At 45.3% G+C, this 71,232-nt stretch overlaps 3 protein-coding genes, 1 non-coding gene and 1 pseudogene across 8 annotated transcripts; 4 read left to right on the top strand and 1 right to left on the bottom strand.

The window, feature by feature from the left end:
* The first annotated feature begins 1,231 nt into the window (after nt 1-1,231).
* Nucleotides 1,232-5,925, top strand: LOC109767145 (uncharacterized). 2 transcript variants are annotated; one of them, XM_020325915.4, is made up of 9 exons: nt 1,232-1,540; nt 2,282-2,442; nt 3,826-3,914; nt 3,991-4,126; nt 4,242-4,316; nt 4,445-4,566; nt 4,663-4,738; nt 5,409-5,468; nt 5,550-5,925. In XM_020325915.4, the coding sequence occupies exons 2-9, from the start codon at nt 2,308-2,310 to the stop codon at nt 5,682-5,684; spliced, it is 828 nt and encodes a 275-aa protein (XP_020181504.1). In that variant the 5' UTR covers nt 1,232-1,540; nt 2,282-2,307; the 3' UTR covers nt 5,685-5,925. The 2 variants fall into 2 exon arrangements, with proteins under 2 accessions (XP_020181504.1, XP_020181503.1); XM_020325914.4 differs by having other exon boundaries at nt 1,232-1,549.
* A 2,570-nt stretch (nt 5,926-8,495) lies between these two features.
* TRNAD-GUC (transfer RNA aspartic acid (anticodon GUC)) lies at nt 8,496-8,567 on the top strand. Its single transcript has one exon. It is a non-coding gene; the product is annotated as a tRNA-Asp (tRNA).
* A 26,847-nt stretch (nt 8,568-35,414) lies between these two features.
* Nucleotides 35,415-41,085, top strand: LOC120972786 (uncharacterized). Of its 3 annotated transcripts, none has more exons than XM_040398302.2 (5): nt 35,415-35,975; nt 36,614-36,705; nt 37,446-37,538; nt 38,847-39,371; nt 40,872-41,085. In XM_040398302.2, the coding sequence occupies exons 1-4, from the start codon at nt 35,930-35,932 to the stop codon at nt 38,955-38,957; spliced, it is 342 nt and encodes a 113-aa protein (XP_040254236.1). In that variant the 5' UTR covers nt 35,415-35,929; the 3' UTR covers nt 38,958-39,371; nt 40,872-41,085. The 3 variants fall into 3 exon arrangements, with proteins under 3 accessions (XP_040254236.1, XP_073356639.1, XP_073356638.1); XM_073500538.1 differs by having other exon boundaries at nt 38,843-39,371; XM_073500537.1 differs by lacking the exon at nt 40,872-41,085 and adding an exon at nt 40,434-40,663.
* A 409-nt stretch (nt 41,086-41,494) lies between these two features.
* LOC109767147 (protein SRG1-like) lies at nt 41,495-43,135 on the bottom strand (annotated as a pseudogene).
* An 18,636-nt stretch (nt 43,136-61,771) lies between these two features.
* On the top strand, nt 61,772-68,155 carry LOC109767148 (uncharacterized). 2 transcript variants are annotated; one of them, XM_020325916.4, is made up of 7 exons: nt 61,772-62,138; nt 62,279-62,369; nt 63,771-63,837; nt 64,287-64,617; nt 65,269-66,303; nt 66,521-66,670; nt 67,332-68,155. In XM_020325916.4, exons 1-7 carry the CDS (start codon nt 62,109-62,111, stop codon nt 67,764-67,766), a joined length of 2,139 nt encoding a protein of 712 aa, XP_020181505.1. In that variant the 5' UTR covers nt 61,772-62,108; the 3' UTR covers nt 67,767-68,155. The 2 variants fall into 2 exon arrangements, with proteins under 2 accessions (XP_020181505.1, XP_040245285.1); XM_040389351.3 differs by having other exon boundaries at nt 61,840-62,138; nt 64,301-64,617.
* The last annotated feature ends 3,077 nt before the right edge of the window (nt 68,156-71,232 follow it).

The raw sequence follows: 71,232 nt of genomic DNA, 5'->3' as shown, positions 1-71,232 counted from the left end.
CATCTATGTTTGTAAGTACACCATGTTAGGGACCCTTCCGTTTCCTGCTCTGGTTCCAACACAATCGGCCTGCCTCCCCCAAGAAAAGTCTAGGGTTCCCCTGCCTCCCGCCGGCACCGCCGTCGGTCTGCCTCATCTTCGATGGCCTTAGGGCCATGGCGGCGCGGTGGATCTCGGCCTTCGTCGGCCAGAGGGCTTTCTTTTTATTTATATCTTCGCGTTTTGTTAGAGTTTGTGTCCTGCTCAGAAAGACGAGACGGCGGCGGCTCCCTGAAGATGGAATAAGATTCTCCCCACCTAGCCCCTGTTTCGATGGTGTGTCTAGCATCATCGGTGAGCGCGTGGAGGTGTGCCTTCGGCGGATCTGTAATTGGTGGATTTGCTTGGATCTAGTCGTAGTTCGTCTATGTTCATGTGTTTTCAGGTTGGATCCTTCCGATCTACGCTACTCCCTCCATTCCATAATGTAGTGCCTATAGATTTTTGTGGAAGTCAAACTTTGCCAACTTTAACCAAGTGTATAGAGAAAACAGTCTACATCTACAATATCAAACATGTACATTCTGAAAATATAACTCATGATGTATCCAATGATGTGCATTTGGTATTCTAGATGTACCTACATTTCTCTATAAATATGGTCAAAGTTTGTAATGTTTGACTTTCGCAAAAATCTATAGGCACTACATTATGGAACGGAGGGAGTACTATATATCGACGGCGGCTGCTGTTCTACTGCGCTGGTCCTATGTGGTCTTAGCACGACGACTTACCGACTGTCTACTGCCACAAGTTTTGCCCGGCTCCGGCAAGGGAGGGGCAATGCTTCAGTACTTGTAGTCGTCACTAGGTAATCAAGGGATATGGATGTAATTTTTATTATTTCTGGTGTTTGTCGTACTGTCATGATCGAAGACGCATAGGTCGGATGTTTTCTAAAAAAAGTATACCGTGTTAGAAAAAAACTAATTTAATGAAAACCATTCATGAACTTGTTTATTTGCACCGGCGGAACGAAGTGATGCCACGTGTCGCGGCCGGGGACGCGCACGAACGAGCGAGCGAGGCTTCGCGACCCGTTCCGATCGCCGTGTACTACTAGTTTCTCGAAAAGAAAACTAGCATCGTACTTTATTTATTTGTTTATATACTCGTATTTATTTAATTAACTTATTTCTCCGGCCGCGACAGCACTTTGCATTATTTATTGCTCCGGCCGCGTCGCAATAATGCTCCTGCCGTGGAGCGAAATCCTTCTCCCGGAATTTTCTCTCTTGCCGTGGCCCGTGGGCATCGTCTCGTCTGCGGATTCCTTCCATCGAGTCCAGCGCTTTCTCCTCGCTCCCACCCCACCCTTCCCCTCCAATAGCCAAGCAAGAACTGGGACACAAGCAAAGCTTTGCCAAGAGGACTACCACCAGAGGAGGAGACAAGGAATCCGCCGCGCTCGCTTCCCCTCCAGCCCAACCCCAACCCCAACCAGGCCCCGCGGCGACCACAAGCTCCTCCGCTCCCCGCAACCTCGCCTCGCCACGCTCAGGTCGGTCAGGTGAGCTCCCCCTCCCTCCCCCCTGCCCCGCTCCTTCTGCGCTTCAGCTTGCTCTGCTCGCGTGCTTGGAGGACTGGAACTGGAAGCTTGGATTCCGACTAATCTGTGGAGATTGAAAGAGGGCAGACCCGGTCCTGGCGGCGGTTTCCCGCGGGGGATTTGGGGAGCTCGGTTAAACCTCTTTTTTTTTTTTGAACCTCTGGTATGTTGGGGGAGTGGGATCGACGGTAGAGACGCTGCTGCGCCTGATCTTTTATTAGTTGTAGTTCTAGCACGCGCTGGCTTGGCCACCTCACACACAGTCCACGGGCAGCGCGTCTGCTGCTTGTTACCGTCCTGGATGGATGGATACTGTACCTACTTTCTACCAGTTCAAGCCTGGTTTTCCCCTGATTGCAGCGGAACTTCACTTTTACTACAGTTGGTTGCATTTGCATGGGACAGGGCTAAATGCTGGCGTTTACTTCCACTTTTCGTCTTCTCTTGAGTACTAATTGTAGAAGAATCAAAACAAAACATGTCTTCTCTGATAGCGATTTGTCTCCTGAAATCGTTGATCCGTTACCCATGTGATGGAAGGTTGTTTGCTGTACCTGGCTGGAGATAATTGGGCCGGGACACCATAATTGTAGATATCGCGAAATGCTCATTAGTCCTGTGAGCTTTCATGCATGCACATTCTCAATTAGTAACTGCTGCTACTTAAATATCTCTGTCTGCTTTCTTCATTAGGCTGTTGAGTGGCCAGAAATCTGGATATGGATGTGCCTGCGGCTCCAGCCATGGCATTTAAAGCCTACAAGTACAAAGAGGTTCTTGTCAGGGACTACTTGCTCGCAGACTCGTATGCTCCATACGCTGCTGTGCTCGGGGGGATCCTGATGTGCAAATTGGTAATGTCATTCACCCTTGTTCTGTTAAGTCTTATGACCACTCTACTAGTAACCGTGCAATAACCTTTTTGTGTAGCATGTTGATTGGGCAAAAAATGTGTTAAACTTCTTTTCATGTTCATGTAGTTTGACTTACTGAGTTTCATGTGGGCGCTCAACTTTAATCTATTAATTAGAAAATGTTCTCATTATATTTTGAGTTTTTTTTTTCTGTAACATGTCAATTCGTATTGGTTTTATTCACCCTTTCCAAACCCGTGATTACACTGATGAGTGTAGATTAGGCGCCAGTTGAGCAAAGAAAATTTGCTTAGCAGTACATATTTGCTTATTAAGGTTTTGTATTTATTTGCAGATATACTTTATTTGTTTGACCTCAGTTCAGTATTCACTGTGACTTTATAAGCTAAGGTCAAATGTGATGCGGCTTTGAGCCCCACCATGTTATGGTTAAGCTAACGCAAACGGATTTTGGTTGAGCTAACTCAAATGTATTTTGGTTGAGCTAACTCAAACGCATCTTTGGTTGAGCTAACACAAATAAATTTTGAGTTTGATCGTATTGGTTTTATTCACCCTTCCAAACCGTGATTACACTGATGAGTGTAGACCAGGCACCAGCCACCAGTTGAACAAAGAAATTTTGCTTAGCAGTACATAATTGCTTATTAAGGTTGTATTTATTTGTAGATATATTTCATTTGTTTGACCTCAGTTCAGTATTCATTATGACTTTGTAAGCTAAGGTCAAATGCGATACAGCCTAAAGCCACACCATGTTATGGTTAAGCTAACGCAAACGGATTTTGGTTGAGCTAACTCAAACGGATTTTGGTTGAGCTAACTCATACGTATTTTTGGTTGAGCTAACACAAATAAATTTTGAGTTTGACTCGTATTGGTTTTATTCGCCCTTCCAAACCATGATTACACTGATGAGTGTAGATCAGGCGCCAGCCACCAGTTGAACGAAGAAATTTTGCTTAGCAGTACATAATTGCTTATTAAGGTTTGTATTTATTTGTAGATATATTTCATTTGTTTGACCTCAGTTCAGTATTCATTATGACTTTATAAGCTAAGGTCAAATGCGATACAGCCTAAAGCCACACCATGTTATGGTTAAGCTAACGCAAACGGATATTGGTTGAGCTAACGCAGATGAATTTTTACTGAGCTAACTTAGTATAGAAGGTATTCTTTGAGTAGCTTGCTGCAATAGAGTAGTGTGATACTAGCAATGAACATGATTTCTAGCATGCGTTGTCTCTGTGAACCTTAATTCTCAATGGAACTTCGAAAATGCATTTATCATACCTGAACTTCAATCATTGTAGAAGTTTCTTGACTATCACATAACATTATTTGTGTTTGTTATCTCAGGCCTATGATTTCACGCGCATTATCAGTTCATTTAACTTCAAAGGTTATGCTTCTCTTAACAATATGCAGAAGATCGAATGGAACAACAGGTGAGATTAATTTTACAACTTAGTATCCAACTCCCTCCTTTGTTATACATAATATTTATGATGTTTTATCTTCTAGGGGGATGTCCACTGTCCATGCAATATTCATTACAGTTATGTCAGTATACCTAGTGTTCTTCTCGGGTATGTTTTCTGACCAGCTGGATGGACCAGTAACAGTGAGAAGTTCAAGCCTCTCCAGTTTTACATTAGGGGTATGTGTATGCTATTACTTCATTTTATTTTCTTGAGAGAATGCACCAAAAGCTTCTTGTTTAACATCTCTAGCTTTCCATTGCTTCGTTCTGAGCTGAATCTCGTGTTTTCCAGGTCTCTATTGGGTATTTCATTACAGACATTGCCATGATATATTGGCTTTACCCTGCCCTTGGTGGAATGGAGTATGTAAGTAAATATGCTTTTGTCATGCCTTCCCCTTCTCCTCCTGTTCCACGTTCTAACTGACTAACCTTTGCCGGCTACTCTCATTCGACTCTTCTAAACTGCCTTTCTGTCTTTATTGTTACTTTTAGGTTATCCACCACATGCTGTCACTTATGTCTACAATGTACGCTATGCTTTCTGGGGAAGCACATGTATACATATACATGGGTCTCATCACTGAGACTACAACGCCAGGAATCAATCTAAGATGGTAACTTGTATATATGAACAAGTTCACAATTGTTGTTTATATATTGCCATACTTCAATCTGCCTAAACTGATATTATGTCCCTTGGTCTCATCAAGGTTCCTTGATGTTGCTGGAATGAAGAACTCCAAAGCTTACCTTGTTAACGGAGTTGCAATGGTTGTTACTTGGCTGGTAAGCACAAGCCACTATCTTGCTTATAAACGACACTAATTTGCAATGGTTCTTACTTGGCTGGTAAGAACAAGACACTATTCACTTATAAAATGACACATCGTATGGATGTTTAGAAAAACATTGAACTTGTATAACCACATCCAAGATTGTTGACTGCAGTAGTCCTACAATTTTCTGATTCACAATGTGTCCTAGCCTTCAAATCAGTGTAGTTGTGTTGACTGTTGACTACTTTGAATCTGACAAGTGGCTTGCTTCGAGGATATATTACTGATACATAAGTCTGTTTGTCCTACGCTAGAAACTGGAATTTGCTGCTGCACACCACAAAGGGAATAATTATCCATTACACACCACAAAGGGAATAATTATCAATTGGATCTTCTGAATTTCACGTTTCAAATTGGTAGCATACATCACATAAGTTTTGGTAGGTCATTTAAGTATTGGATTGTTTGTAAGGACAAACGTGGCCTTTGTAACTCCTTAGGGACTTGAGATAAAATTATGAAATTTACAGCCATAACGTGACCACTAATAGTACTCAGATTTACTCAAATCTGTTTGCTAAATCAGTATTATGATGCGTATGGTCTAAAAAACAAATATGATGTATTTTTATTACAACCAATTGGTTCCTAATCTCGAAACAAATGCCTTCATGCAGGTTGCAAGGATAATCCTGTTCATGTACTTGTTTTACCACATGTTTGTACATTATGACCAGGTATATGACGGTTCATTCTGAGTTCACTATGCACCACAGCTACCGCACACATAATTCTGAGTTATACTTGTTCATTGACAGATTAAGAAGATGAACACCTTCGGCTATTTTCTGGTACTTATTGCGCCTTGCATAATCTTCGTGATGAATGTGCTTTGGTTCTCCAAGATCCTAAAAGGCCTCAAGAAGACGATGGCCAAGAGGCATGCTGAGTAGTGGAATGTGTGTTCATGATTAACGTACGGCCACCATCCGATCATCTGTAGATTTGGTTACATCTGCATATAGCTTATGAGTAGTCAGTCACTACTGTAGCCCATACCTGTGATTTCAGCTCGGCTGTCATGTTTCGGTGTATGACTACCCAGCCAGCCTTTCCTAGACGCTCGATTTGTATATATGTTTGGTTACGGCTGCATTTACCTATTTGCATGTTAATAAATCTTTTAGTTGTGTATATGTGCTTGTATCTCTGAGCCTGTCTTTGAGTGAATTTTTTCTGTGTTTCAGTCGCATATTTTTGTCATTTTCCATAGTTCTGGAGATCCCTCTAGTGAGTCTGCCTTCGTAACGAAAATACGCTCACCTTAAGGATATTTCCTCTTTAGCTCCCACGCAATTAAATTAGAATTCGTGAAAACTCGGCGCAGCTTGCTATTAGGTCTCTGGCCTTGCAATGGAGCCAATTCCCAATACATATTGAGACTGACTGTCCTAAGCTGTTAATCTTCAGAGGAAAGAAGGTGTGGGTAGATCAAAGCTTTGGCTTCTTTGTGCATGATATCGAATTGCTCATGGCACAACAAAATACCTGTATTGCTCATGTTCGACTGAATAGTAATCTTGTTAGTCATACTTTGTCAAGTCATGGTAGAAGTAGTGGCCGAACGGCTGTGTGGCTTGCTTCTGGCCCAATTTTTTGTTGTTGAACTTTGTAATTCTGAGAGTAGCTCTGCTACATGAGTAATATACATGTCACCAAAAAAAAAGCCAGGACTCGCGCTCACGTCGCTCTCCAGGGGGGCGCCCCGAGCGAACCCTAGCCGCCACCGCCCCGTCCCTCGCCTCTGCAGCCTGCGGCCTGGCCGCTGCCAGAGGAGGCCGACGGGCGAAGCACGCCTCGGAGGACGGCAGCGGCAGGGCACTCTTCTCCTCGCGGCGGCGCGTTGCCCTGGACGGCGTGGCCCACTTGCGGCGTGGCGGTGAAAGCCGACGCGGTGGATCTGGCGGTGAACCTCTCATCAGCGCGGTGAGGAGGTTCTGCATGGCTGACCGGGGTCGCGCGCGAGGGATTCAGGTCGTCTGGCTAGATCTCATGTTTGCGCCTTCGTCTTCAGCCGACGCGGTCAGGGCGGCGACCCTGGCGTGCGGCGGCGGCCGTTTCCCCCATGGCCGGTGGGTTGAGTCATTGGCTTGCCTGGCCGGGTGTTGGCTGGCGGCGGTGGCTGCGGATCTGGCGTCCCGGCCAGATCCGTTGTGGTTCGGCTATGGCTGGCCGGCGGCGCGTGATGGGGCCGGGGTGGGGCGGCCGGAGGTCCTCAACCGGCTTTTTCGATGACACCATACATCTACATGCCGAGGGTGTGCTCGGATCCAGTCAGCGACGAGATCGTGGTGGCGCTACTTCCGGTGAAAATCGCGCCGACTTCGGTCATGGCGGACGATGACGGCGTCTCCGACGCCCCCTGTTGAGGCATCGTCGTTGCAAACTGCGTCAACATGATCGGGATGTTCCGGAGGAAACCCTAGACCTGGGTCTACCGGATCGGACGATGAGAGCGCCTTCGATGTCGTGCTCCCTCCTGAGGGCATCGTTTTGGAGCAGGAGCTGGCTGGAGGGGACGAGGAGGAGCGGTGCCGCAAGGCCGACGACGGATCCCGGCGGCATGGCGCTGCGGAGTTTCGGCGACGGGCGCGTGTGGATGGATACGTGCAGGATGGTGGCGTTGTCTGGCGCCGTGGTGGCGTCGACGGCAGCTAGACCGGGCAAGGTAGATGCAGCAGTACAGTACTGAAGATGGAGTGGTGGCAGGTGGCTGCGGTGGCCTCATACCCGGCAGGTGTCCTGGTTGAGGAGTGCGCCGGACTGGTGGGTGCCCCATACCTGGCAGGCGTCCTGGTTGGGACCTCAGGTCTTAGAGGTTAGGTTTGGCTGCGAGATCTGTTTGGTATTATGTCTAGACTATCAGCATCCCTTCATCAACTGGATAGGAGTAGCGACAGATGTTGTCTAGACGGTGGCTTTAGTCTTACTGGTGTATGATTTTGTAAGGTCTTGTATGAATAATTAATAAAATGACTGCTTGCATCGTCCAGATGCAGAGGCCGGGGTCCTCCTCCATTTAAAAAAAAACATAAGTAATATACAAGTTATTTCCCACACGCAAAAAAGGGCAGATTGGGTGAAGGGTGTTTGTAAGTGAACCAAAACACCGATATCCCTCCAAGTTGAAGTACCAGCTAATCAGATGCCTAGAAAAGTGCCCCCTCTACCTTGGAAGCTTTACTGCATTATGCGCTTGGACTGTGGCGGTGAGCATTGCATCTCTAGGCCAACCCCAGCCTTCTTCACCACGTCCCAAGATCGAGCCTGCCAAAGCTCTGCGTGGACGTCCATAGCCCCGACAAGTCGTGGTGCTCGGTCCCTGCGTTCAGGACAGGGGTAGGGTTATTATTACGGTGGTGGAGCACGCACGGGTCCCTGGCGCACGACTGCACGAGAAAGATGTCTCCAGTCGGGGAGTTCATGATGGAGAAGCCTAAGCCTGGACCTGGCGTGCGAGAAAGATGGCTTCCAGTGGGGGCGTTCATGACGGAGAAGCGGCATATCACGTGGAATGCGGTGCTGCTACTGCTTCTGCGACGCATGAAAAAAGGAAGGTGACCTTTTCATTTTTGCAGTGATGAATAAGGAGACTTTGTATGTGGCGGAATATAGAAGGCAACGTGCTTCGCTGCTTGGTCAGGCCTGAAGCAACTAGTTATTGTCCGTTAATTAAGCTTTCCATTCGATCAAAGCACAAGCAAGTCGTTGTAGTATAGTGGTAAGTATTCCCGCCTGTCACGCGGGTGACCCGGGTTCGATCCCCGGCAACGGCGTATTTTTTTCGTTTTCTCCGTCCTGCGGTTCTCTTTTTGTGTTCGAGCGCCGTCGTTCTATTCAGCGCCAAGACATGGAAGCAACGCAGGTTAAGGTCCCCCCGTATAAACATGGTACAATCGGCATTGAAAGTAAAATAATTTGTGTGATGTTCGTATACTTAAACATCACTAGAAATTTGAGGATACCCTAAAAAACTAGAGTTATTATGATAAAGAAAAATGAGACCAACCCTCGTTGACATTTTCTATAGGAGAAACTCCACAGACCACAAGCACCGCGTGTCCGAGGCGGGACTCGAACTCGGGTGGGCTAACAGCAACCCCAGCAGCCCAGCCCACGTGTCGACGCCCCGTGCTCAACTAGAGTTATGATTAAGAGTACTAGAGATTTGAGAATACTCTAAAAAATAGAGGTATGAGGATATTACGAGATTTTTCTAAGCGAATGTCGCCATGTCTAGCTTTATGGATTTGCAAACGCAGTTACAAACCATAAAGACATTGGGATCATCGATCCAATTACACGGGACTTTGTGCCTCAAAAGTCAAAACTATCATCAAAACTGTGGGCAAACTAGTCGTAATTACGTCACCATAGCTCTCGTTGGTTTGTGATAAGCAGATTGGCAGCAAGATCAGAACTCTAAGGCCTACTAGCAAGGACACATGGCACCACGAGCTACCCTCTTTGTACTCTATCTTCAACTATCTCGATGGTCGAAGAACCTTCTCGCGGATACACCCCAAGACCAAGGAAGTATCGGATCTAATCCCAACCTCTAGCCTTCCCTCCATGCGCATGGTCGGCATGTCAGGGAGGAGGGACTAGGCCAAGACAAAAATTCTCGATAAGCTTGGGGCCGCCTATCTCGAGATGGAATGCGTCAAGCGAGATTGGAGATGAAGTAGCATATAAAACGGTCCTCCAAAATCCGACAACTGAAACTCTTATGGTGACCAGTATCATCTGGGCAAGGTATTGGAGGATCTCAAGTCATTAGCTTTTAACACTCGATCTCTACGAGATCAGGTCACGAACGTTGAGATGCAAATCGACGTGGACCGACTAGCTATCATAAAAAGGGTGCACCTAAAACCCAAGGATAGAGAAACGATACGAACGCACCTAAACCTCATTATAGGCCCAGGCATCTAATGGGTCTTGAGTCATGCGGCGCCAGAGTAGGCACTCGTAAGGGATAATGGGCAGGCGCGTTTCTTTAGAGATTCTATGGTTGTAGTTGCACATCATAACTGTAGGATCACTTGATCGGTTTGTATCCCTTGAATATGAGAATGATACAAACTACCATATACCATGATAGTTCAAATGGATCTTAAATTGGATAGTCAGTTCAAATGATACAAATTTCTAGATTTCTGGTTGAAAGGGCTTCAAATTTTGCACTAAATTTTACAAACTTCTGGGGTGTTGGGGCCGGGGGGGGGTTTAAGTTGACCAAAACTGCCAAGTGACTACTATTCTTCATGCAAGGTGTCATCGCCTCTTGCTTTTAGGCACACAATTCAAGGAGAAGATGTAGACTCCATGCAACATCCCATCGCCTCTTGTGTGCGGTAGTTAGGCGTTTCTCCCTATGAACATCCCCAACAAGGGTATGTCGATGCCTGATACGTCTCCAACGTATCTATAATTTATAAAGTATTCATGCTATTATATTATCCATCTTAGATGTTTTATATGCATTTATATGATATTTTATATGATTTTTGGGACTAACCTATTAACCTAGAGCCCAGTGCCAGTTTCTGTTTTTTTCCTTGTTTTTGAGATTTACATAAAAGGAATACCAAACGGAGTCCAATTGACGTGCCAATTTTTGATGATTTTTCTGGACCAAAAGAAGCCCCCGGAGTAAAAGAGTTGGGCCAAGACAGTCCCGGGCTGCCCACGAGGGTGGGGGGCGCACCCACCCCCCCTGGGCGTGGGCCCCTGCCTCGTGGACAACCCGGAGACCCCCCTGACGTGAGACCTATGCCAAAAAATCCTATAAATACTGAAACCTCCAGAAAATAACCTAGATCGGGAGTTCCTCCGCCGCAAGCCTCTGTAGCCACCAAAAACCAATCGGGACCCTGTTCCGGCACCCTGCCGGAGGGGGGATCCCTCACCGGTGGCCATCTTCATCATCCCGGCGCTCTCCATGACGAGGAGGGAGTAGTTCACCCTCGGGGCTGAGGGTATGTACCAGTAGCTATGTGTTTGATCTCTCTCTCTCTCTCTCTCTCTCTCTCTCTCTCTCTCGTGTTCTTGATTCGGCACGATCTTGATGTACCGCGAGCTTTGCTATTATAGTTGGATCTTATGATGTTTCTCCCCCTCTACTCTCTTGTAATGGATTGAGTTTTCCCTTTGAAGTTATCTTATCAGATTGAGTCTTTAAGGATTTGAGAACACTTGATGTATGTCTTGCATGTGCTTATCTGTGGTGACAATGGGATATCACGTGATTCACTTGATGTATGTTTTGGTGATCAACTTGCGGGTTCAGTGACCTTGTGAACTTATGCATAGGGGTTGGCACACGTTTTCGTCTTGACTCTCCGGTAGAAACTTTGGGGCACTCTTTGAAGTACTTTGTGTTGGTTGAATAGATGAATCTGAGATTGTGTGATGCATATCGTATAATCGTACCCACGGATACTTGAGGTGACATTGGAGTATCTAGGTGACATTAGGGTTTTGGTTGATTTGTGTCTTAAGGTGTTATTCTAGTACGCACTCTATGATAGATCGAACGGAAAGAATAGCTTCGTATTATTTTACTACGGACTCTTGAATAGATCGATCAGAAAGGATAACTTTGAGGTGGTTTCGTACCCTACAATAATCTCTTCGTTTGTTCTCCGCTATTAGTGACTTTGGAGTGACTTTTTGTTGCATGTTGAGGGATATTTATATGATCCAATTATGTTATTTTTGTTGAGAGAACTTGCACTAGTGAAAGTATGAACCCTAGGCCTTGTTTCAACGCATTGCAATACCGTTTGTGCTCACTTTTATCAATAGTTACCTTGCTGTTTTTATAATTTCAGATTACAAAAACCTATATCTACCATCCATATTGCACTTGTATCACCATCTCTTCGCTGAACTAGTGCACCTATACAATTTACCATTGTATTGGGTGTGTTGGGGACACAAGAGACTCTTTGCTATTTGGTTGCAGGGTTGTTTGAGAGAGACCATCTTCATCCTACGCCTCCCACGGATTGATAAACCTTAGGTCATCCACTTGAGGGAAATTTTCTACTGTCCTACAAACCTCTGCACTTGGAGGCCCAACAACGTCTACAAGGAGAAGGTTGCGTAGTAGACATCAAGCTCTTTTCTGGCGCCGTTGCCGGGGAGGTTAGTGCTTGAAGGTATATCTTTAGATCTTGCAATCGAATCTTTTTGTTTCTTGTTTTATCACTAGTTTAGTCTACAAAAGAAAACTACAAAAAATGGAATTAAGGGTGCCTCATATGCTTCATCTTTTTAATGTCTTTCGTGAAAATGATGGGAAGGAAAATTGTGCTCAAGTACTAGAAGAAGAATTACATAGAATGCTTGGAATAAAATATGTGAATGATGAGCATGATTGCAATGTTGTTAGTATGATTTCTTTGAATACCCATGATGCTAATGATATGCAAAGCCACAAGCTTGGGGATGCTATGTTTGATGAAGATGATATGTTTAGTCCCCCAAGTTTTGATGAGCAAATTTATTATGATGAAAGCATGCCTCCTATTTATGATGATTATTGTGATGACACGTATGCTATAAAGAATAAAGATAACCATGAAACTTGTCATCATGATTTTAATTTTCAATTGGATTATGCTTTACATGATAGTTATTTTGTTGAGTTTGCTCCCACTATTCCGAATGAGAAGAATTTTGCTTATGTGGAGAGTAGTAAATTTTCTATGCTTGTAGATCATGAAAAGAATGCTTTATGTGATGGTTATATTGTTGAATTTATTCATGATGCTACTGAAAATTATTATGAGGGAGGAACATATGCTTGTAGGAATTGCAATAATATCAAGTTTCCTCTCTATGTGCTTAAAGTTTTAAAGTTATGCTTGTGTTGCCTTCCTATGCTAGTTGATTATTGTTCCCATCAGTTGTTTGCTCACAAAATCCCTATGCATAGGAAGCGGGTTAGACTTAAATGTGCTAGTCATATTCTTCATGATGCTCTCTTTATGTTTCAATTCTTATGTCTTATGTAAGCATCATTGAAATCATCATGCCTAGCTAGGGGCGATAAACGTTAGAGCTTGTTGGGAGGCAACCCAATTTTATTTTAGTTTTTTGCTTTTTGGTTCTGTTTAGTAATAAATATTTGATCTAGCCTCTGGTTAGATGTAGTTTTATGTTTTAATTAGTGTTTGTGCCAAGTAAGACCTATAGGATCTTCTTGGATGATAGTTATTTGATCTTGCTGAAAATTCCAGAAACTTTCTGTTCACGAAAACAATTGTTTAAAATCACAGAAACGTGATAAAATACTGATTCCAATTGCAGTAGATCAATAAACAAATTATCTAGGTCGTCCTATTTTGGTAGATGTTTCTGAGTTCCATAAGTTTGCGTTAGTTACAGAGTACTACAGACTGTTCTGTTTTTGACAGATTCTGTTTTTCGTGTGTTGTTTGCTTATTTTTATGACTCTATGGCTAGTAAAATAGTTTATAAACCATAGAGAAGTTGGAATACAGTAGGTTTAACACCAATATAAATAAAGAATGATTTCATTACAGTACCTTGAAGTGGTGTTTTGTTTTCTTTCGCTAACGGAGCTTACGAGTTTTCTATTGAGTTTTGTGTTGTGAAGTTTTCAAGTTTTGGGTGAAGATTCGATGGACTATGGAATAAGGAGTGGCAAGAGACTAAGCTTGGGGGTTCCCAAGGCACCCCAAGGTAATATTCAAGGACAACCAAAAACCTAAGCTTGGGGATGCCCCGGATGGCATCCCCTCTTTCGTCTTCGTTCATCGTTAACTTTACTTGGAGCTATATTTTTATTCACCACATCATATGTGTTTTGCTTGGAGCGTCATTTTATTTTGGTAGTATTTGCTTGATGTTATTTAGAATAATGTTTTGCATCTCTATTTTCAATAAAAATGTCAAGGATAGCCTTTGCCATGCTTATTTTGCAAGTATACATGTTGCTGGTTGAAAACAGAAAGTTTACCGCTGTTGCAAAAATTCCCTAGAAAAGTCAGAATGTGATAAAATGTTACCTTTTGCATAATAACCTCTGATAAATTTACTACAGTGGGAATTTTATTTCATAATTTTTGGAGTTAGGGAAGTATGACGAATCTTGCATTCTTTACAGACTGTACTGTTTTGGCAGATTGCTGTTATGTTTGCATTGTTTGCATTTGTTTGGTTGATTAATGATTCTATTTGAGGATAGGACTATTAAATATGTAGAGGCATTTAGTATGCAATGTTGAATAATAATTTTTGTGATTTGTTACAATAGAGAATGATAAGGTTTTTGCATTGGTTTATACTAACTTATCTCACGAGTTCTTGTTGAGTTTGGTGTGGATGAAGCTTTCGAGATTTAGGAAACCAAGATATAAAAGGAATTAAGGAGACACAAAAGCTCAAGCTTGGGGATGCCCAAGGCACCCCAAGATAATATTTCAAGAAGTCTCAAGCATCTAAGCTTGGGGATGCCCCGGTAGGCATCCCACCTTTCTTCTTCAACAATTATCGGTTAGTATCGGTTGAGCCTCAGTTTTTGCTTCTTCACATGATGAGTGCTATCCTTGAAGTGTCGTTTTATTTTGTTTTGCTTGCTGTTTGAATAATATCCTAAGATCTGAAATTCTTAAATGAGAGAGAGTCTTCACAAAGCTACATACTACTTATTGATCTTCACTTATATCTTTTTGGAGTAGTTTGTCATTTACTCGTTTGCTTCACTTATATCCTATGAGTAAATAGTTGAATGAGCGAATATCATAAATCTGAAATTATATATGTTTCATATGCTTATCCCATGGGGAGTAATGCCTTCACATATAAAAAGTAGAGGTGGTAAATTTTTTGAAGGTTAGCAAACATTGTATTGGTAACTTGAACAATTCATGAAAGAATATTGAAGGAAGAGAGATTTCACATATAAATATACTATCTTGGACATCTTCTATGATTGTGAGCCCCATTAATTATTTTCAAACCTGAGCAAATTAGTTGAAGTTGGACAAGGAAGACAACATAATGAGTTATGCTTGGGTATATTTGTATAAGTTATATTGTTATGGATCCTCTAACATGTGGTGCTTGCTATTTAGAATCCTTTGCTAGCCAAAATATCTGTACTAAGCGGGAATACTGCTTGTGCATCCAAATTCCTTGAACCAAGTTTCTTCCATGAGTGTCCACCATATCTACCTATATGCGGTATTTACCTGCCGTTCCAAGTAAATTTGCATGTGCCAAACTCTAAACCTTCAAATAATAATCTGTTTTGTATGCCTGAATCGCTCATGTAGTGACTAGGGGCTGTCAGTATCTTCCATGCTAGGTGGATTATTCTCACGATGAGTGGACTCCGCTCATCATTCACGAGAAAATGGCTGGTAACTGGGATGCCTAGTCCTATGATCAAAAGATCAAAAACAATTCGCAAATAATTTAAACAAACTCCCCCAGGATTGTTGAAAGTTGGACGGCACCCGTTGTTTCGGACAAGCCGTGGAGTGTGATTGTTGGTGGAGGGGGAGTAAAATCTTTACCTTTCTGTTTGGGAACTGCCTATAATGTATCTAGTATGGAAGATATTGGGAACTCTTGGTCATTATGTTGACAATGAAAGCATACCTCTCAAAATTATTTTCATCTCTGTTTTAGCTTCGAGCTCTGGCACCTCTGCAAATCCCTGCTTCCCTCTGCGAAGGGACTATCTTTTACTTTTATGCAAGAGTCAGTAGTATTCCTTCTCATTCCAACCTACTCTTTAGTTGGCAAGCATCATGTGGTGGAGAAAGATCTAAGCATATATGGCCATTCAAATATATTTGATCATGAATTATTATTGTTGACAATTATCTATATGATAAATAAGTTGGGAGGCGAAACATTAAGCCCCTATCTTTCTCTGTGTTCAATGGATGCTATTTGTTCTAAAAATATGCTTTGAGTGGTAGCAATCATGGAAGACTATATGATAGTTGAGTATGTGGGATTTGCTAAATCAAAGCTCTTACATAGACCCTTCCTGAAAATAAGATGAATTGCAATTGTTTGATGACTGAGAACTGTTTGTTAGTTTTCAAGAAAGTTTATGGTCTATACTTTAACATGTGAATAGCTTGTTACTTGATCATGAGAAGCTTTATGATATGAGCTACTGTTATGACATATAATGATGCTAGAAAAAGTGATTGGAACTATCATTGATCAAACTTATGCACTTGCTAGCATTCACACTTCATAAATTGTTTCTTTTAACATTTACCTACTCGAGGACGAGCAGGAATTAAGCTTGGGGATGCTGATACGTCTCCAACGTATCTATAATTTATGAAGTATTCATGCTATTATGTGACGCCCCCGATTTGACCGTATACTAATCATGCACGCAAATGTGTACGACCAAGATCAGGGACTCACGGGAAGATATCACAACACAACTCTAAAACATAAATAAGTCATACAAGCATCATAATACAAGCCAGGGGCCTCGAGGGCTCGAATACAAGTGCTCGATCACAGACGAGTCAGCGGAAGCAACAATATCTGAGTACAGACATAAGTTAAACAAGTTTGCCTTAAGAAGGCTAGCACAAAAGTAGCAACGATCGAAAAGGCAAGGCCTCCTGCCTGGGACCTCCTAACTACTCCTCGAAGCCGAACTCCATGTAGAATCATCCTCGGGATCTCTAGCTCCTGGACTCCAGCATCTGGTTGCGATAATCCGGTATAGAAAAAGGGAAAAGAGGGAGAAAAGCAACCGTGAGTACTCATCCAAAGTACTCGCAAGCAAGGAGCTACACTACATATGCATTGGTATATGTGTAAAGGGCCATATCAGTGGACTGAACTGCAGAATGCCAGAATAAAAGGGGGATAGCTAGTCCTATCGAAGACTACGCTTCTGGCAGCCTCCATCTTGCAGCATGTAGAAGAGAGTAGATTGAAGTCCTCCAAGTAGCATCGTATAGCATAATCCTACCCGGCGATTCCCTCCTCGTCGCCCTGTTAGAGAGCGATCACCGGGTTGTATCTGGCACTTGGAAGGGTGTATTTTATTCAGTATCCAGTTCTAGTTGTCATAAGGTCAAGGTACAACTCCGGGTCGTCCTTTTACCGAGGGACACGGCTATTCGAATAGATAAACTTCCCTGCAGGGGTGCACCACATAACCCAACACGCTCGATCCCAATTGGCCGGACACACTTTTCTGGGTCATGCCCGGCCTCGTAAGATCAACACGTCGCAGCCCCACCTAGGCTCAACAGAGAGGTCAGCACGCCGGTCTAAACCTATGCGCGCAGGGGTCTGGGCCCATCGCCCTATGCACACCTGCACGTTGCGTACGCGGCCGGAAGCAGACCTAGCCCCCTTAATACAAGCGCGAGCTTACGGTCCAATGCGGCGTGCGCCACTCAGTCGCTGACGTCAAAAGAGCTTCGGCTGATACCACGACGTCGGGATACCCATAACTACTCCCGCGTAGATGGTTAGTGCGTATAGACCAAATGGCCAGACTCAGATCAAATACCAAGATCTCGTTAAGCGTGTTAAGTATCCGCGAACGCCGACCAGGGCCAGGCCCACCTCTCACCTAGGCGGTCTCAACCTGCCCTGTCGCTCCGCCACAAAGATCCACTCGCGGGTACTCCTATGAGCCGACCCGACTTTAGTCATCACATGTGTCATGTATATAGTGTATATAGTATATACCCGTGATCACCGCCCAGGTGATCACGGCCCGATAGTATAGCACAGCAGATGGACAAGAATGTAGGGCCACTGATGGAAAACTAGCATCCTATACTAAGCATGTAGGATTGCAGGTAAAGGTAACAACTGTAGCATCAATGACAGGCTATGCACCAGGATAGGATTAACGGAAAGCAGTAACATGCTACACTACTCTAATGCAAGCAGTATAGAGAAGAATAGGCGATATCTGGTGATCAAGGGGGGGGGGGCTTGCCTGGTTGCTCTAGCAAGTAGGAGGGGTCGTCAACTCCGTAGTCGAACTGGGCAGCAACAGTGTCGGTCTCGTAGTCTACCGGAGAGAAGAGGGGGAAGAAACAGTAAATACAATGCAAACATAAGCATGATGATGCGTGACATGACAATGAGCAGTGCGAGGTGTGCCCTAACGCGACAGTAGGTGGTACCGGCGAAGGGGGGGAACATCCGGGAAGGTATTCCCGATGTTTTGCGTTTTCGGACAGACGGACCGGAGGGGGAAAGTTGCTAGTTCGATAGGTTAGGGAGGTGTGGTGGACGAACGGACTGCGTATTCGGATTCGTCTCGTCGTTCTGAGCAACTTTCATGTAGAAAACATTTTCATCCGAGTTACGGTTTAAAAGATATGAATTTCCAAAGATTATTTGAATTTCTGGAATTATTTGAATTTAGCAAAAATGAATTATGACGTCAGCATGAGGTAACACTGACGTCAGCAGGTCAACAGGTCGGCTGACGAGTCAAACCAGACAGGTGGGTCCAGTGGGACCCACATGTCAGCCTCTGTTAGTCTAACAGTAATTTAAACTAAACTAACAGTCTAATTAGAGGGGTGGGCCCCATATGTCAGTGAGTGTTTAATCTAACAAATTAATTTTATTTATAAAAACAATTGTTAGACTAATTAACAGAGGGGGGCCCGCATGTCAGTGACTGGGAGCCACCCAGTCAGCACGTTGACCGCGGTCAACAAGTCAAGGGGGGCCCTGGGGGCCGTGTTTAGTGGCTGTGAGGTGGGGCCCGGAGGGCCACGTCGGCGGGCGGCGCCGGAGACACGCCGGGGACCATCTCCGTGGCGGAGCATCACCGGAAAAACGCTACGGGGCACGGGGAGAGGTGCGGCTAGGCGCGTTCGATCGAGCGTCCGACGCCGCATCGATCTACGTCGGTCCCGTGGGCTAACTCGGCCGGAGTGGCGCGCTACATCGACGGCGGTGTCGACCGTGGCGGACGCCGGTGTTCTGGTGTCATCGCGAACAACGACAGAGGCTGCGACATGCCCAAAAGAGGGGTCCAACGGGGTCCTAGAGGTGCCCGGAGCACGACTACGAGCTCGGTTGAGCACTTTATCGTCGGTAGCGACGGCGACGAGCACCGCGGTGGAGTAAAGCTCGGGTGAAAATGGAAGTGGCGGCTACGGGCATCTACGAGCAGCGCTGAGAGAGGGGAAAGGAGAGACTGCTCACCGGGGAGGCACACGGAGGCCACGGTGGTGGCTTAGGAGCAGCAGGGCGTCGGCAATCGGCGGAGGAGCGCCGGCGACCGTAGGCGCGGAAGAACTCGATTCCGGGGCTGTGGTGGCGCCGAGCTCGAACCCTTGGTCAGAGATGGAGTAGAGGAAGCAGGCGGAGCTGTTGGACTCCTCGGCGAGGCGCGGGGAGCATGGTGGCCGCGTTAATGGCGAACGGCGGCGATGATGGTGTTCGGGCGAGATGGAAAAGCGAGGGAGAGGAGCAGGCGGGGGAGAAAGATCTCGAGGGTTGACGACGAGGCCTAGGGGACTCGTCCTTATCCCCTCGGCGATGTGGCGGCTTGGGGCGGCGAGCAGGTCAGGCGGGGACGGCGAGGGGCGTGCACCCTCGGTCGGTTGAACAGAAGAGGAGGGGGAAGACGACAAAGGGAGGGGGGAGGTGCTGGGCCGCTGGACCGATTCGGCCGGCTAAGGCCCAGGGGCAGGGGGTGGATCTCTCTCTCTCTCACCTCTTCTTTTACATTTTTTTAACTTTTCTGTTTTCTTTTATTTTCAGAAAGCAAAATAGTTTTATAAAAAAACTAATCTTGCACCTAAAATACCAATTTAACTTAGGTCACTGCTATAATTAGCTTGGCACCAAAATAAAGTAGTTTAGTATTTTAACCAATTAGAAAGGCAATTAAATTATCGGCTAGGACATTGTTTTATTTAGTTTAGGGTAGTGAAACACCTTATAAAAATGTTGGTTCACCACCAATAGTAACAAATGATTATTAGCCACATGATGAACATTTTAGATTTCATGTTTGTGAAATTTTGAATTTCACTTAGTAATTGAATTTGAATTTGAATTTTGAATCGGTTTTTTGAACTAACCCGAGATTAACTAAAGTGATCATGGTGACGTGGCATTGTTAACAGAGGTTTACTGTAGCTTAATTATCCGGGCGTCACAATTCTCCTCCACTACAAGAAATCTCGTCCCGAGATTTAAGCGGTGGGGTAAGGGGGAAAAACTAGGTTACGAAATTCTAATGATTCTCCTCGGTCTTGGTTGCTCTTCTCGAAGAGGTTGATCCATTACATTGATGTCTTCATTCTGCTGTTTCAGGTCATCATGATGAAGTTGTCGTCCTTTCTTCGGGAACTCCATCGTACTTACGACAGAGTAAGGGGGGTATTCTGGAAGAACGGACCTCTGCAAGGTTTACTATCTGGTCAATATCATCGGGGAAGGTGGCGGAAAGTAACTCTCGAACTAAATCTTAAGAAAAAAAACCGAGAGCAAGTAAGAAAGTACCATGAGAAGTTTCAAACAGGTAGGCAATCGTTCGAAGCCTGAAACAAAGTGTGAAAGGGGTTCAAAGCAATCGGAATAAGTATTATGTCTGATGCCAGTATAGATCAGTAGGATGGTGGCCCGTGAACTACATACAAAGTCAAGCTCTAGGAATAACTTTGGTAACAAGGTGTACAGGAGAGTCAGGTTTCGATCCTGTGGAACTGTGGGTTATGGGCCCACCATGTGGGTTAAAAGTAGGAAGGCGGAGACGTCTTGCGTGATCATGCAAGCAAGGCATGTCAGAGGGTAGCCTGTCAGTTATGACGGCAACAACGTCGGTACCAAGGGTGAGGGACGAAGAGAACCATTTTCCTGCTCGTTGAACGAGGTGGACCAGTAGGCAAAGTTCTCGTCCATCAGTGGTTAACGAAATGTCACCAACAATATTAACAGGGTCTTGCTGACAGAGTTGTACACCGAGGTGTTTACATAAGCAGGAGAATATTACTGCTTAGATCATATAGATCACCAGAAAGGTTAAACCAAACAATGGAAAGGAAAATATGATTATCAGATTAAACAGAAGAATGGAAAGGAAAATGTATTAAAACACATATTTCAAGGGTATATTCTTCCCAAGGGTAAGCAGAGCATGATATCCATGACGGGATATAACGTAGAAAACTCTTTAGGTAAGGGGAAGGAAATTTCATGACATTACCCATACAACGGTGTTTGGATAATTGAGCAGGAAACAATTAGCTTTGGGCTTCAAATGTTCCTGTTGAAAACCAGAGTACCATAGACATGCTTTGAGATAGCATTGACATGGTCAACAGGTGAAGATCAGAATTTGGAAACAAATAGGATCAATCAGGAACAACTTATAGAATAAGTCTTACAATTTCTCATGGAAGAATAGCTAACCTTGCTAAAAGGGAAAACTTATAACAATAGGTCCTCCGGCCAGGTGTGTTAGGCATGACATCACCTTACCGGGTCGTAAATAGACCAATGTTACAACTCTTGGAAATATGTTCCAACCATCATATCTGACCGAGATTCAGATCTGATTGGTGTCAGGATACCTCAGACTCAGGATGTCTGAGAAGAAAAGTGCAACACAAATTGACAGGATGACATTGTAAGATTCTTGGGAAATGAACTATGAAAGCAAGTTCCGAAACCAGAGTTCATCATTAAACCAAAGAGAGGGTTAGGAGGTGGCTGATGGACTCAGCGACATTCCATTGAGATTTCCAAAAGATGGATTTCCACAACTATGTGAACAAGGAGATAACATTAGCTAGATCGAATGACTTAATGATGTATGCTCGAGGAAAACATACACAGTTAAACATTGGTTGAAATGTGCACCCGAAATATGGGCTAGGTAGCACGATCAACGTTCGAATGATGATTCATTAAGCCATAGACGTAGAATGAAACTATAGACCAATAACTTCAAAGCAATAGGGTTGCTAGAAGTTTAGAATTTACACGTCACAGACCATTTGTCGGTATTCGTTTAGAAACAACGCGGGGACCAAGAAAGAATGGTGATGGTGAGAAGTATCACTGCACCAAGAATTCTTAAGAGGTGGAGTAATGCTCACGACATTCTTGACATCAAAGATGGTAATACTCCACGGTAGAACATAACATAGGTTGGATAGCAGGGAAATCAAGATACAACACAAAATATGAACAAGTTTGTGTTGAGGGGAGGCAAGAATGTTGTCGATGATAACACAATTCATCGAGGGGCAAGGATGGTATTTCGAATTCGATAGATATCTTGGAAGAGCTCAGAATGTTGATGCTGTTCACGACACATTTGTAGCGAGAATTTATGAAGAGGTAATCGATCGGCGATGACATCAAGTCAAGGGAATGATGAAGCGAAAAGTTATTGGAACCAGGGGTACGACACAAACTTGAAATCAAGCTTGTTGTTCAAGGCGAACTAATATGATGAGGAAGATCGATGTAAGCTTAGCTCATCGTCAAAAATTGTGCTTCGGGAAGAAGGACCATGTAGCACAGTTATAATTTAGCACGATAATGATATAGCCGATAAGGCTAGGGATGACGTGATCGAGTACGAACTCGTAAACAAAGGAGATTATTAAGAGTTGTTTAATCATGATGCGGACTCGATCCAGTTATCGATGTCCTTGAGTGTTTAATAACTCTGAGCCCGTGAAAAATTGGAATCCATGGGAATGTAATACTTGATGGAGAACTCATAAGAAGTTATGCAGTTCCGTGATAATCTCGAGATACCAGGGGGTAATACTCGACGACAAACCAAAGTAGAGGTTGGACTGGGGTATTGCTCTTACAGAAGACAAGTGCTTAAACTTGCACGAGAAATGGTATTTAAAGGAGAACATGGTCGGAACGACGTCCATGGATACCAGATGAACTTATTACAAGGGGACAATTATTTTAAGAGAAGCTTCCATGATAAGGTATACATCGTGTCCATGGGCATGAACACAAAGTTCAAGGTCGACTCCCACTTCTTCAATGCATAACCTTTCATTCACTTCTCGCGTTTGATGAAGTTGCAGTGTGGAAATTTTTTATCTGGCAAAATACCAAAAGAGTATGACTCATGAAAACTTTCGAGTTCACACGTACTATGAAAGGCATAGGTTCAACCCATCAGGGCTTTTTAGAACATATACCACGAACTTCAGAGTAAATAATACAAGCTCGAAAGTAGAGTATGGTTCACAAGGCAGAGGATACAATTTACCAAGGCATCATGTATCCGAGGAAAAGCTCACCAGCTTATTTAATATGGAGGACATTGTCGGATAAAATCCGACAAAAGGGTCTGGTGGTCCCCAAGGGATCTGATGTGAGCACCAGTACTCAACCAGAGGAAGAAAGAATGCAAGGAGATCAGACTATAGAAACAACTGACTAACTCAAAAGCTCAAATGCAAAGGAATTATGAATTCCAAGACAAGGGATCAGAAGCAATGCTCTGATTAGGGATGGATAAGTTGAATAGCTTTAGGGGTACAATCGATGACGATTTGATTGGTCGAGATCCAGCTCATGTTAAAGATGTCTGAGCCGGAAGGATGAATTCTAGGATCTGATTGAGGATTGCGAGCATTCGCATCATATTGAATCAATGGACTCAAAAATATAATGACAAAGGGTGCCAATAAGATTTCGAGGTTTATGGGATTAATCATAATGCTAGTAAGCAAGAATTTCAAGAGCAACAGGCTCCTGAAGATTTTCGGAAGATGGAATGATATTTTGAACACTTTTGTGAAATACTTGAATCAACTGGGGATGAGCGGATACTCGGTAAGTGCGAGGATTATCCGTAGGGGTATTCAAGTGACAAAGAACAGCAGGGTAGTAAGCTCAAGGGATTCTCGGAATAACAGAGAGAATTTCGGGGTATCTTGTAATAACAAGATCATCTGGGAAACATTGTATGAATGGCGAGTATACGTGGTTATCCATAGGAGTTTATCGATGAAAGGGAATTGTAAAAGCGATGAACACAAGTTCTCGGGTTGTCAGCGGAGAGTATCTTCAGGGTCTTCACGTGCAACAGACGATCATCAGTAATAAGGGGCTCTCCGGGTGAAAGTGATAACGAGATCCTAATATTAGATTTAGTAAAATCATTTAACCCCAATAGAAGAGAGATCAGAGTCCCAGAGTATAGGCAAGGAGTAAAAGATCCTAATATCACCCAATGGCGACGTGGGCCCGTAAGCCACACAGCCATGTTAGTAAAAGTTTTTGCAATGTCTAGACTCGACTTCGGCCAAGGAGTATGGAAGGGGGATTCCTACAGGCAGTCGGCTCTGATACCAACTTGTGACGCCCCCGATTTGACCGTACACTAATCATGCACGCAAATGTGTACGACCAAGATCAGGGACTCACGGGAAGATATCAGAACACAACTCTAAAACATAAATAAGTCATACAAGCATCATAATACAAGCTAGGGGCCTCGAGGGCTCGAATACAAGTGCTCGATCACAGACGAGTCAGCGGAAGCAACAATATCTGAGTACAGACATAAGTTAAACAAGTTTGCCTTAAGAAGGCTAGCACAAAAGTAGCAACGATCGAAAAGGCAAGGCCTCCTGCCTGGGACCTCCTAACTACTCCTCGAAGCCGAACTCCATGTAGAATCATCCTCGGGATCTCTAGCTCCTGGACTCCAGCATCTGGTTGCGATGATCCGGTATAGAAAAAGGGAAAAGAGGGAGAAAAGCAACCGTGAGTACTCATCCAAAGTACTCGCAAGCAAGGAGCTACACTACATATGCATTGGTATATGTGTAAAGGGCCATATCAGTGGACTGAACTGCAGAATGCCAGAATAAAAGGGGGATAGCTAGTCCTATCGAAGACTACGCTTCTGGCAGCTCCATCTTGCAGCATGTAGAAGAGAGTAGATTGAAGTCCTCCAAGTAGCATCGTATAGCATAATCCTACCCGGCGATCCCCTCCTCGTCGCCCTGTTAGAGAGCGATCACCGGGTTGTATCTGGCACTTGGAAGGGTGTATTTTATTCAGTATCCAGTTCTAGTTGTCATAAGGTCAAGGTACAACTCCGGGTCGTCCTTTTACCGAGGGACACGTCTATTCGAATAGATAAACTTCCCTGCAGGGGTGCACCACATAACCCAACACGCTCGATCCCAATTGGCCGGACACACTTTTCTGGGTCATGCCCGGCCTCGTAAGATCAACACGTCGCAGCCCCACCTAGGCTCAACAGAGAGGTCAGCACGCCGGTCTAAACCTATGTGCGCAGGGGTCTGGGCCCATCGCCCTATGCACACCTGCACGTTGCGTACGCGGCCGGAAGCAGACCTAGCCCCCTTAATACAAGCGCGAGCTTACGGTCCAATGCGGCGCGCGCCACTCAGTCGGCAATCGGCGGAGGAGCGCCGGCGACCGTAGGCGCGGAAGAACTCGATTCCGGGGCTGTGGTGGCGCCGAGCTTGAACCCTTGGTCAGAGATGGAGTAGAGGAAGCAGGCAGAGCTGTTGGACTCCTCGGCGAGGCGCGGGGAGCATGGTGGCCGCGTTAATGGCGAACGGCGGCGATGATGGTGTTCGGGCGAGATGGAAAAGCGAGGGAGAGGAGCAGGCGGGGGAGAAAGATCTCGAGGGTTGTCGACGAGGCCTAGGGGACTCGTCCTTATCCCCTCGGCGATGTGGCGGCGTGGGGCGGCGAGCAGGTCAGGCGGGGACGGCGAGGGGCGTGCGCCCTCGGTCGGTTGAACAGAAGAGGAGGGGGAAGACGACAAAGGGAGGGGGGAGGTGCTGGGCCGCTGGACCGACTCGGCCAGCTAAGGCCCAGGGGCAGGGGGTGGATCTCTCTCTCTCTCACCTCTTCTTTTACATTTTTTTTAACTTTTCTGTTTTCTTTTATTTTCAGAAAGCAAAATAGTTTTATAAAAAAACTAATCTTGCACCTAAAATACCAATTTAACTTAGGTCACTGCTATAATTAGCTTGGCACCAAAATAAAGTAGTTTAGTATTTTTACCAATTAGAAAGGCAATTAAATTATCGGCTAGGACATTGTTTTATTTAGTTTAGGGCAGTGAAACACCTTACAAAAATGTTGGTTCACCACCAATAGTAACAAATGATTATTAGCCACATGATGAACATTTTAGATTTCATGTTTGTGAAATTTTGAATTTCACTTAGTAATTGAATTTGAATTTGAATTTTGAATCGGTTTTTTGAACTAACCCGAGATTAACTAAAGTGATCATGGTGACGTGGCATCGTTAACAGAGGTTTACTGTAGCTTAATTATCCGGGCGTCACATATTATATTATCCATCTTAGATGTTTTATATGCATTTATATGATATTTTATATGATTTTTGGGACTAACCTATTAACCTAGAGCCCAGTGCCAGTTTCTGTTTTTTCCTTGTTTTTGAGTTTTACAGAAAAGGAATACCGAACGGAGTCCAATTGACGTGCCAATTTTTGATGATTTTTTCTGGACCAAAAGAAGCCCCGGAGTAAAAGAGTTGGGCCAGGAGAGTCCCGGGCTGCCCACGAGGGTGGGGGGCGCGCCCACCCCCCTGGGCGTGGGCCCCTGCCTCGTGGACAACCCGGAGACCCCCCCTGACGTGAGACCTACGCCAAAAAATCCTATAAATACTGAAACCTCCAGAAAATAACCTAGATCGGGAGTTCCTCCGCCGCACGCCTCTGTAGCCACCAAAAACCAATCGGGACCCTGTTCCGGCACCCTGCCGGAGGGGGGATCCCTCACCGGTGGCCATCTACATCATCCCGGCACTCTCCATGACGAGGAGGGAGTAGTTCACCCTCGGGGCTGAGGGTATGTACCAGTAGCTATGTGTTTGATCTCTCTCTCTCTCTCTCTCTCGTGTTCTTGATTCGGCACGATCTTGATGTACCGCGAGCTTTGCTATTATAGTTGGATCTTATGATGTTTCTCCCCCTCTACTCTCTTGTAATGGATTGAGTTTTTCCTTTGAAGTTATCTTATCGGATTGAGTCTTTAAGGATTTGAGAACACTTGATGTATGTCTTGCATGTGCTTATCTGTGGTGACAATGGGATATCACGTGATTCACTTGATGTATGTTTTGGTGATCAACTTGCGGGTTCAGTGACCTTGTGAACTTATGCATAGGGGTTGGCACACGTTTTCGTCTTGACTCTCCGGTAGAAACTTTGGGGCACTCTTTGAAGTACTTTGTGTTGGTTGAATAGATGAATCTGAGATTGTGTGATGCATATCGTATAATCATACCCACGGATACTTGAGGTGACATTGGAGTATCTAGGTGACATTAGGGTTTTGGTTGATTTGTGTCTTAAGGTGTTATTCTAGTACGAACTCTATGATAGATCGAACGGAAAGAATAGCTTCGTATTATTTTACTATAGACCCTTGAATAGATCGATCAGAAAGGATAACTTTGAGGTGGTTTCGTGCCCTACAATAATCTCTTCGTTTGTTCTCCGCTATTAGTGACTTTGGAGTGACTCTTTGTTGCATGTTGAGGGATAGTTATATGATCCAATTATGTTATTTTTGTTGGGAGAACTTGCACTAGTGAAAGTATGAACCCTAGGCCTTGTTTCAACGCATTGCAATACCGTTTGTGCTCACTTTTATCAATAGATACCTTGCTGTTTTATAATTTCAGATTACAAAAACCTATATCTACCATCCATATTGCACTTGTATCACCATCTCTTTGTTGAACTAGTGCACCTATGCAATTTACCATTGTATTGGGTGTGTTGGGGACACAAGAGACTCTTTGCTATTTGGTTGCAGGGTTGTTTGAGAGAGACCATCTTCATCCTACGCCTCCCACGGATTGATAAACCTTAGGTCATCCACTTGAGGGAAATTTGCTACTGTCCTACAAACCTCTGCACTTGGAGGCCCAACAACGTCTACAAGGAGAAGGTTGCGTAGTATACATCAATGCCCCTAAATCATTTTAGGGAGTTGGGGGGCAAGGAAAACCCACTTAGCAAAAGTTGACCAAAATTGCCAAGTGACTGGTTCTACTATTCTTCATGCAACGTGTCATCGCCTCTAGCTTTTGCGCACACAATTCAAGTGGAATATGTAGACTCCATGCAATATCCCATCGCCTCTTGTGTGTGGTAGTTAGTCGTTTTCCCCCAAAGAGCATCCCCAGCAAGGCTATGCTGAGGCCACTAAATCATTTTTGGGAGTTGTGGGCAGGGAAAAACCACTTATGCAAGAACAACAATATATTAGCGCAACTTCAGTAATTATTATAACTAATGTAGATCACTTAAAAATGAATTCCATTTTAAGTTCCTAGCACAAAACTAAGTAGTGGCACACTATTGCAACATCAAATTCGTTGTCACATCCACAAATATTGGAAAAATCCGAAGGTCAAAAAACGACTAAGCATGAATAAAGAAGACATAATAAAAAAAGAAATATATTTTGGAGGTAGACTGAATTAAGTGCATTGGTATTACGCTAAAAGAAGTAAGAAAACAAAGGGAAAAAACTGATAGCAAATGACGTTTTTTTTGTAATAGATATTGTAGAACTTGCATTGTTCCGCAATATGCAATAACAAGCATATAGTAGTGCAACTTCCATAATTATTATGATTGAAGTAGATCACTTACAAAAAAATTACATATAAGTTCCTAACACAAAAGTAATGTGTGGCACACGATTGGAACATCAAATACACTGTCACATGCACAAATATTAGAGAAAATCCAACGGACAATTTTTCTTGACTAAGCATAAATAAACAAAGACATCGTAAAACAAAATCAAAGGGAGATTTATTACTATAATGAAATGAGTGTAATGGTATTACCCTAAAGAAGAAGAATAAATAAATAGATAAATAAAATGATGGACTAAATTTGTAGCAAATTTTGTAGAACTTCCACTATTCCAAAAATGCAAGAACAAACATATAGTAGTGCAACTTTAATATTATTATGATTCAAGCAGATCACTTACAGAAATGATCTTCATTTCAAGTTCCTAACACACAATAAGTAGTGTCACAAGGTTGCAACATGAAATATGTTGTTGCATGCATATATCCAACAAATGTAATACTAAGGTAGAATGAGTAAAATGTAACAAAAACAAACATTTTTTTTTGAACATTCAAAGGGGGGAGGGCTCCTACTTGAAATTGATCTCATTCAACGATATTTAATCCAGTTTATAAGGGTAACCGGATCAAAAACCTTAACAATTTGAACCCATTTATGAGGGAAACTAAGCCAAAACTGTACAAGAACAAGGGTAAAAGAAGATGAGAAGGGGGGCATGACAAGGCACGACCTAGCGAGAAGATGACCATCGCCATGAGAGGCACAAGTAGATGTGGGGTGCCCTCGAGGGATCATAATACTAAAACTTTCAAACTGACGAACGCACCGGCATGCATTACCAACCCCCATGGCACAAACTCAGGAGAGTCCACCATCAACAAGGGCCTTAGAAAACACAAACCTTGACTTGGAGCTCCGCCACAGGAAATCAGAACGATTATCAAGCTTGTGCGGCATCTTGCACCATCAGTGAGCAAAGATGAACCAAAACAACACCAAGAGCAGAAAACTCGTAGCAGCAGAATGACAACCATGATAAAGTCTTGAGCAAGCATCATTAGGGACGAAGTACCACAATGGGCTTGGGCGTATGGATGGCAGCGAAGGGCTCATAATAAATCCTCCAGGAAGGGGAACGACGTAGGACAAGTCATCTATGGACTTCCGTTGGGAGTTCATACAAAGTGGAACATGCACAACTCAAGGACCATGTCCCCATGAAGGAAACCGCCGCCGGATTGGCGCCGCCGTGGTCAACTGATGGGTCGGCAGGATTTCTCCCGATTAATCAACACCGAGGGCTGCGATCCACGGGAATTCGGTGGGGCAGTGGGCGAGTGGGCAGTGTGGCGGTGGATGTCGAAGCCCGGCGAAGCAGAGTTGGATCCAGGGCTGAGACGCACATTGGCCATGGTGCGTCTGCAATCAGAGGCCAAGACCCGCCAGCCCATCCGCACCGCACGGGGGCGCCCGGATGCGACGGAGATTGACCATGGGGTAAGGGGAAGCTCGAGTGCAGGAGGCTGAGGGCCAGCACGCGCGATCGAGGGAGGCGCGAGGTGGCGGTGGAGGACGAGGTCGAGGCCACAGTGGAGGGTGGCGCGGGTCTAGGGCGTCTAGCACCCGTTGGATCCAACGGAGGCACCGGTGGATACAGAGAAGAGGACATCGACGCGTGGGCACGAGGAGGGGCGTGAAGGTGCACCGCGGCAAGATTTGCCACAGGCTGTCAGGGGCGTGTTTGGTTGCCGTGTGCAACCGTGCCTGCATCGCATACACTTCTCTACTCAGTCTGGCTATGCAAATGCAGCCTCAAATGCACCATATGCATGTTGTTTGGTTGCCTGCATGCCCTCTTACCTGCATGGGCTGAACCACACTGCCTGGTGTTTGGTTGCCTGCATGTTAGTCCACAAACCCAAGGCATGGTGTTTGGTTGTATGCAAGGCCTGATGTGTGGTAACCTGTTTGGCTAGTTGGTGAGGTTACCACCACACTTCGGCAGCACACATCATAAGCACAACAGACTATAAACAGAGCATGAACTAGCATAATTCAGATATAAGCAGTACCACAGATATAACAGTTCAACACATAAACCATCAACTAGCATAATTCGATAGTACGCTCGAAAGAGGTGGCCCGGCCCTACTCCTTGGCGGTGAAGGCGTCGTTGTGCTTCCCGCACTTGTTGACGACCTCAATGCCATCGTCGTCGAAGATGATGACCTTGAGGGTGTCGGGAGTGAGGAGCTTGAACGTCACCATGTAGACGATCTTGATCTGATGAACGGCTGCGTAGGTGGCCCAACCTTGATCCAGGGTCACCCTGCCGTTCATCAGGTTGACCGTCACCTTCCAGGAGCAGCCGGTGTTGTTCCTGAGCTTGAACTCCGTCGGCACCGCGATGAAGTGCTTGGTGAAGTCCAGGGGCATGGGGATGCACTCAAGCTTCGGTGCAAGGATGACCTTGCAAAAGTGAGTTGGGCCATCCTCCTGATGGTAGTGGCCGTAGTTGCGGTGCTTGTTGCTAGGGGGCTCCTCCATGCCCTTGTCGTCGCCACCCTCAGGCGTCTTCGGGTCTTCCTCGGCAGTGGGCGGCAGCTCAACCTCGTCGGGCATTGGGTGAAGGGGCTGCTTGCCCTTGCTGTCAACGGCCGGGAGCACCTCCGTGCCCATCTCATTGTTATCCTCGATCTGCACACAAGTCATGGAGTTAGGCATTGCACAGAGTTCATGGCTAATTCAAGAGCTTGTAGTTAAAACGGCATGACTGTCACTCTTCTCCTCCTCTCCATCCCCCTATATTTACTCACCCTGCCTACCACTATTTACCAACCCCCTCTCTTCTCTCACTGTCAACCTTCCTCCTCCCCATCGCCATGAGCTCTAGCTCCAGCTCCAACGCCAACCCCTTCCCTTGGGGTATTGGCTGGAGGGCCTTCTTCCTCGGGTGGACGGCTGGTGACCGGACCAAGTTTGAGAACACCATGGAGGTGTGCTCGAACTTCGGCTCCATGCTGGACATGCAGAACGAATCAAATGCCGTGCTCATGAAGGCCACTAAAGAAGAGCTGAAGACGCTGATTCCTGACCCAGCGAAGGGCGCGATGGCAGTTGACATCATTCGATGGGCCATGAATCAGGCCGTCTCCGACGACCCTAAACAGAGGAAGAAGTGGTGCAAGTACAAGACCTACTGGGCTCCTAATGACCGTCGTGCCGCAGTGTACTGGGAGACGGCTATCGCGCCGCCGGCGGTCATCGGCGGGGAGCCTAAGGAGGAGGAAGAAGAGGCGGTGCACATGCCAGCTAGGGCGCCGGAGCCAGTCCGTCCTACCTGGCAGATCGACCTCGACTCCGCCGAGGACGACGAGGACGACCCGCCGGCCCGCACGACGATGAAGAAGAAGATGAAGGCCAGCGGCTCGACCAGCCGCTTCGCACGCCGGTGACGGCCGCCGCGGTCAGCCGGTGTCCGTTGTGTACCCCTTTCCCCCTATTCCCCTATCCCCCAATCCCGAAATCTACCTTATGCATTCCGATCTTGCATGTATGAACTCGTATGAACTGCTATGAACTACCCCTATGCTTATCTACCTCTATTCCCCATTCCTCTCCGCCGTGGATCGAATCTATCGCCGTGGATCGAATCTAGCGTGCATGCCGAAGAGAGAGAAGTGCTTACCGCCATTGATGGAGTCCGGTGGTCTTGTTCCTCTGCTCCGATCCGCCGCCGCCGGTGATGGAGTCTGGTGGTCTTCTTCCTCTGCTCCGATCCGCCGCCGCCGGTGAGAGTTGGGAGAGTGGGGAAGAGTGGGGAGAGGGAGCGGTGAGGGGCAGTGAGGCTAATAACTGCCGGTGCTTCGGGATGCAACGCGGCTTCTCGAGGGTGGCCGCGCGCGTGCAGCCGCGCCCGCCCACGTGCACCGCTCGGTCCTGGCCCTTGAGAAACTGCCGATTCATGCGTCCCAGTGAGGCAGGCCCAGAGCTGCTTTAAACATCGTGCTATGCAGGCCCAATAGTAAAACTAGGCAACCAAACAGCCCACACTCATCGCGCGCGGGCCTGGTTGGGCTCGATGCGGGCAACCAAACACGCCCCAGCAGTAAGTCGCGCGGAGGGCGCCTGCGGGCGAAGCCGGCAAGGGCCCCGACATACGAGGGGGTTGTCGCAAGGGACAGTTGCTACACAGAAAGGAGCAGGTCCTGTCGCCAACCGCTGGCGGGCTTTTCCCGGTGTCGTTTGCCGATGGCGGTGGGGGTGCGGGGGCCAGGCTGGGGCCTCGGGAGACGACCTTAAAAATGAAAAATTGCGCGCTTGGTACCGACAAAGAGTCCTCCGATAGAAAGCTGCCATCTAGAGGAGGGGAACTTTTGGTCTATGGGGACATATGCACCCTATATGAGGAAAAAATAGTAATTCAACAAAAAGTCAAAAAATTCCTGAAAATATTTTTGAAATAAACTTGACCTTCTATTGTACTCGTGAGAAATAAAATCCACAAAAAATATATCCTTTTGACTTCTTTCCAAAAAAGACAAAATTTTGGCTAAAATAGTGTGAATAGTGATCTATAATAGCAAATAAATTTTGTCTTTTTTGCTGTGAGGTCAACTTTTGTTTTTTTTTTCGTCGACATTTATATATCAGTGCAAAAGTAAGTCAAGTGTCTTGTCAAAATAGTTCTTACCTATTTTGACTTTTTATTAAAATATTAAAAAAACCATATAGGGTGCATATACAACCAGGAACCAAAGTGTATTTCCCGCCATCTAGAGTATTATTTTGTGGGTTACATGTTTTTGTATTGCACTTTTTTCTTTGATTATCACCATCGTATTTCTGCTCTCTTTATCTTCAGCAGCAGGCCCCACAATTGTACTTCGCATACATGCATGATAGTTATGTGGTAGAGCCGCTCTCTCTCTCTTCTGACAAACAATAAATCCAACCATTTCTTTCACATTTGCTATTTTAAAACATTCATATCTTTTCAACCATATATTAGTTTTTGAAACTTTTTTTTATATATTTGAACTCCTTGCACCAAAACCTTTAAAATAAGACCAATATTGGATATTTTTCAACCATGTTTAAATTCAAATGTATATTTCATATTTTGAAATCATCAATTTTGCACTGATATATTATAATTTCACTTTCTGTAGTTACTGTTCACAATTCTGAATCTACATTTCATTTTCCACCGGCTTGTTTCACAAAAATAACATATAATTCAATTGCACATTTCTCAAACAACTTATTTCACTCTTTTGAAATAAATTGTTTCACATTTCTAAATAATCAATTTCACATTGATACATTACAATTTCACTCTCTGTGGTTACTATTTCATAATTCAGAATATGCATTTCACTTTCCACTGGCTTGTTTCACAAAAATAACATCTTTTCAATTTCACATTTCTCAAAGAACATATTTCACTCTTTCGGAAAAAATTGTTTCATGTATCCAAATAATCAGTTCCACAAAATCACTTCTATTTCAATTGGATATTTTTTAGAAAACATATTTCACAATTTTGAAATAATGTTACACATTTCTAAATATGCACTGATTTGTTTCAAAAAAATCACTTCTATCTCAATTGCACAGTTTTGAAAAAAAAAACATATTTCACTCTTTTGAAATAAGCTGGTACACATTTCCAAATAATAGTTTCACAGTTTGACATTTCAGTTTCATATACACAACCTACATTTCACTTTCCACTGGCTCGTTTAACAAAAATCACATATATTTCAATTGCACAATTTCAAAAATAACATATTAACTTTTCTGAAATAGGCTTGTTTCATATTTTGTCATTTTGAAATAGGTTGGTTTCACGTGTTTCTATTGAAATAGGTTTGTTTCATATATTTCAAGTGAAATATGTTTGTTCCACATACAAAATGTGAAATGGTAAAATTTAAATGTGTTTGAAATGTATTCAAGATTGGTCTAGTTCTAAAGGTCTAGACGCCAGGAGTTCAAATATATAAATTATTTCAGATACAAACATATTGTTTAAAATATATGAACGATTTAATTTAGCAAATATGTAATAAAAGGTTGGGTTTATTGTGTGAGAGAGGAGGGTGTGGACTGACAACTTTCTGCCATGTCTATCCTGCATGCCATGTGAATGACAATAATGGGGCCAAAAAGGTGTATTTCATCAGGTATAATTTTTGTATAGCAGAAAAAGTGTGAATTAAAAGCTAATAATCGCACACATCTTGATGTCTAGATGGATGGTAGATATGTTACCGGTAGGTAACGTTAACACTCAAAACACCTTTCTGGGGACGACCTCTGCCGTAGTTTTATCTGATGCTTGTTGAACTTTTAAGTGTAGTGGAAATTTGAAAAAAAAGAGACCAACCCGGGCTTGACTAGCCTGTTAGCATTTTTTTTATAGAAGAAAACTCCGTGAGCACCAAACGCTCAAGCCGAGACTTGAATCCTGGTGGGCTGGCTGCGAACTCCCGCGCCTTGCCAACTGAGTATAGCTCAGTTCTCAGTGTAGTGGAAATTTCAGACAATAATTTTGTACACAAACCACATATAACTCGTATATACACATCCATATTATACTTAGAGTTCTAACAAATCAAGACACTAGCTTAGGAAATTATTCATCTCTCATCTTGAAATGGAATTGCATCTCATGTCGTTGATGTAGGACTACCTCATCCAGAACTATGTTAGTTGGGAGAACATGAGCGTTCTCAGAGCTCAGCGACATCTGGCCGTCCATCTCGTTTTCTGATGCGATTCCATCCGTCGGATCGAGCCTCCGGACGATCTGGGCCGCCGGATCGAGAGGAGACACTGCTACAATGAATAGTAGTCAAAAACGCGTGCCACCGCGTGCAATTCCGGTGCCCCGCCGGGGGCATTTCTGTCATTTCGCATGACTGGGAAAATATCCCATAGCGGCAGGTGTGAGCGCCTGGCCGCCTCTCCCCCGCAGACCCGCACTCGTGCCCCGTCCTCTCGCATCCCAGCCCCGCTCGCCCCTGCCCTCTCCCTCCAAACCCTAGCCCCGACCTCGCAGCCCCGCCCACTTCGCCCCGCAGACCTCGCCGCCGCCGACGCCCCTCAGACCGCGCCGCCGTGGACCTCTCTCCTCGTCTCCCTTGCACCATGCCGCCCGCAGCCTCGACCTCTCGTCATCAGAAGGGAAGGGAAGGGAAGAGAAGAGGGAGAATGAGCAGGTCAGGCGGCAGGCAAGGTGCTCGCAAATTCGCCGGCGATGTCGTCCGACCTTGGCCTCCGAGTGCTTGTGCTCTGCCTGCTCCGCGCCCACGCAATGGCCTGCTCGGGATGCCGCCCTTCCCCCTGCTCCAACCCTAATCCCCTCCCCTCCCCTCACGCTGTTGCTGCTTTTGGTCACGCAGGTGCACGGATGTGTCCCTGCTCCTCTGGTGGACAAGGTCGGTTCCGATCTGGATGAGTAGCAATTGCTGCAGGTGGATGAGGCACGAGCCCTCATGGCTCCTCCCTCCTCCTACCCCCCCCCCACCCCCCCTGAACCTGGTGAGCTCCACCCCCTCTTCCTACCCCTGCACATCTATCTTATCTAGCCAATTCTCTGATTTAGCTAGGTTCCAAAGAAGAGATTTTTCTTTGTCTTTCTTGTTTTGTTTTTACCTTGCTGCCAAGGAAGGCCTTGGATCTAGCTAATTATTTACAGAGTACATGTTTGTTGCCTTGCTTGGCTTGTTGGCTAGGGTTGGGATCTTTCTCTAGGATTGTAGTGAGCTTTCAGGAAGAGGTGGATGCAGCAGGACATGTGCCTTTTGGATTGGTCTGGTGCATTTGGATTGGTCCACTTGGCTCGTGTCTGTTTAGTCTTGTATTTTTACTTGGCACCTTCATGTTTGCTTGCTGGAAAATGATGTTCTTTGTCGAGTGACATGTGAAAAACAAAGGGTTCGGTTTGTTTTGTGTTGGATTGATGCTTTTGAAAGAGAATAGGAAGAATGGCATGTTCATTGGCCTGTGTTGTTTGGTGTGGTCTGCCTAGGTTATTATGATTTGGTCTCCCTAGCCGTTGATGAATGCATTAAGCGAACATTTATTATACTATCTATACAGTTTAATCTGATGCACTTTCTTAGGCAATCAGACAATTCATATTTCGTCTAATATTCGTTCTGTTTATGTGTTCACAGAACATAGAAGACAAAACAGAGAAGAGAGACTACATGTTCTTGCAAGATGCAGTCATGCTGCTGACAGAAACATTTTTATCTCAAGGTGCAAGGTACAACACATCTCTGTAGAATACCATTACATTTTTTTCCTTTCATATATTTTCATATATGAAGATACTATATGTCTTTTACCATTACGTTTTTTCCTTTCATCGTTTTTCACTTATGGTTCCCCTTCTACATGTTTGTCGTGGCTCGGTTATGCGGTGTCCTCTGTCTCACAGTCTGATGATAACCGATACATGTGAATTGCAAATTTGGTATTTTGTCAAATTCTGGCATCATCCCCACTCCTTCAGCGGCAGTGGCCGTCTCACCTCGCTCCTCACAGAAACCTCCCGGTACTATGCCATGTCGCCAAACCACTCAAATGTCAATTCTCAAAATTAATACGTAACTTCTTGGGGAGGAGGAGGACGTAGAGAAACATCTCATGCGCTAAAACTGAAAGTGTTGATAGTCACGAAAAGACAACTAAACAACAAAAGATTAGAGTTCAGTTTCAATTATGTGTCAAATTATTTATTTCATTGAGATGTCTGAGATTTAAATTAGAAGAAAATTTATTACCTTTGCCATGTGACTACAAAATCCCCTCGCTATTTTTTGATCTTGACAGCCTTTGAACCTGTTATATTATGTAACTTTGGAGAACATGCTGGACGTTCACTGTTGTTTGAGATATTAAGCTGTTCTATTTGAGATATATGGGTCGTTGGATAAGTAGGACCACTATACTGAGGTGAACATGTTGGAAGTATTTACTAGCTTTCCTCTGCTTTTTGTGCAGGTTGCGAAATTGTTGTTCAAAAACTTATCTAAAGGCCAACATGAATCATCAAGACTGTCAATTGAAACTGAACCATACCCTTTGCAGGTGAAGGTATGAATTTACAGTACATGATACATTTTTTTCTTTCAGCAAGATGAGGATAATGTGACTGTTCGTGTGCGTGCGTGCTATATGATACATTTTCGCTTTCATCAAGATGAGGATACTGTGACTGTTTGTGTGTGTGTGTGTGCGCTTGCTGGAGGTGTTAAATCAGCTAGATCTGCCTTGTGAACTGGGGCAGGGGCAACTTTAATCAGGCCTATATCAAAAGCATGCACGCATACATGTGGATCTCCTAATTAACTAATTGACTAATTAGGAGTGCCTTGTTATACTGTGATGACCCTTATGTGTCTTCTCGTGACTATCAACACTGGCCTTCCCTCTCACCTAGCCTTCCTCCGTATTATTTCTAGGTTGTTGATTCCGTAATTACTGGAAGGACGTATGTGTATTTCGGGTCCATAAATACTGCAGGCTGGTGTGTGTGTGTTTCAAGTCGATGTATATTTCTAGGTCGTCTGTGTATTCCAAGAACATGTATACCGCAGATGGAGTGCACTTTAGGTCTGTATATACTGCGAGTCCATATCTGTGCAGAGGGGATATGTATTTTAAGTTCATATATATCGCAAGGGTCTGCAGCCTATATTATGGGATCAAATGTTTGTGCTTGGTTGGTGTTTTTTCCCTTTTGTGTGGAGTTCGCTATTTTGGGTTCTTCGTTGTTTTGGGTTACCGCAGTAGATTATGCTGTTGCGAGCAGCTGTATTTCAAGATATATTATCCGAGGGGTGAAAAAGAAGGAGATGATGACATAGGTATATGATCTGGCCGGTTTATAATTCCTTTTACCGAGATCAAATGAGGTTTGGTCTGGTCTTACTCTGAAATTCTCTGCATTGTCTGCTGTTTAATTTAGCAGCTGTATTTCAAGATAGCAGAGCAATTGATGAGAAATTCTTACGAGAACATCCAGTTCTTTGAGCAAACACACACATACGCGGACACAGACACTGGCATACACATATTTTTATATGAATTCACACGCACGAAGCACATGGTTTGTTCTTATGTAAGATATGCATTAGACCATCTTATTACCAGATAATATAGCAGACGTACATGAGCAGAGAAAACTAAGGTGACGAGTGCATGCTCGTTGTAAAGTGCATTGGCATGTGCATCAGTAGTAGAAGAGAAAGCAAACTTGCTTCGCTGCATTTTCTATATGGTTTAAAAGGGCCTAAATATCCATGTGTGGGTGTGTGAGTCAGATTAATTATCTGAAATTATTTATTTTACTTACTGATAATGCATGTTTGAATATATTAATGCTTACACGAAAGTAGATAGGCCATGGTTAACAGCTACAGGATCCTCCGCGCCTACACGAAAAGGGCTCGAGCGAGAAGACGATGGATGACATCTGATCGGAGACCTGTCCTTGGCATTTCTAGGGGCTAGGTTCAGTTGAATCTACTGTTAGGCTTTGCTTTAAAAGGGTCACTGGGCAAGGCTATTTCGGTCATCCTCATGTCTGATACACAGGTCAAACCAGGATTCACACTCTCCCGCCGATATTTCCCTTTGCTTCCGTGAATACATATCGTCTTCTCGGCACGGCGGCGCCACCTTGGATCAGCCCTATGTTGCGCCTCTTTGGTCGTCCCTGCACGTCTCAGCTCCAGCAACCAGGTCAGACCTCACCTGCGCACATCACACAGATGGTTTATATTCCTTCTAAGCCTTGAAGGTGTGCCTACATCTGAGGAATTTCTTGGATCTGTTCAGGTCGCGATGGCTGACGATGAGCTCCAGGTTCATGGCTCGCCGGGTTCCGCTGGCTCCACTAACAACTGTTTGCGAGCACTTGCACATGTGAGCTGAGATGCGTCAGATCCCCTCTTTGATTTATCTAGACAGCTACAAAAGTATGGTCAGTATGCAGTTGCGGAGCGTGAACCAAATTAAAGAGGGAGCCAAATGAGAGCACGGCTTAGAAATAGCCAGGGCAATCCAGGGTCGAATCCAGGAAAACTTGACAATGGATTCAGTTACTATACAAATATGCACATTAAATTAATATAATGGGCTATTTTTCCATACCAAGCACACACACTCGAGGAGGCACTAGCAGCAGGCTACACACGAGTACATGAGCTAATCGATTCTTGGTCCCTTGTGTTGTGTCTTGGGGTGTGATCAGAGTGCCGGAAAATCAACAAAGTTTAGCAACAGATAACAGAGTTTTGCAGTGTTTGCACTTTCAGAAGGGGGGATCATGGCCCTGTTTCGCCTCCATGAGGCTCCGCCAATGTGAGTATGTGACTCAGCAATCTCTGTAATCAGAGAAGATACTCACGGATATAGACACTGCCATCCGTACAAAGAAACATACATGTGATCTAGGAATAGCAAATAAATAATGATATTTAGATCCATGCGTTGTGATGATTTAAACTCTATTTCTTTAATACTGTGTAGGTAGGTTTCTTTAGAAAGACCAAACACTATACGAATTTGCTTTCTGTTTTTCCACGGTATATGATCGTATCAGTCTTGCCTCCCGAGCTACTCTTGCATACTCAATATCAACCTGATTAACTAGAGACTGAGCATCTCTTCTTTATCACTATGATTGCTTTTATCAATGACTGCCTTTTCAAATTCCTCTCTTGTATTGTGATCTCAATTGCTTTAAGCAGTTCCCCATGACCTTATGTTTTGTGTTCTCTGGTACTGTAGGAAATCTAGCGAGTAGGATCCCGTACAGAACAGTTCTTGACAGCCTCCTAGCACACCTTGGGTTATCACCGGCTCAGTACAAGCGCGTTGTTCATGAGGAGGGCAAAATCCGTGTAACCGTCTTTTTCAACGCCTCTACGATTGACCTTCGGGGACCAATCAGCGACACTTCTGTGCCAGGACTTTATTGCACAGACGATGAGGCTGCCGAGGATACCGCTGCGATAAAGGCTGTCAGATACATAGACGATATGACTAACACAGTTGTTAGAGATTTGAACCTTGCGTCGTCCAAATGACAGCAGCGCCGTGCCGAACGCTTGCTGCAGCAGTTAGAGGAGTCAAAGACCAATAACATGAGGCTTGCTAGAGATTGGCTTACATGCATTACTTTTTTATGCATTTTAGAATGCAGTTGCCATGGACTACTCTGTTGGAGATCTTTCTGATATAATGGAAGACACAAGTAGCCGCTTGGAAGGACACCTGGAAAAAATGACGCGCTATTAGATGCGGCCTCTCCTAATTCATAACTACTGTGATTTCGCCTTGCTGTACATATACTGCACATTCAAGAATGCTTGAGTACAGAAATCATTGTATTTTATATATCTCACAATTTGTTTGTATCAGATTCGTGTGAGGCAGTCCCTGTGAAGTACATCGACAAGGCAGATGAATTACGCCACTTATTAGTATGTTTAGTGATTATGGCTCCGTAGTTTGCTTTCTTTATGTGTTCTCGCTTTTGGTATCGAACTTCGTGTCAAATATAATGACTGTCTCTTTGTGGTCGTATGAATGCACCGGGCTTTGATCCTGTCTTATAATCTGATGTTGATCTTGAGATCCGTTGTGTTTTACTTATATCACAATCAAATATTTCTTTAATTTATTATCATCCTGTATAAGTGCAAATGCTATATTTGGGTTCTTTTAGCATATTGTTACATGCTTCGTCAAAAGGTTGAGACCGGCACCCTCGCGCCAAGGCGCGGTCCCGATCTAGTTTATTCCGTAAGGAGACGCGTGCGCGCACGGAGCAAGAACACACAAGCACACAACCCACACACACGCACAGCAACACAATCCACACGCACACGCACACAGCAAACAAAGCACACCTAAAAGAAAGTAGAGAGCACACACGCAAGCGCACACTTCAAACCATTGTGGCGGCCCGAAATGAGGCTGCGGCCTCCCTAGGCCTAATTGTACTGATTTGTAAAAAAGAAGACCCAAGGGTGCCAAATCAATTGACAGTAATTTCAGGTGCCTGACCATTAGCAAAACCGATTTAGATAACCTTCTCGTCCTGCGCTACATTGGTCCGGAGACTATCCACGAACCTGGTCCCTTCAACGAGGGCCCTGAAATTCCCCTTGACATACTCACCATACTCGATCGCCCTGTACCTGGCCTCGCCGAGCCCCGGGAGCGGCCTCACCGTCCCGGCGACGCACGCGTCCTGGAACATCACCACGGTTGCCCGGCCTCTCTCGGCGTCCACCAACACCCTATGCTCCGCGCTCCTGTACTCGCCGTTGGTGAGCACCTGGAGGATGTCGCCGACGTTGACGACGAGGACGCCCGGCAGCGGGTCCAGCGGGAACCATCTGCCGCCCCTCCTCACCTGCAGGCCCGGGGTGTCGTCCACGTGCAGCAGGAGCGCCAGGCCGAGGCCGTCGTGGTGCGGCGTGATGCCTATCACCTTGTCCGGGTGCCGGCATGGAGGGTAGTGGTGCATGGCGACGGTCTGCCTCTTGCCCCGGAAGGCCCCGTCGAGCGCCTCCCGCTCCACTCAGAGGTCGCTCGCCATGAACCCCACGAGGCGCCTCGCGAGACCAGACATCTGGAGCGAGTACTTTTCAAGTGCATCCCTGTTTTATAAGCAAGAGAATGAGACGAAGTAAACAGAGTAATAAGCATGTGCTCCCTCCCTGTTTACTACTCCCTCCGTCTCATAATATAAGAGCTTTTTGACACTAATGCTGTTCTGACTTTGTGAAGGTTAGTACGCCTTCCTACGAGGGAGTATTTTTAACAGTAGTGGATTAGAAATACCTAAATGTTGGCGGATCGGCGGGCCAGAGCTCCATGTTCGCTTGCTCGTTCTCCTGCGTCGTGAGTATGAGGCTCTCTGCCCAGTCCAACTTGTCCCGGGATGGTCCGCTGAAGTGGTGCCCAAACCCTCTCAAGCCGCCGGCCCGGATGCCCACTGCGTTCTTCTTCTCCAGTGGCAAGCGGAAGAACTGCATGGCGTTATTCTTCATTTCTTGTACAACTGATTCGTCAAGTCCATGGTTTGTTAGCTGCAAACGAAGAATGTGTAGAATTGATACCCAAAAAAGGATAATGCGAATGCAAATTCCCTCTTCTTCTTCTTTTTTTGCGGGGAATGCACACTTCCCTCTATATATACAAAGAAAAGTATGAAGGATGCCTGACCTGGAAGAAGCCCCAGTCTCGACACGCAGAGCCAAGCTTGGCGGTCTCCGCCTCCGAGGACTCCGAGTCGAGCAGCCTCGCCATGTCTACGAGCGGCAGCTCGTGGCTCTCGTCGTCGCCCACGACGACCCCGTCCCCCACCTCGTCCGGCCGGGCGTACCTGTCGGGGATCACGGTGGAGTCCGCGAACGTGGCCGCCGCGGCGTCCGTGATCTCGGCCCTGGTGACGACGAGGTCGGCGTCGATCTCCATCGATCCTCCCGTGCGTGTACGTCCTCCTCCTCCTCCTCCTTCTCCCAGGAATAAATGCCGAGTCGCCCCGGTCCTTCTCTGCTGCGTTTAGCTATGTGCTGACTGCTGAGTCGGTCGATGGTTCGATGGTGGGCATGTGCATCTCAATAATGTTGTTTTGGGTGGGTAGGTATAGTGACACATCGGTCGGGCCATCTTGTGGTAACGAATTCACATTGTTTTGAGTCATGACAGCTGTGAGGATGGGCACGGTCTCTGTTGTTGTTGTTGTTTGAGAGTGACGATGCTCAGATCTAGATCTTAAAACTTGTGGCCGTCGCGGGTCCTGAATGCTTCGTGATGCCACGGATGAGCTAAAAGCTCCACGTGGGTGTCACTTTCTTTTTGAGGATGCTGTTGGTGTTCTTCTCTTTGTACCAGGTTCCGGGTGAAGACGCTTGTCCGTCTCGGGCTCGACAACAGCTACACTCTGCGTTGTTCCCCCTCTTGAGGGCGTTGTTGTACAGTTTAGGTGTCCTAGGGCGTGTCGTGGCGTTGTGTTCAGGCCTTCATTCGATATCTACCGTTAACGTAGTCACGTGCGTTTGTTATCTGGAATCCCAATATCTGCTTTGTACCATTTAGCCATTCATATTACTTGTGCTTTATAAACTTTATTTACAAATGAAGGCCAAAGCATCGAGATAGACAAATGGTGGGTTTTCCTTTTCATAATAATACAAGTGTTCATGTTAGATGTAAATGGACTAGAAAAATGATTTATTAAGCTTTATAGACAAACTAGAGCAAAAAGATTCACCGGCAAAAGGCACTGACAATAGCGATTACGTGGCACACCTGTGCATCACAAATTTTATTACCATGTCGCCAGCCAAACCGACTGGACAAAGCCCTAGCAACCGTCTCCAACACGGCTGCACATAGAGTCCAGTACAGCGTAGCTCATTGTCTCTCGGTCTCTGTTAGTTTGACAGTGACGACGCTCAGATCCGGATCTGAAAACTTATGGTCGCGGCGGTTGTCCTGAATGCTTCATGATGTCACGGATGAGCTACCGAAAGAAAGCTCCGCGCGGGTGTCACTTTCTTTTTGAGGATGCTGTTGGGGTTCTTCTCTTTGTAACAGGTTCCAGGTGAAGACGCTTGTCCGTTTCGGGCTCGGCAGCAATGACACTTTGTGTCGTTCCCCCGCTTTAGGGCGTTGTTGTAGAGTTTAGGTGTCCTAGGGTGTGTTGTGGCATTGTGTTTAGGCCTTCATTTGATATCTGTCATTCACGTAGTCACGTGCGTCTGTTATCCGGTTATCCTAGGATCTGCTTTGTACGCCGGCTTCCTCATTACTTTGTATCCTTTAGCCGTTTATCTTGCTTGTGCTTTCTAAACTTTATTTACTTATAAAGCGAGGTGAAAGCCAGTATGGAGAAAGACAAATGGTGAGTTTTCCTGTACATAATAACACCAGTGTTCATGTTAGAAGTAAACGGATAACAAAAATGATTTATTAAGCTTTATAGACAAACTAGAAAGAAAAGAAGGTCCAGCAAAAGACATTGCCAATAGTGATTATGTGGCACACTTTTTTTGCAAGAAAAAGGATATTCATTGCTTAACCAGTGTGGTTATAATCGTTGGAATAGCGATTATGTGGCGCACTTTGCATCACAAATTATTGTGCCATGTCGCCAGCCAAATCGCCTGGACAAAGCCCTAGCAACCGTCTCCAAAACGGCTGCACACAAAGTCCAGTACAACATAGGTCATGAAGTAGTTAGAACTTAACCTCCTGAAGTGACAAGATGAGATGAAGACGGCCAAATGAGTGGCGATGGGAAGTGATTCAACCAATATGCATACTCAAGAAGTGTTTCTCCCATAAATATACCTTGGCCCTCCGTCGAAGCTTTCCTCGTCGGTGCCTTCCTTCGGTCCTCGGTTCGGTGTTGGGGTTCACCGTGACGTGTCGGTCGGCCATGCTACTAGGCAGCGTTCGTACGCTGAGGCTCTCTTGGCGCCGCCCCTTGAAGATTGCTCGGCTCGTCGTGTGGACTGTTGCATCTTCCCTCACGATCCTGTCGAGCAGGATCTCCTTACTGCAATGCTCTCGGCTGGCCGGTGGGCATCAATCCGTGGCATAATGATCCTATGCTTGATGAAGCAATGGCGCCTTCTCCTCAGGGTTTTCCTGCTATCATCGGCCCCTATGGACTGCTCTACTTGGGGCGATGATATGTGGTTGACCCATGGTGCCTCGTTGGTAGGGAGTGAGGAATCGGTTGATCCTATGTGCTCGGAGGCTACGCTCTGGTCACCACGCCCTGGAAGCTCCTCCTCCTCCTCTTCCGTGGTGCACTCCCTTATACGTCTGATGCCGAGTCCAGAGGAGCCGCTTGGTTTCAACGCGGCCAACGTTCTGGTTGAGCCTATGGTTGAGGTGTGCAATGTTGTTGCGAAGGTGGCGCAAACAAAAGCAGCGCCATTATCTCTGGAGAATTTTCTCAGCAAGGTTACTTGTCCACTCCCACAACCACTACTTGGTGAAGGAAATATTCCCTAGAGGCAATAATAAAGTTATTATTTATTTTCTTATTTCATGATAAATGCTTATTATTCATGCTAGAATTGTATTAACCGGAAACTTAATACATGTGTGAATACATAGACAAACAAAGTGTCACTAGTATGCCTCTACTTTGACTAGCTCGTTAATAAAAAATGGTTAAGTTTCCTAGCCATAGACATGTGTTGTCATTTGATAAACGGGATCACATCATTAGAGAATGATGTGATTGACTTGACCCATTCCGTTAGCTTAGCACTTGATCGTTTAGTATGTTGCTATTGCTTTCTTCATAACTTATACATGTTCCTATGACTATGAGATTATGCAACTCCCGAATGCCGGAGGAATGTGACACCCAAAATTTTTTTATTTGGTTTTATCAAATTCTTTATTTTGATTTGAAGGAGGTTATTTAAAGTTTTCTTCTAAAGAACCCTCCTTCTCAAAAAAATTCTTTTAGGACAAGTATTTTTCTTTGGTTTCACCCAAGACTTGATCTTTGGTCTTGGAGGTTTTTCATCTTATGTTTATTCAACACAAGTGTTTTTCCTTGGGAAAGTTTTTGAAAATCTTTTCTTTTTAAAATAGCCCTATGGCTTATGGAGTGATCCTTTCCCCTTTCAAAATCTCCTCTTGCCATGACCTAAGTGGAAATCCCCTCCCAAAAGCCATCTCCCCTCTTTGTGTCAAGATAAACTTCAAATCCAGCAAGTTGAACTCCCATGATTTTATTTCCATTTATTTCTTATCAAAAACTTTTTCTGTCCTCTATTTTGACCCTTGGAGATTTACAAAGGAACCACTATTTCTCCTTTGAGTTTTGCCTCCAAACAAATTTCCCTGGCTAGTCCTTAGAGCCCTCAACCAAGATCCATGAAGATCCACTGGTCTCCAGTTCAAAATTTTCAAAATGTGCTTGCTGCAAGTTTGGACCATATTTGTCAAATTTGATGAAATTCATTTGTTTCCTTCTCCTAAAAATCTGAGAAAATTCAGGCAGCCGCTGGATGCATCAAGAGGTCACCTCACCAAGTCCCAGCTCCAGAAATATCTCCCTCGTGCCCAAATCATATCGTCGAACACCTGGAGGGCACTGTTAATGTCGAAGTTCAGAAATTCAGAGAACAGTTTCAGTAGCAGGTGTCGTTTTCTTCAGAAACTTACCTCGATCTCGCCAGTAGCCGCAGTGGCACCTTGCGCCCTGTTCCTCCTTCTTATCCCTGCACCGCACGATCGCCTGGACACTTGCAGACGTCGGCGACGAGCTGGCAGAGGTACGCCTCCTCGTGAGCGGCGGCAGCAGCGCCCGCTGCGGCTGCCAGAGAGGCACAGCGTGGGACGGCGCCGTCCAGCACCGCCCAAGCCACCAGAGGCCACCGCGTGGCCGTCCTCTCCTCTGTGCACGTTGCAGAGCCGTCGTCGTGAACTGGAAGGCGCGGAGCGCGCCCCCTGCCGCCGTCGTGCCCGTACGGCCGTTCCGTCGAGGACCAGAGCATTACCCCAACCCGACCGAGGTATTAGCGGGGAAACGGTGCCAGTGGACCACCACGAAGATGCCAAGTCGCCTAAACCTCCTGCCCGACCTCTGCCTCGCCGTAATTGCTCGCCGGCGTTATCCCGTTCACGGCCACCTCCTCGGATCGCCTATAAAAGGAGGTCCCGAGCTCGAACTCGAACACGCACCATCCCTACACCTCACAAGTACCACGCCAAGCCACTGGAAGAGCCTCGAGGGAGTCTTCTTCCCCAACTCCGGTCGCCTCGACCCGCTTCGGGATCCAGCACGATTCACTCCAGTGCGTGCACCCCTGCCTCTCAACTCATGCCAGTAGTCTCCTAGTGCATCCACATCTCTGACCCGCGCACCAATTTGAAGTTTGCAGCAACCACCGGAGAGTTCCACCCTCGCCCGAACCACCATCCGCCGGAGATAAGGTCGTCGTCGACGTGGTGCTCGCCGACGGTCAAGTCCACCACCCACCGACGCGGAAGGACACCCTGAACCCGTAGGTACTCTCCGATCACCCTGCCTCGCCGTGGATCAACGCCGACGACCACCGCAGCCTTCGGGCGCCGGCGAGCTCCGTTCGGAGTTTGAACCTGACGGGTGGGACCCCCCCGTCAGCCTCTCTTTCTTCCCTTCGAACCGTTTTCTGAAGGCGCCTTCGGGCAAAATATGTTTTCCTTCTGGGCTGACGTATTTCCTACCGAAGCGTTTTCTGCCTTTTCAAACAAGCCCCTGGATCTTTTCTGTTTCATCACAGATCAGTCCTTGGACTAAAACCCTTATATCTTTTAAACAAAAGATGCTTTTTGATTGATTCTTTTTCGGTCAGTCTTATATTTTTGTCTAGTTTTTTATAGTATTTATTTGGAAAAAATTTGGAACAATTTTTATACACACAACGGTATTCACGTTAGTATACGGTTTCTTTATACCGTAGATTCCGGAGGAGGTGACAGAGCCGCGAACTTCGCCGAGCTAGACTCCGACTTCTTCGAACCAGGCAAGCATGTTTGAACCTTTGATATGATGGGTGTTTTGCATGTTTGCTTGAATAGTTTGTGCATGGCATATGAGCATCGGTGAGTGTTACGTTGCATGCAAGGAAACTAACCGTGTGCTCCGAAGTTTTACTGTGATCTCTTGATGAGAGTTGACCTGATCATGTGGTGACATGAGAGGTAGTAAGATGGTATTGTTGTAGCATGCCAGTCTTATGTCAACCGTTAAACTCCGACGTTAACGTGGACCGAGCCACGTTACCGTTCGTTCCCTTCCGTGCTGCCACATGTTTTCTGCAAAGAATACGGTTTAGTAAGTTGCAAACCTCTTTCCTTGTACACACCAAATAGAGGGGCCGGGATGAGGGTTCCATGGCCCTGGATTAAAGCCAGTCATCCGGTCAGGGGGCATGGGTGTTTCCGGTTGGGACCGAGAGGGGGGCACCCCTTAGAGCGCGTGATATAAATTTGATCCCATGCTACGCGAGGTTGTAGCCTCCCTGTCTCAAGGTTTTTCTTGAACGTTGCTTAGGGTGATTCCTGGCAACGGAATGTGGAATGGGTGTGTACTGGTTAGATGTGTTTCTCCTAAAATACCGTAAACGGAACTAGTCCCTTGTGACTACTGAAATCCGTTGGCTGGGGTTAAGAGTACAAACTCTGCGGAGTCAAAACCTTCCGAGTCATCGTGTCCATGGTCAAGGGCCTTGGTCAACATACCCATATCAGTCTTAGTGTCAGTCCCTGTGTCAGTCTCCGTGGAAATTCCCGGTGAACAAGCTTGAGTGGTAAACCCGGTTGAATGTTATTCCTGTGGATGGACTAACCATTTTATTATCTCGTACCTGAGTATTTCCTTGAAATGATTTAACTTCATGAGCTACTGGAATATCGAGTTATGAAATATAAGCCCTTTATGTGATGTCGCTCAGACGTCCGACTGTGGCACTCTTGTTATTTACTTTTGATATAAGCCCTTTATGTGACGTCGCTCAGACGTCCGACTGTGGCATGCTTGTTATTTACTTTTGATATAAGCCCTTTCTGTGATGTCGCTCAGACGTCCGACTGTGGCATTCTTGTTATTTACTTTTGATATAAGCCCTTTATGTGATGTCGCTCAGACGTCCGACTGTGGCAGTCTTGTTATTTATTTTTGATATAAGCCCTTTACGTGATGTCGCTCAGACATCCGACTGTGGCACGCACTGTCGTTTATATTCCATTATAAGCCCTTTACGTGGTGTCGCCCTGACGCCCGACTGCGGCATTGTTAATTTATTTGCACCCCCTTCGAGGAGTCATTTCAGACACTCGATTGGCCTTCAGTTTTACATTGGGATTTCGGGAGGACTACCGCCCGACTTCCTTTTTAATTCCCATGCATTGCTATTTTATTATCTGAGTGCACTTTATTAATCTGTTCATATGCATCATGTTTGCATTTGTTATATCTTATGTCCAAACTGTCTTGCGAGTACTTTCATAGTACTCACCTAGCTTGTTGATTTGGCCAGATGTTGACGAAGGCGATCTCATGGATGATGAGTTTGATAGCGAGTCCGACGCCTAGAGGAATCCCAGTCAGTACCGTGCGACCCTGGATTTGGTCACTTGTGTTATATACGCTTCCGCCACCAAAATAAGAGTCCTCGAGTCTCACTCCGACGCTCGATGATGCAGTAAGATTTAGGAGTCATGTCACCCACTTCACTGTGACATATCCACCACCACTTTTATTACGAGTCAGTAGTTATGCCACCATACCCCTTGTGCCATATCCGCCTTTATGTTTAATATCGGCGTGCTTGTAATAAATTGTTGAGCAGCCTCCGCTCAACCTTGTATTGTATTTAGTACTCCTGGATATTTCTGTAATCAAGAATTTGTCTACCAGTAAGAAGGATTCTTCTCTACTGGTCCGTTAAAGGGATCGGTTTCTCAATAAATGTTTTATTGGAAAACCGGTCGTGACAAGGAACACTTTGTGTGCTACCAAACGTCACAACGTAACTGGGTGATTATAAAGGTGCTCTACAGGTGTCTCCAATGGTACTGAGTTGGCATAGATCGAGATTAGGATTTGTCACTCCGAATGTCAGAGAGGTATCTTTGGGCCCTCTTGGTAATACACATCACTATAAGCCTTGAAAGCAATGTGACTAATGAGTTAGTTGCGGGATGATGCATTACGGAACGAGTAAAGAGACTTGCTGGTAATGAGATTGAGCTAGGTATTGAGATACCGACGATCGAATCTCGAGCAAGTAACATACCGATGACAAAGGGAACAACGTATGTTGTTATGCGGTTTGACCAATAAAGATCTTCGTAGAATATGTAGGAACCAATATGAGCATCCAGGTTCCGCTATTGGTTATTGACTGGAGACGTGTCTCGGTCATGTCTACATAGTTCTCGAACCCATAGGGTCCGCACGCTTAAAGTTCTGTGACGATCGGTATTATGAGTTTATGTGATTTGATGTACCGAAGGTAGTTCGGAGTCCCGGATGAGATCGGGGACATGACGAGGAGTCTCGAAATGGTCGAGACGTAAAGATCGATATATTGGAAGGCTATATTCGGACATCAGAAAGGTTCCGAGTGATTCGGGTATTTTTTTGGAGTACCAGGGAGTTACGGGAATTCGTCCGGGGAGTTAATGGGCCTTAATGGGCCTTAGTGGGAAGGAGAGGCAGCAGCCAGGAGGTGGCGCGCGCCCCTCCCAAGCCCAGTCCGAATTGGACAAGGGGTTTGGGGCGCGGCCCCCCTCTCCCTTCCTTCTCCCCTCCCCCTCCTTTCCCCCTTCTCCTAGTTGGACTAGGAAAGGAGGAAACCTACTCCTACTAGGAGTAGGAATCCTACTCCCTTGGCGTGCCCCTCCTAGGGCCGGCCTCCTCCTCCCTCCCTCCTTTATATACGGGGGCAGGGGCACCCCAAGACACACAAGTTGATCATTGATCTCTCTTAGCCGTGTGCGGTGCCCCCCTCCACCATAATCCAACTCAGTCATATTGTAGCGGTGCTTAGACGAAGCACTGCATCAGTAACTTCATCAACACCGTTACCACGCCATCGTGCTGACGGAGATCTTCCCCGAAGCTCTACTGGATCGTGAGTTCGCGGGACGTCACCGAGCTGAACGTGTGCTGAACGCGGAGGTGCCGTACGTTCGGTACCGAGGATCGGTCGATCGTGAAGACGTACGACTACATCAACCGTGTTGTCATAACGCTTCCGCTTACGGTCTACGAGGGTACGTAGACAACACTCTTCCCTCTCGTTGCTATGCATCACCATGATCTTGCATGTGCGTAGGATTTTTTTTAAATTACTACGTTCCCCAACAGTGGCATCCGAGCCAGGTTTATGCGTAGATGTTATATGCACGAGTAGAACACAAGTGAGTTGTGGGCGATACAAGTCATACTGGTTACCAGCATGTCATACTTTGGTTCGGCGGTATTGTTGGATGAAGCGGCCCGGACCAACATTATGCGTACGCTTACGCGAGACTGGTTCTACCGACGTGCTTTGCACACAGGTGGCTGGCGGGTGTCGGTTTCTCCAACTTTAGTTAAACCGAGTGTGGCTACGCCCGGTCCTTGAGAAGGTTAAAACAGCACTAACTTGATGAACTATCATTGTGGTTTTGATGCGTAGGTAAGAACGGTTCTTGCTCAACCCGCAGCAGCCACGTAAAACTTGCAACAACAAAGTAGAGGGCGTCTAACTTGTTTTTGCAGGGCATGTTGTGATGTGATATGGTCAAGACATGATGCTATATTTTATTGTATGAGATGATCATGTTTTGTAACAGAGTTATCGGCAACTGGGAGGAGCCATATGGTTGTCGCTTTATTGTATGCAATGCAATCGCCCTGTAATTGCTTTACTTTATCACTAAGCGGTAGCGATAGTCGTAGAAGCAATAGTTGGCGAGACGACAACGATGCTACGATGGAGATCAAGGTGTCGCGCCGGTGACGATGGTGATCATGACAGTGCTTTGGAGATGGAGATTAAAGGCACAAGATGATGATGACCATATCATATCACTTATATTGATTGCATGTGATGTTTATCCTTTATGCATCTTATTCTGCTTTGATTGACGGTAGCATTATAAGATGATCTCTCACTAAATTTCAAGGTATAAGTGTTCTCTCTGAGTATGCACCATTGCGAAAGTTCGTCGTGCCGAAACACCACGTGATGATCGGGTGTGATAAGCTCTACGTTCAAATACAACGGATGTAAGCCAGTTTTGCACACGCAGAATACTCTGGTTAAACTTGACGAGCCTAGCATATGCAGATATGGCCTCGGAACACTGGAGACCGAAAGGTCGAACGTGAATCATATAGTAGATATGATCAACATAGTGATGTTCACCATTGAAAACTACTCCATCTCACGTGATGATCGGACATGGTTTAGTTGATTTGGATCACGTGATAATTTAGATGACTCGAGGGATGTCTATCTAAGTGGGAGTTCTTAAGTAATATGATTAACTGAACTTTAATTTATCATGAACTTAGTCCTGGTAGTATTAGCATATCTATGTTGTAGATAAATAGCTCGCGTTTTGCTCCCTTGTTTTATTTTTGATATGTTCCTAGAGAAAACTAAGTTGAAAGATGTTAGTATCAATGATGCGGATTGGATCCGTGATCTGAGGATTATCCTCATTGTTGCACAGAAGAATTATGTCCTTGATGCACCACTAGGTGACAGACCAATTGCAGGAGCAAATGCAGCCGTTATGAACATTTGGCAAGCTCGATATGATGACTACTTGATAGTTTAGTGCACCATGCTTTACGGCTTAGAATCGGGGCTTCAAAGACGTTTTTGAAACGCCACGGAACATATGAGATGTTCCAAGAGTTGAAATTAGTATTTCAGACTCATGCCCATGTCGAAAGGTATGAGACCTTTGACAAGTACTTTGCCTACAAGATGGAGGAGAATAGCTCAGCTAGTGAGCATGTGCTCAGAATGTCTGAGTACTACAATCACTTGAATCAAATGGGAGTTAATCTTCCAGATAAGATAGTGATTGACAGAGTTCTCTAGTCACTATCACCAAGTTACTAGAACTTCATGATGAACTATAATATGCAAGGGATAACGGAAATGATTCCCAAGCTCTTCGTCATGCTGAAATCGACGAAGGTAGAAATCAAGAAAAACATCAAGTGTTGATGGTTGACAAGACCACTAGTTTCAAGAAAAGGGCAAAGGGAAGAAGGGGAACTTCAGAAGAACGGCAAGCAAGTTGCTACTCAAGTAAAGAAGCCCAAGTCTGGACCTAAGCCTGAGACTAAGTGCTTCTACTGCAAAGGGACTGGTCACTAGAAGCGGAACTGCCCCAAGTATTTGGCGGATAAGAAGGATGGCAAAGTGAACAAAGGTATATTTGATGTATAGATTATTGATGTGTATTTTACTAGTGTTCGTAGCAACCCCTCGGTATTTGATACTGGTTCAGTTGCTAAGAGTAGTAACTCGAAACGGGAGTTGCAGAATGAACAGAAACTAGTTAAGGGCGAGGTGACGATGTGTGTTGGAAGTAGTTCCAAGATTGATATGATCATCATCGCACACTCCCTATACTTTCGGGATTAGTGTTGAATCTAAATAAATGTTATTTGGTGTTTGCGTTGAGCATGAATATGATTTGATCATGTTTTTTGCAATACAATTATTCATTTAAGTTAGAGAATAATTGTTGTTCTGTTTACATGAATAAAACCTTCTATAGTCATACACCCAATGAAAATGGTTTGTTGGATCTCGATCGTAGTGATAAACATATTCATAATATTGAAGCCAAAAGATGCAAAGTTAATAATGATAGTGCAACTTATTTGTGGCACTGCCGTTTAGGTCATATTGGTGTAAAGCGCATGAAGAAATTCCATGCTGATGGGATTTTGGAATCACTTGATGCTTGCGAACCATGCCTTATGGGCAAGATGACTAAGACTTCGTTCTCCGGAACAATGGAGCGAGCAACTGACTTATTGGAAATAATACATACTGATGTATGAGATCCAATGAGTGTTGAGGCTCGCGGCGGGTATCGTTATTTTCTGACCTTCACAGATGATTTGAGCAGATATGGGTATATCTACTTGATGAAACATAAGTCTGAAACATATGAAAAGTTCATATAATTTCAGAGTGAAGTGGAAAATCATCATAACAAGAAAATGAAGTTTCTACGATCTGATCATGGAGGAGAATATTTGAGTTACGAGTTTGGTTTTCATCTGAAATAATGCGAAATAGTTTCGCAACTCACGCCACCTGGAACACCACAGCGTAATGGTGTGTCCGAACATCGTAATCGTACTTTATTAGATATGGTGCAATCTATGATGTCTCTTACCGATTTACCACTATCGTTTTGGGGTTATGCATTAGAGACAGCTGCATTCACGTTAAATAGGGCACCATCTAAATCCGTTGAGACGACACCATATGAACTGTGGTTTGGCAAGAAACCAAAGTTGTCGTTTCTTAAAGTTTGGGGTTGCGATGCTTATGTGAAAAAGTTTCATCCTGATAAGCTCAAACCCAAATCAGGGAAATGTGTCTTCATAGGATACCCAAAGGAGACAGTTGGGTACACCTTCTATCACAGATCCGAAGGCAAGACATTCGTTGCTAAGAATGGATCCTTTCTAGAGAAGGAGTTTTTCTCGAAAGAAGTGAGTGGAAGGAAAGTAGAACTTGATGAGGTAACTGTACCTGCTCCCTTATTGGAAAGTAGTTCATCACAGAAATCTGTTCATGTGACTCCTACACCAATTAGTGAGGAAGCTAATGATGATGATCATGTAACTTCAGATCAAGTCACCACCGAACCTCGTAGGTCAACCAGAGTAAGATCCGCACCAAAGTGATACGGTAATCCTGTTCTGGAGGTCATGTTACTTGACCATGACGAACCTACGAACTATTAAGATGCGATGGTGAGCCCAGATTCCGCAAAATGGCTTGAGGCCATGAATCTGAGATGGGATCCATGTATGAGAACAAAGTGTGGACTTTGGTTGACTTGCCCGATGATCGGCAAGCCATAGAGAATAAATGGATCTTCAAGAAGAAGACTGACGCCAACGGTAATGTTACTGTCTACAAAGCTCGACTTGTTGCGAAAGGTTTTCGACAAGTTCAAGGAGTTGACTACGATGACACTTTCTCGCCCGTAGTGATGCTTAAGTCTGTCCTAATCATGTTAGCAATTGCCACATTCTATGATTATGAAATTTGGCAAATGGATGTCAAAACTGCATTCCTGAATGGATTTCTGGAAGAAGAGTTGTATATGATGCAACCGGAAGGTTTTGTTGATCCAAAAGGAGCTAACAAAGTGTGCAAACTCCAGTGATCCATTTATGGACTGGTGCAAGCCTCTCGGAGTTGGAATAAACGTTTCAATAGTGTGATCAAAGCATATGGTTTTATACATACTTTTGGAGAAGCCTGTATTTACAAGAAAGTGAGTGGGAGCTCTGTAGCATTTCTAACATTATATGTGGATGACATATTGCTAATTGGAAATGATATAGAATTTCTGGATAGCAGGATACTTGAATAAGAGTTTTTCAATGAAAGACCTCGGTGAAGCTGCTTACATATTGAGCATAAAGATCTATAGAGATAGATCAAGACGCTTGATAAGTTTTTTCAATGAGTACATACCTTGACAAGATTTTGAAGTAGTTCAAAATGGAACAGTCAAAGAAAGAGTTCTTGCTTGTGTTACAAGGTGTGAAATTGAGTAAGACTCAAAGCCCGACCACGGCAGAAGATAGAAAGAGAATGAAAGTCATTCCCTGTGCCTCATCCATAGGTTCTATAAAGTATGCCATGCTGTATACCAGATCTATTGTATACCCTACACTGAGTTTAGCAAGGGAGTACAATAGTGATCTAGGAGTAGATCACTGAACAACGGTCAAAATTATCCTTAGTGGAATAAGGATATGTTTCTCGATTATGGAGGTGACAAAAGGTTCGTCGTAAAGGGTTACGTCGATGCAAGTTTTGACACTGATCCAGATGACTCTAAGTCTCAATTTGGATACATATTGAAAGTGGGAGCAATTAGCTAGAGTAGCTCCGTGCAGAGTATTGTAGACATAGAATATTTGCAAAATACATGCGGCTCTGAATGTGGCAGACCCGTTGACTAAACTTCTCTCACAAGCAAAACATGATCACACCTTAGTACTCTTTGGGTGTTAATCACATAGCAATGTGAACTAGATTATTGACTCTAGTAAACCCTTTGGGTGTTGGTCACATGGCGATGTGAACTATGGGTGTTAATAACATGGTGATATGAACTATTGATGCTAATCACATGGTGATGTGATCGAGATTATTGACTCTAGTGCAAGTGGGAGACTGAAGGAATATGCCCTAGAGGCAATAATAAAGTTATTATTTATTTCCTTATTTCATGATAAATGTTTATTATTCATGCTAGAATTGTATTAACCGGAAACTTAATACATGTGTGAATACATAGACAAACAGAGTGTCACTAGTATGCCTCTACTTTGACTAGCTCGTTAATCAAAGATGGTTAAGTTTCCTTGCCATAGACATGTGTTGTCATTTGATAAACGGGATCACATCATTAGAGAATGATGTGATTGACTTGACCCATTCCGTTAGCTTAGCACTTGATCGTTTAGTATGTTGCTATTGCTTTCTTCATAACTTGTACATGTTCCTATGACTATGGGATTATGCAACTCCCGAATGCCGGAGGAACACTTTGTGTGCTACCAAACGTCACAACGTAACTGGTTGATTATAAAGGTGCTCTACAGGTGTCTCCAATGGTACTTGTTGAGTTGGCATAGATCGAGATTTGGATTTGTCACTCCGAATGTCGGAGAGGTATCTCTGGGCCCTCTCGGTAATACACATCACTATAAGCCTTGCAAGCAATGTGACTAATGAGTTAGTTGCGGAATGATGCATTACGGAACGAGTAAAGAGACTTGCCGGTAACGCGATTGAGCTAGGTATTGAGATACCGACGATCGAATCTCGAGCAAGTAACATACCGATGACAAAGGGAACAACGTATGTTGTTATGCGGTTTGGCCGATAAAGATCTTCGTAGAATATGTAGGAACCAATATGAGTATCCAGGTTCCGCTATTGGTTATTGACCGGAGACGTGTCTCGGTCATGTCTACATAGTTCTCGAACCCGTATTATGAGTTTATGTGATTTGATGTACCGAAGGTAGTTCGGAGTCCCGGATGAGATCGGGGACATGATGAGGAGTCTCGAAATGGTCGAGACGTAAAGATCGATATATTGGAAGGCTATATTCGGACATCGGAAAGGTTCCGAGTGATTCGGGTATTTTTCGGAGTACCGGGGAGTTACGGGAATTCGTCCGGGGAGTCAATGGGCCTTAATGGGCCTTAGTGGGAAGGAGAGGCAGCAGCCAGGAGGTGGCGCGCGCCCCTCCCAAGCCCAGTCCGAATTGGACAAGGGGTTTGGGGCGCGGCCCCCCTCTCCCTTCCTTCTCCCCTCCCCCTCCTTTCCCCCTTCTCCTAGTTGGACTAGGAAAGGAGGAAACCAACTCTTACTAGGAGTAGGAATCCTACTCCCTTGGCGCGCCCCTCCTAGGGTCGGCCTCCTCCTCCCTCCCTCCTTTATATACGGGGGCAGGGGGCACCCCAAGACACACAAGTTGATCATTGATCTCTCTTAGCCGTGTGCGGTGCCCCCCTCCACCATAATCCACCTCGGTCATATCGTAGCGGTGCTTAGGCGAAGCCCTGCATCGGTAACTTCATCAACACCGTCACCACGCCGTCGTGCTGACGGAGCTCTTCCCCGAAGCTCTACTGGATCGTGAGTTCGCGGGACGTCACCGAGCTGAACGTGTGCTGAATGCGGAGGTGCCGTACGTTCGGTACTGAGGATCGGTCAATCGTGAAGACGTACGACTACATCAACCGCGTTGTCATAACGCTTCCGCTTACGGTCTACGAGGGTACGTAGACAACACTCTTCCCTCTCGTTGCTATGCATCACCATGATCTTGCGTGTGCGTAGGATTTTTTTTGAAATTACTACGTTCCCCAACACTTGTGACCCTGGTGCCTTCGCATGGAGAGAAGAATGGCTGGCGAGGGAGCGGGCGTTTGGATAAGAAGAACAAGGTGTGCAACATCCCTACATCCAAGCGCGCAGAGTATAGGATGTTGGAGGCTTTTGGTGAGCTACCGGAGGTCAGCAAAGCAAAGGGTCAAGAGAAAAAGTTGCAAGCATACCTGGACATGTGCTAAACACTGCTCTCACCGCAAGTGATTGAGGCGTTGAGCTCTTTGGCAAGGATCGCGGGGAAGTCAAAGTTGGACCTCTCAGGATGTTTCCCACAAGACAATGTTAGCACATGATTCTTTGAAGCTGAGACTGAAGCGTCATGCGATAGGGACGGTTTTTCTTCGGCAAGTGGCGGTCAGTTTGGTTGCTCCTGAGCCTCGCCTAACTGTTTTGGGCCTAGGCGCTCTGGTGTCTGGCTCCGACGATGTCCCTTGATGTTGCTTTTGTCTTGTCCATATCCCCAAGGTCTAGTGCCTCTTTTTCTCGTTTTCCTTTTTCTTTCTTTTGTAGGTTTTCATTCGGTTTTTCCTAATTAGCCGAGAATGTTAGGTTTTCGGGTACGGTTTTCCTTATAAACCGGGCCAACTCTCTTCTTCTTAATGAAATGTAGGAACCCCTGCCCTCTCAAGGTGTTCTCGAAAAAATAAAAATAAATATGAGGACAATGATTTAGATCGGCTGGTTGGCGCGCGCTTCGGCCGATCGCAAGAGCTGGATCAGATCCCATGTAATCGTACGTTCCCTTCCTGCTTTTTTTCTCTGCCTTGTCTTCTTCTTCCACCTCTCGTTTATTATCCATTTATATTTTGTCCTTCTATTTGCCCAGTCTGCACCTACCCGACGAACTCTTCACCTCAGTGCTGCCACCCATATGCAAGCGGCTGCTCCCGCCGGCCTTTTTCCTCCTCCGTTCTAGCCTACTATTGCCCACAACTGATGTCCCCATCGCCTCTCGGGGTGATGCTGCGGCCGGTCGCCGCGAGCTCAAACCAGGCCGGCGCCGATATTGTGACCACGACCATTGCGAGATGAACAAGCGGCGAGGTGTTGCGACTGTGTTGGCCGTGTGCTAAAACCAGCGAGCCGCTACCCGACGACGATGCTGCAGCCAACACATACCGGAGCTAGAGACGGTGGGCACCCAATGATGATGCTGCAACCAGCACCTGTCGGAGCCAGAGCTGGAGACGGCGGTCACAGATGTTGCAACCGACAACCGCCGATGTTGGGCGAGGTGTTTGTCGATATGGTGGCTAGTCAAGGGCGCTTCAACCGGCAAGAGAGAAAGCTACAACCGGCAAGGAAAAAGGCTTGAACCGAATGGATGATGGAAGCTGGAGCCGAACACTGCACCACGGAAGCTACAACCAGTGACTGAAAAAGCTACAAGCCACCGGCGTTGATAGCTTCAAACGAAGACGACAAAAGCTGGGATGGGCAGTGTGCAACCCGCCGATATTGTGACCACGACCATTGCGAGATGAACAAGCGGCGAGGTGTTGCGACTGTGTTGGCCGTGTGCTAAAACCAGCGAGCCGCTACCCGACGACGATGCTGCAGCCAACACATACTGGAGCTAGAGACGGTGGGCACCCAATGATGATGCTGCAACCAGCACCTGTCGGAGCCAGAGCTGGAGACGGCGGTCACAGATGTTGCAACCGACAACCGCCGATGTTGGGCGAGGTGTTTGTCGATATGGTGGCTAGTCAAGGGCGCTTCAACCGGCAAGAGAGAAAGCTACAACCGGCAAGGAAAAAGGCTTGAACCGAATGGATGATGGAAGCTGGAGCCGAACACTGCACCACGGAAGCTACAACCAGTGACTGAAAAAGCTACAAGCCACCGGCGTTGATAGCTTCAAACGAAGACGACAAAAGCTGGGATGGGCAGTGTGCAACCCGCAAAGCTACAATTAGTGAGGGGGAAAGCTCCAACCGATGACAAAAAAGCTGCAACCAAAGATGACATAAGCTACAGATTATGATGAAAAAGCTGCAACTGGCAATGGGAAAAGCTTCAAACAGCAACGAGAAAGCTGCAACCGGTGATGATGGAAAAATATTATAATTAAGCAACACCTATTACTGCGTTGTCATTTGAATTTCGGTTAGTGGTTCCTCATCTCCATACGAGCCCTAGTCTCTGGTGAACACCTCGCCGCCTTCGCTCGCCGCCGCGCACACTCGCCGTCGCACTCCCTTCTCCTCCTTCTCCCCCCTCCCACACCATATTATCCCCTCCCTCGTACGTGACCCTCCTTTGGTTATGCGGCGCCAGATCTTCCGCATCGCCGCCTAATCCCCCCATCGCTGACGCGACGACAGATCATCCTCGTCGCCGTCCATCAACCCTATCACGTCGGATCTTTGCGTCGACCTCTGACATGTAAGTGACTAGCTATCTCTCCTCTTGAATTCTCCTTTGTGCATAATACTGATAGTGTCAGATTTGGTGAGGGTTTAGGATATTTGATATGAGAAAGTTGTCAACAGATTTAGATTGAAAGAGAGTGTAATCCGGATTTAGTTAGGATTATGTGATATGAGAAAGTTGTCACCAGATTTGGATTCAAAGAAAATGTAATTTGGATTCTTTTAGGACATATTTTGGAAAAAAATTGCGAAAGGAAAACTGCCATTACTTAAACCGAGTTATTACAATTGAGTTGACAAATAACATCAACTTCCTCTGGCGCACAACACAACCAGACTGCCGTTTTAGGAAGAGATCTTCCCATTCGGGTTAGGGCATGACTTGCTCTATTATGATCATGACCTGTAGTCACTATTTCATGTGATCTAGTGCTAAGCAGGTGTTTAATGTCATTCACCATAGCAGCCACCGGGGATCTATCTGGCTCTTGGGCGCTAATCATGCGTGCAACCATCATACAATCCGTCTCAACCACCAGCCGGTCTGTACTTCTATCCGACGCTAGTGATACCCCCTCCATAAGAGCTGCCATTTCAGCTTCAAGTGCACTTGCACACCGCAGAATGAATCGACAGGATGAGAAAGCAATGGCCCCTGTGTGGTCTCTAAGGATCATACCGGCTCCTCCAGTGCCATCATCCTTCATCCACCGCCCATCAGTGTCCAGTTTCACTGATCCCACCGACGGTGGTATCCATCGCACATGTGTTTTGGATGCATCGTTCCATGTGACTTCTGTTTTACACCATTTGAACAATAGACAACCACCGTCTTTCCCTTCTCCAGGCCAGCAGCTGGATGTTGCTGGATGCTCAAAAGTGTATCCATGTACCCACTCAGGAAGCGGCATGACACTTCTACCGGCGGTGCTGGTTTGCCGTGATAGGACATATTTTGGATTTAGTCAGGGGGAATTTTGAATTGAGTTTGGAGTTATTTTGGATTTAGTTAGAAGATATTTGATATATGAGGGTGGATTTTATCGGGATATGATTAGTCACAACATTTGAGAGATTTGTGGATGATTATAGTAATGAAGTTAAACAAATCTGCATAAATGAGAATTATGTGATTTTGTGGTAGCAATCAGCTGCTGCTGCAGATTCACGGCGGAGCCACTTGACAGGACAGGGGCACGTTCTACCGGCTGATCTCGACGGACCAGACTGCTCTAACCCAATCCAACGGTGCGGGGCTGGTCCGACGGGTCGATAGGAAGGAACCGGACCTAGTCGCTCCCCTGGGAAAATTCTCCACCTCCGCGCCCCTCCGCCGCCGGGCCGCCTCCGCCGCGCCATCCCGCCTCCTCGTCCCCTTCGTCCCGCCGCTCCCTCGACCGTTCCTCCCTGGCCCCGCCGCCGGGTACCCTGACCCCAAGCCTTCCCACATCGCGCTTCCCGGTCCCCACCCCGCTGGCGGCGCTACCGCGCTCCTAGGTTACGCGGCCGCGCCGCCACCGCTCCTCTGCCATTCCTCCACCGGACGCCGCGCCTCTCTTGCCCAGGGCACGATGATGGCCTGGCGGATGCTGCGGAGAAAGGTAGGGCTTCTCTTCTCTGAAATCTGTTGCATTTCCTGTTCCTAGAGCGCGCTGTTAAACATACACGATTTTCTCGCATGAAACAAATACGGCTGGAGCCTCCGCAGCACGGGACTAACAATTGGAGACGTAATTTGCAGGATGTCCACACAGGCCTTGTGAATCTGGCCTTTCGCTTGGATCATGGTGGAACGAAGCATTTCGCCACTGGAACATTGGGAAGGCTACCACGTAAGTTCAATACCGCAATTGCATATATTTATCTTAGCTCGTTAATTGCCCAACCATTGTTTTGCCAAATTAAGCCCTAGCCTCTAGCATTGTTTTTCTTTGGAAGGCCCCAAGCATTGGTAGTACGTGCACTATTTGCGTGCTAAGTATCGTATCGTGGCATCGACATAGATAATTCTTCACTGCTGCTGTTATTTTCCGGAAAGTCACCTCCACCTCTGCCATAGTATCATCTCCATAATTGTGAGTTTTGTGATGTTGCTTTTTTCCCTCTGTAACCATCCTGCTCCAAAGTTTGTTACAAGTACTGTCCCGCATGGGAAGGGCACATATGTGTAGCACCTCGCTTGGGATTTCGTCCTCGCCTTGCATGAATGGTTCAACCTAGAGGTCCTATGTCTTTGGCCAACGAGTGTTATAAGCTAGTGTAGATCAATGTAAACTGAGAATGTGGTAGGTCTGTACTAAAGGGTGCCCCCCCCCCCCCCCCTGCGCGCCCGCTTTGCTTTTCCATGGGAGTGAGATGAAGATGTAATGAATTTATGCATCAATGGATTGCAGAACTGTGAATCCACAATGGCCAATGGAAAATGTAATCTGTAGAATGTCCACTCAAATTGCACTTTAATCATACTCCCTCCTCCATTTCTTTTTTACTTTGCATATAAGATTTGTTTGAAGTCAAACTACACAAAGTTTGATCAAATTTACAAAAAAAAATGAACATCCACAATACTATGGTTATGTATAGTATGAAAATTAATTTTGTGATGCATCTAATGATTTTTATTTCATATTGTGAATGTTAATATTTTTTCCTATAAAGATGGTCAAACTTTACGAAGTTTGACTTCAGACAAATTTTACATGCAGAATAAAAAGAAACGGAGGGACCTTTCACCCTTCTATATTATTTTTCTATGTTTTTAGATCCTATATCTCGTCCATGTTGTTCCTATTCCTGTGTATTCAACCCCTGCATTCCAAGTTGGCCCATAGTGTCTGTACCGCCTATGTTATTATTTAAAAATGAATAGATTACAGTGCAGGAAGAACCCCCTCAGCATATCTTAAGAAGCAGTGATACGCTCAGCTTTATTCCATCCGGGAAATGACAAACGAGGCTAAATCCACACCATAGGATTTGAACCTTCACGCTAACGCCACCGTTCACCCATTGCTGGGCTATACTCGGTTCTTGGTATATGATTTCTATTGGTTAGAGAAGAGTATTTCATATGTTACACGATGAACTTAATGGACTCAGACTCTAGCTTAGCATAGTGAATCTTCATGAAGTCCTTTTTGGTCACTTTTCTAAGAGCAAGTACTTTCTTCCTTATTGGATACCTCATAAGTCATGTTTTAGTAATTTGATCAGTATTTAATTCTCAATTGCAGAGTTCGTCCATGGCAATGGACTCCAAGGTGCTGCTAACTGTACGGTCTTTAAACAGTCCACTATCAGGTATGTCAATCTGCTCTCCTATTATTCAGGTGGCATCACTACTCTTGTTACATCGACATATTCAACAAACTATGGCACGCACTCAGTGCATCAAATTGAATTTGAGTGTTATCTCACACAAGGAATCTGAATCATATTTCTTTGGAAAAGCCAACCTCGACACCATGTTAATTTCCTGCACCCCACTAAATGATCTTGCAACTTTTGCATGGAGTCATGTATTTCCTCTTATCTTATCTGACCTTGCTTGGGAAAGGCATTCACTAGGTTCTTTTACCATACTCTAATTCTACTGTATCTTTGTTTATCTCATCTTCTGGAATGACTGTTCAGATTTTTTAGTCGTTAAATGTAGGTCTTGTTTTGTAGGTATGCTACTATCAGTACATTGTTATTTGATGCAGATTTTAGGATTTATATATTAGGTGACAATACTGTCTTCTTTATAGGAATTTTCATGCAGGTGTGTATATGTTGGCATGGCACCAGAAAAAGGAGGATGTTGTTGGGCTAAAAGCACCGAAAAGGGAGAAGCGAGTGAGAAAGGAAACTCGCAGTCAACCTCCTGTAGAAGCACCATATGTTGCACCAAAACCAAAGCTGACCAGATCAGCGCCAGATAAAATTGTTGAAATTTTTGATGGGATGACATTGCGTGACCTATCTAAACGATCTGGTGCAACCATCAATGCGCTTCAAAGCATACTTGCAGATCTTGGCGAAAGGGTTGAATCAGAGTTCGACTCTATTACCATCGATCTAGCTGAGCTAGTGGGTATGGTATGTATTTGTAATCTTCCTTTTGTGACTTCTATGTTTCTTTATGTTACTCTGAAGCATATTCATATTAGTAACCAGTCGTACCAGGATAACTTTATTTGTTGTATACCATGTCATATGAGAGTATAACTCATTGTGACAATGGCTATAAATTCATTCTGGATGTTGCATTTGACCTCATCTATCAAAATGATCTTGTTGCAAGGTGTGATATGGTGATGCTAAAACACTATTATTTATTTCTTCAAATTCTGCTATTTTTTTAGTGCTCTCATTAAGCAAGTTCAAGCTGTCGATGAGAAGGGTGGATCCACTTGTGTTCACTGGTTGACTTCCATTTAGCAAGTGTAGTCGTGCATTGTGCCTTGGTTTGTAGTCTTTTCTTCTATGCTTATTTTGTCCCCAGGTTTTCCCCCTTCCTGACCATATATTCACTAAGAATGGAATTTTTACTTTTTTTGATGATATTATGTTGGAGCAAACTTACATGTTCAAATTTTACATACGCTGATGTTGGTATTTATTATATGTACTATTGTCTCCAGTTTACACCTAAGCTTTGTCATCATGAAATATTTATGCAGCTTTAGGAAAGCTTCTATTTCTTATGAATCATGATATTAATCGATATCTTTCATCCTTCTTGCACAGGAACTTGGTGTTAATATCAGAAGAATGCACACAGGTGAAGGCACAGTTGAACCACGGCCTGCTGTTGTAACAGTTATGGGTCATGTTGATCATGGTAAAACATCGCTTCTGGATTCCCTGCGGCAAACATCTGTTGCTGCTAAAGAAGCTGGTGGGATCACTCAGCATATAGGTGCCTTTGTTGTTGAGATGCAATCTGGAGCCTCTCTCACATTTCTTGATACACCAGGGCATGCTGCATTTAGTGCTATGCGGGCTAGAGGTGCAGCTGTCACAGATATTGTAGTGCTTGTGGTTGCAGCAGATGATGGTGTGATGCCTCAAACACTTGAAGCTATGTCGCATGCAAAAGTAGCAAATGTTCCAATTGTAGTCGCCATAAACAAATGTGACAAATCTGGAGCTGACCCTGAGAGGGTCAGAATTCAGCTTGGTTCTGAAGGATTGCTTTTGGAGGATATGGGTGGTGATGTACAGGTTGTTGAAATTTCTGCATTATCGAAACTTGGTTTGGATAAATTGGAAGAGGCTTTGCTCCTTCAGGCCGAGATAATGGACCTGAAAGCCAGAACAGATGGGCCTGCTCAAGCTTTTGTGGTGGAGGCAAGGGTGGACAGGGGCAGGGGACCACTAGCAACAACTATAGTTAAGTCCGGCACATTAGTCAGTGGACAATACATTGTTGTGGGTTCAGAGTGGGGAAGAATTAGATCACTTAGAGACACGGCAGGGAAAGTAACAGAGTCTGCAAAACCTGCCATGCCTGTTGAGATTGAGGGGCTGAGGGGCCTCCCAATGGCTGGGGATGATGTAGTGGTTGTTGACTCCGAGGAAAGGGCAAGAATGCTTAGTCAGGGGCGGAAGAAGAAACAGGAGAAAGATAGGCTTCGGAAGATTGATGAAAACATGACAGAGGAGGCAGAAATTGGAGAAGAGACTCCTGAAAGAGTTGAGATGCCCATAATTGTGAAAGCTGATGTACAGGGCAGTGTTCAAGCAGTTACGGATGCCTTAAGAAGTCTTAATAGCCCACAGGTATTTTCTTGACCACATTGGATGCCTTATTTTTATTTTTGTAGTCTCACAAACTTGACTATATAAGCACTCAAGCAGTGCTGAATTCCTGATCGCTGACACTGCATTTTAGACCATACGTAGGTTTGTTCCAGTGGTTTGGTATGATATATGTTCTATTTACAGTATGCCGATATTTCTTTTAGATTCAGTCATGCCTATGGTACCTTCTTTGTAGGTGTTTGTGAACGTTGTTCATGTCGGCGTCGGTCCAATAAGTGAACATGACATTGATCTGGCACAAGCATGCCGGGCATGCATAGTTGGTTTCAACATTCGCGATCCACCGAGTGCGATTACTCTAGGAGCAACACAAGCCAACATAAAGGTACCATGTTTATTATTGCTCTAGTGCCTGTACTGCTTTTGATTAAGTGTACACCTTTGTAGAAATCAAGTTCTATGGCTTGGATATTGGTGGTGATTTTTTATGTCATATTTTAATGCTCAGTATAGGATGTAAATATGCCTTCTGGGACCTCGGTTACGTGCAAAAAGGGTAGATCTTACTTAAGATAACATTTTCTCTTTCTCTTGTTTCTGGTGTTTCTTTATATTGTGTAGACACTAGGATATGTTATAGTGAATTTAGGAAGAGTAAACATAATTCAGCTCTTATGTGTGTGGAATTGAGGATATGGCCTACATCATATTGACCTCGTTAAATACTGGACTTGAAATATGATAAGAGAATCCCGATCTCAACCTCTGATCAATTTTGAATGTCATACAGGAAGTGAGATTGCCCATGTCCCTCTAATATTGCCTATATAAACTCGATTTAGTTCTCATATCGCTAGTTCTCAGTATCCTGAGTTAAGTATGGTCCCATTCTATATGTTCCACAAGTACACAACATATGTTCCCCAAAAGGAAAGTATATGATACATATTGTTAAGAGTCTAAATTCTCTGGTTGATTTTTTTTAGTCTTTTTAACTCTGAAACTGGAAAATGAGTTTAGCTGACTTGACCATGCCTACTCTTAAGATTTTGCTGCACAAGGTGATCTACCATCTCCTCGAGGAAATGGGAAGGCTGATTGTGGAGAAGGCACCAGGGACTGCTGAAACCCAAATTTCAGGGGAGGCTGAGGTTCTGAACATATTCGAGCTGAAAGGGCGTAGCAAGTCAAAAGGGCCAGACATCAAGATTGCTGGCTGCCGGATAACCGATGGGCGCTTTAGCAGAACTGGAACCATGAGACTGTTGAGAAGCGGAGACGTTGTCTTTGAGGGTCCGTGTTCTTCGCTGAAGCGAGAGAAGCAGGATGCTGACACGCTCGACAAGGGTACCGACTGTGGATTGGTGATCGAGGACTGCGACGAATACCAGGTTGGGGATACCATCCAGTGCTTGGAGCAGGTGATCAGGAAGCCCAAGTTCATATCGACACAAAGCGGCGCAGTCCGTATAGAGTGCTGATTGAGAATAATTGTTTGTCGCTGGCATGATCCCATTGCTGCGAATTCAGCCACTTGTTTGAACTGACTGAAGTTTTGACGATGTAGCGATATAAAAACTAGGCTGGCATGCTTACTATTTTGGCATCTGGCAGAGAGCTAGATGCAAGTTGCAACAACAACCAGCACCTTTTGATGTTACACGCCTAGAAAACAAAATCGTGATGCTTTGAGCGCTGATGCACTGTGTGACATTTGAGAGAGGAAACCGGAGTCGTATATTCTTGCAGTTTTCGTAAGTTCTGCAGTCAATGTAGAGGGAAGGCTAATTACTACCCCCAAAATGATTCAAAAGGCACAGTTTAATATTATGTTGTTACTATATAGTCCTATTAACTATTCTGGGTTTGCACATCGGAAAGTAGAGGTCGTATTTCAGAAGCTAATATTTGACACAAAAATCGGTGTATCATGTTTGGTGTGATTATCACCTTGCCACACAAAAATCAGTGTATCATGTTTGGTGCGATCATCACCTTGCCATGCATTTGAACTGCTAGAATGTACCTTTACATATCATCGGAAAAAGCCTCTCATCGAATGTGTCTTATTCACGAAACTGATGAACAAGGCAAGCATACCTTTTGAGTATAGTTCAAATATGCAATCCTCCATGAAGGATATGAATAATTTACCCGCTTAGAGATACAATGGCTCGAACATATACGAAACAATTAGTTCAACAGGTCACGAATATTCACAAACTCAACAAAGTACAAAAAATAGAAAAGAATAAAGATTAAAAATTGACAGCAAACATGTTCGTGTCTTCTAACTGCGCACAAAATTGTAAGATCTCATATCTTTCATGGTGTCAAAACAATTGAGGTAGATGGCTGCTGCTGCTGATGAAGGCCACATACCGCTCATCATCGCCTCTTCGACATCAGTAGAGTCAGAATTGACCATCATGTTTGAACATCCCAAGCCTTGCGCAAAGACAAGTCCCTGTTGCAAAGCAAATGCAGCAGACCCAACATCACACACTACCGGGATCAGTGTTCCGCTGCGTCGCGGATGGCTGCACCAGTGTCAGTGGATCCTTCATCTGAATCACTCAGAAAAAGAGGCATCGATGTTCATTTTTTGCGTACCTTCATGGCCAGTGTTTGAATAGCAAGTGTCCTTCACTCACAGGTTCACCGGGCACTTTCTGCTTAGAGACTGGTTGGTGGCAATTTTTTTGGTACAATTAGAATTAGAATAGCTAAATAGCTAATGCAAGAAGATCTCACATTATTTAGGTAAAGATTGGCGGCAAGTTTTTGGTACAATTGCTATCTATCAAGTGGTGGATCTCGAGGCTTGCATCACCGGAACCTTTTTTTTTTGAACCGGGCTTTACCCCTTTCCATTACTAAGAACGGAAATACAAACCAGTTCAAGTTAACAGGAGGAGGGAAAGAGGGTAGAGCGAGTTCAAGCATTACCAGGAAATCCACCACATCCGCCCGTCATCGAAACGGATGTCATGAGGCGAAAACCTGGTAACACTATCATCAAGTCTATTACAACCAACCAAAGAACGACCAAACAGAAGCAAACCACACATCGGACCGCCCGAACTGGCAAGACTAGACAAAAGTATCAGACGACGAGAGAGGACGGAGAGGATCGTCTCCAGCTCCAGTTTTCCACCACGCCGAGGCCGCATCTTGATCTTCACGTCTGGATCGTTTGCTTGACAGGGTCACATAGTTTCATCAGCTGCAGCGTGCCGTTCCTGATCATCTCTGCACCTGCGCGAAGCTCCCCAACCGCCTCTCCTTTCTGCAAACCTGTCCAGTACAATAGAAACGAACAAAGGGAGAAAACAATCTCAAAAGAAGTCTTAATCTGTTTTTTCTCAAAAGTGGCTCGATTACGCGCCAGCCAGATGGCCCAACAAGTAGCAGCTAAGCCTACAGTATAGAAGGTTTCTTTGCCAGGAAGAAATTTACTGCACCAGACGAAATATTGCCAATAGTTGTTGGGGCACATATCAGTGCCCAGCACCACCCCAATAGATCTCCAAACCACCCTAACAACGGGGCAAGTGAAAAAAGGTGGTTAGAGGTTTCTACCTCCCTGCAGAAAGAACAACGGGGATTCACTGGAACCTGCAATATTGAAAGCTGAAATACGAGAATTTCACCTTCTTGTAGAGCAAAATGGAGGGTCTGAATCTTCAGCTTCAACTGTTACCTGAACATTCCTTCCCGCACCAAATCACTGAGATGAACTATACTCGAAGCAGCGTGCCGACAATATTTTTTGAAACAAAGCCGAGCACCTCTAGAAGCCCTCTTCTCCACCTGAAGCATCCTATGTTGCTCAGTGAAAAATTCATCATTGTAATCACAAGATTCAACCTCCAGTTTAAGTGATTCTAGGACTCTCGCGTTCAGCACAAAGAATTGGGCAAAGCTAACTTGTGTTTTGATGCCCCGATATAATCCCATCACTATTGTCTTCAAACGGATGTCAAGAGATCTGAGAAGACTCTGATATTTCTGACGCCACAAATTTGGTTTTCCTGATTAAGCTCTCTGAAAATAGGCATGGAAAAGAAAAATTAACCACCTGAAAACAGCTGGTAGATCAATGGAACAGGTGAACACTGACCACTAGTACACTATGGACTCTATAAATGAGGAATGTCACCTTGATATACAATTTCTCCAAGCAAGGAAAGCATCTCATCAAGTCAATAACCATATCTAGATTATAAATATACATGTTGATAGCTAAGATCTTGACATTACGCAACACAGTTGTCAGGCTACTAAGAGCATCTCCACTCGCCCCCCCCCCCCAATAGGCCACCCAAAGGCGTTCTTTTATCGCCGACGCTAAAAAACCGGCCCAGTCGCGTCCCAGAAGCCCACTTTGGCGCCAGCGGACCCAAGCCGAATCCGGCGCGCTAGGGGGCACCGGGGGAAACATTTTTGGCGCGAAAGCCTGGTGGACCCGCCGAGTCAGCGACCAGACATGCTCGTCGTCCTCATCGCCTCGGTTTCCCGCGGGGAATCAATGCCAAGGCTGCCGCCGGTCAGCCTTCCATTGATTCCCCATGGGCGGCGCAGTGAAGGTGCGCTGCCGCACGACCCGCCCCGTCCCGCCACGCGTCTACACGTCTGCCACCGGCTCGCCGCCCACCCGCCGCTATAAAAACCACCCCCCTCGTCGAAGTCTCTGCCTCCCTCGCCGTCAAAGCCCCCCTCTCTCTCCTCCCTCCATGCCTGCAGCCACGATGGGCGAGCGATACCCCGGGGACGGAGCTGCGGCCAACGGCTTTGGTCGCCGCCACCTCCACGAGTGGGAGGCGTACCTCCTCCACGAGGCGAACCACCCGGCGCCGCCGGACATGCACATGTCGGGCCGGTGGAGGCTCAACACCGAAGGCGTCCCCGCCTCCCCCGCCGCAGAACGATGCCGACCGCCTCCAC

This window comes from Aegilops tauschii, chromosome 1, assembly GCF_002575655.3.
Source record: "Aegilops tauschii subsp. strangulata cultivar AL8/78 chromosome 1, Aet v6.0, whole genome shotgun sequence".
Lineage (NCBI taxonomy): Eukaryota > Viridiplantae > Streptophyta > Magnoliopsida > Poales > Poaceae > Aegilops > Aegilops tauschii.
The sequence above is the reverse complement of the archived record's forward strand: the minus strand, read 5'-3'. Positions and strand labels throughout refer to the sequence as shown.

Bases quoted from the DNA above. Each gene is read 5' to 3' on its own strand.
- LOC109767145 (XM_020325915.4), top strand. From the start codon at position 2,308: ATGGATGTGCCTGCGGCTCCAGCCATGGCATTTAAAGCCTACAAGTAC. The intron at 4,317-4,444 runs GTAAGTAAATAT...TGTTACTTTTAG, and splicing joins CCCTTGGTGGAATGGAGTAT to GTTATCCACCACATGCTGTC. The intron at 4,567-4,662 runs GTAACTTGTATA...GGTCTCATCAAG, and splicing joins CCAGGAATCAATCTAAGATG to GTTCCTTGATGTTGCTGGAA.
- LOC120972786 (XM_040398302.2), top strand. From the start codon at position 35,930: ATGGCTCCTCCCTCCTCCTACCCCCCCCCCACCCCCCCTGAACCTG. The intron at 36,706-37,445 runs GTACAACACATC...CTTTTTGTGCAG, and splicing joins TTTTTATCTCAAGGTGCAAG to GTTGCGAAATTGTTGTTCAA. The intron at 37,539-38,846 runs GTATGAATTTAC...GAAAGTAGATAG, and splicing joins CATACCCTTTGCAGGTGAAG to GCCATGGTTAACAGCTACAG.
- LOC109767148 (XM_020325916.4), top strand. From the start codon at position 62,109: ATGATGGCCTGGCGGATGCTGCGGAGAAAG. The intron at 62,139-62,278 runs GTAGGGCTTCTC...CGTAATTTGCAG, and splicing joins GGCGGATGCTGCGGAGAAAG to GATGTCCACACAGGCCTTGT. The intron at 63,838-64,286 runs GTATGTCAATCT...TCTTCTTTATAG, and splicing joins TTTAAACAGTCCACTATCAG to GAATTTTCATGCAGGTGTGT.